At 42.3% G+C, this 72,089-nt stretch overlaps 1 protein-coding gene and 1 long non-coding RNA gene across 10 annotated transcripts; one reads left to right on the top strand and one right to left on the bottom strand.

Annotated features, from left to right (window-relative positions):
• Nucleotides 1–8,641: 8,641 nt before the first annotated feature.
• RHOH (ras homolog family member H) lies at nucleotides 8,642–55,964 on the bottom strand. 3 transcript variants are annotated; one of them, XM_082728855.1, is made up of 4 exons: nucleotides 49,772–50,173; nucleotides 46,330–46,415; nucleotides 11,364–11,475; nucleotides 8,642–10,837 (listed from the first exon to the last, which is right to left on the bottom strand). In XM_082728855.1, the coding sequence occupies exon 4, from the start codon at nucleotides 10,612–10,614 to the stop codon at nucleotides 10,039–10,041; it is 576 nt and encodes a 191-aa protein (XP_082584981.1). In that variant the 5' UTR covers nucleotides 10,615–10,837; nucleotides 11,364–11,475; nucleotides 46,330–46,415; nucleotides 49,772–50,173; the 3' UTR covers nucleotides 8,642–10,038. The 3 variants fall into 3 exon arrangements, with proteins under 3 accessions (XP_082584981.1, XP_082584982.1, XP_082584980.1); XM_082728856.1 differs by lacking the exons at nucleotides 46,330–46,415; nucleotides 49,772–50,173 and adding an exon at nucleotides 55,633–55,964; XM_082728854.1 differs by lacking the exon at nucleotides 46,330–46,415 and having other exon boundaries at nucleotides 49,772–50,344.
• Nucleotides 12,357–28,156, top strand: LOC309863705. Of its 7 annotated transcripts, none has more exons than XR_014311194.1 (7): nucleotides 12,357–20,408; nucleotides 20,939–21,106; nucleotides 22,455–22,618; nucleotides 23,188–23,278; nucleotides 25,418–25,484; nucleotides 27,085–27,466; nucleotides 27,646–28,156. It is a non-coding gene; the product is annotated as an uncharacterized lncRNA (long non-coding RNA). The 7 variants fall into 7 exon arrangements; XR_014311195.1 differs by having other exon boundaries at nucleotides 20,939–21,102; XR_014311199.1 differs by having other exon boundaries at nucleotides 16,440–20,408; nucleotides 25,296–25,484.
• Nucleotides 55,965–72,089: the final 16,125 nt, after the last annotated feature.

A 72,089-nucleotide genomic window follows, 5' to 3' on the forward strand; every position in this document is an offset into this window, starting at 1 on the left:
AGAGAGAAGGGCTCCCAGGACTGAGCACTCAAGTCCCAGCTTTGCCTAAAACCAGCTGCGTGTCCGTGGGCAACCAGGAGATTAGTCCCCTTATCTGTAAAGTGAGGAAGCCGGGCTCAGTTCTTCCTGACGTCCCAAAGTGTGAGTCTGGTAACGGAAGAATAGTAATAACATATAACATAGTATGTTATAAATATCACATAAATAGTAATACTATTATAATGATAGTTATAATAAAAATAATAAAAATTAAAAAATAATAATAATAGAGAAGCAGAAGAAAATGTTCCAGCCCCGTTGATTTAAGTATCAGACCCTCAATGGAAACATACACTAACAGAAGGGAGACAGAAATTACTGTGTTTGCGTGCGGTATCCAGAAAATTAATGCAAATAGGGTTTGGGGCCTGGATTAACCGATAGTTTCCTTCTTTTAGACTTTTCTTTTTTTTTTTTTTTTTAAAGATTTTATTTATTTATTTGACAGAGAGAAATTACAAGTACACTGAGAGGCAGGCAGAGAGAGAGAGAAGGAAGCAGGCTCCCTGCTGAGCAGAGAGCCCGATGCGGGACTCGATCCCAGGAACCTGAGATCATGACCTGAGCCGAAGGCAGCAGCTTAACCCACTGAGCCACCCAGGTGCCCCTTTCAGACTTTTCCATTTGTCGAACAAAGATATAATCTATGTCACATCACAAGTGTTTGGCAGACAACCTCACAGTGCTGGGTCCAATTTTTTTTTTTTTTTTTTTTTTTTTTTAAAGATGTGTTCTGCTAATAAGGAGGCTCACAACGACAGCCAGACCTTGGAGATGGAGACCTCACTTCCAGTCAGTACCTGGGTGCGCGGCCCAGTCAAGTCACATCGGCCTTCCTGGGCCCCAGCTCTCTCACTTCTGTGGTTGTTTTTTTTTTTTTTCAAGGAGCCAGCATTCTCTTTAATGTGCTTCTGAGAGAAAATACAAATAAACAAATAAGTAAACAAAATGCATCTGTAGCAACGAATATGATATACAAGATACTGAAAGAAAACCCAAAGCAAGTACCACTGCAAAGGCAGAGTTGTGTGTCCTGACTCTGAAAAACCACACCCCATGTAGATGGGCTTCAGAAAAGAAGTGTGCAGCTTGCAGAGGAGAACCTAGGGAACTCAGACACCTCAGGTAAAGTCCAGCCCAAATTGGATACAATTCTCTGACCCTACATACTGGAGAGGTTTTCATTAGTTTAAGAGGCATGTCCCTGCTTGAGCAATCACAAGCCCCAGTCCTGCGCATGTGCCTTCCAGAACTGAGCTGCGGGACTGAGTCCTTGGTTTATACCACTGTTGCAGACTAGAAGAGAAGGTGCAGACACGTGGGCATGAAGGCAGCTCGGGACTCCATGACAACCTTGCCTTTCCCATTCTTCCATCCACACAGGGTTCTGAAGACTTCCGAGGCTCATCTTGGGCAGCTGAGAGCCAAGCAGATGTCCACACCCGCCCGCCAGGATCTTGCAAATTGACCTAGAGGCTGCACTGGTTTCGGTCCCAGTATGTTGTCCCGATAGTCTCAACTTCACGCTGGGCTCTCAAGGTGGCGTCCTTGAAAGATGTAGATGCGTGTAGATGAGGCATCAGCCTTCCCGAGCCTTGGCTTCCTTGGCTGTAAGGTGATCTCAATAATCACCCACAGCATTGTTGTGAGGCCACTGGAGATAAGGACCACAGCGTCCTTGATCACGCCCCCAGCGCTAAGTACATACTGGCCATCACGCATGAGACACAGAGATGCACCTGGACGTTTCTGAAGAGCTACATGGATAAACACGTGAGAGGACGACAGTGAGGAAGGAACAGAGTTCAACATCTACCCAGATGCCGGAGGAATAGGGGGTGAGGGGAACCCCAGCTGCAGAGAGAAAATGATGATGAGGAAGAGGAAGAGAGAGGGGAATTGCTTTGAGAAGGACATCTGTGCAGTGATTACTGGGGCTTTCCCAAGCTTTTTTTTTTTTTTCTTTTAATATGTTCAGTCAAAATCCTCAGGAAATCTAGTTCCCTAAGACCACAGCCCTGCCTTGGGTTAACTCTGGTGACTCACTTGTCAATTGTACCCTTGCCTGTTTCCCTCAGTGTAAAAACTCCACAGACAGGTTGGGGCACCTTATTATGGTCGATCCAAAAAGGCCAGTACAGGGACGCCTGGGTGACTCAATTGGTTAAGCTTCTGCATTCCGCTCAGGTCATAAGCCCAGCGTCCTGAGATCCAGTCTCGCACTGGGCTCCTTGCTCAACGGGGAGTCTCCTTCTCCCTCTGCCTGCTGCTCCCCCTACTTGTGCTCTCTTTCTCTGTGTCAGATAAATTTTGTAAATCTTTAAAAAAAAGGCGGGGGGCCAGCACGTCCAACAGGGTCAGCAGATGGGCTCCCAGACGCTGTAAACTTGCTGCCTCTCAGGCCCACAAGGCCTGTTCCACGCAGATTCTTGGAACTGTCGGGCCCAGCAGGCAAGCTCTGGGCTCTGCTTTGACTCCTCTCTAGACCCTGCGTTCTAGTCATTTCCTTCCTTGTTTTCAGAATCTGGGGGAAACCATTTGCCTGTGTCAGCCCAGCACTACCCTCCTTCCGTAAATCATGTCACTTTCTGCGCGGGCCCGTTTGCCAATTCAGCCCGTGGAACTGTCCGAACCCGACAGGCAGAGGGGCTGGAATCCCCTGAGAAGTCAGCCGCTTCTGAAGGGAACTGGGTACCGAACTCAGATCATTGTGAAAACATGGGTATCCCTCCTCTCGGGGACAGCAGTGAAAAGGCTAAGCCTGCTTTCTTTTTCAGGGGCGTGGTTTATTTTTAAATGATGCGGTATGTACACCATCTAGGGTTCTTCTCAATTGAAAAAAAAATCTACTGAATATTCTCTCCCTTTCCCTAATTTATTTGCTTTGTAGCACTGATCACCCACCCACATTCATCTGATTTGTTTACGTAGTAATTATCTACACATACACACCTATCCGTACCCAGCTAGATTCTAAACTCCCCAGAAGCAGAAACTTTGGCTGTTTGCAGTGTGATCTTAAGAAGGTCATAGTCCGGGACGCCTGGGTGGCTCAGTTGGTTGGACGACTGCCTTCGGCTCAGGTCATGATCCTGGAGTCCCGGGATCGAGTCCCACATCGGACTCCCAGCTCCATGGGGAGTCTGCTTCTCTCTCTCACCTTCTCCTCGCTCATGCTCTCTCTCACTGTTTCTCTCTCAAGTAAATAAATAAAATCTTAAAAAAAAAAAAAAGAAGGTCATAGTCCAATGGGGGAAAGAACACATAATTAGGAAACAACACGGTAAATGCAGTGATGGAGACATGCTCACTCATTACCTCTTAGAGTGACTGAATCTCCCCTCCTCTGATCCCCCTCCCCGGGCCCATGGAGAAGCTAGCACGTTTAGTGCATGCTGAATGAATAAATAAATGAAGAGAGGTCTATTTCCACTTACGGAAATAAGCTTCTGTCGATCCCTTCTGTAAGACACAAGATGTGTCTGCTTTGTGCTAAGAAACAATACTACAAATTATAAAGAAAGGAAATCTGGATTGAGAAGGAGATTTATGAGACGTGAGCAAGTGAAAGAAAATATCTCTACTGGTGAGGCTTAGAGAAAAGGGTACCCAACAGGGTGGCAGGAAGAGTGAGGTTGGTCTGCGTTTGCCACCAACTCATGGAGCTTTGGGCAAGTACAAAACAGTCCCAAGATCTTAGTGTCTTCATTCATAAAGTAGGAGCCTCCTCCCAGCTGAGGGAGATAATGTGAGAGGTCAATGATACAGCTGCCATTTACTGAGCATTTACTATGTGCCAGACATTGTGCAGTTTTTACCTGTATGAATTCCTTTAATCCTCCCTGCCCTCTGTTTTTGTTTCCATTTTACAGATGAGGAAACTGAAGCACAGACAGGTTAGATAGCTTGCACAAGGCTGCAAAGCTGATGAGAGCAGGGCTGGAATTCAAATTCAGCTTTGGCATTCAAATCCAACTTTAGAATCCAGTTTTGGAATTCAAATCCAAATTTGACTGTAGACTCTGAACTTTCAGAAAACTTTTTAAATGATGAATGATATCAGGAACACAAGAGTATCTAATGCACATAAGAAAGTTTTTGAAGACTAACAGAAAAAAATAAAATGATCGCCCATGTGCCCACTTCTCAAATCAAGAAATGAGACATTACTAATGCCTGTGACATCCCTGGGTGACCTGTTCAGACGTATTCCCTTCCCCACCCAGAAAAATTAACCACTTATTTCAATGCTGTGTTCATCATTCCCATGCTTTAAAACTCTCTCTTTTTTTTTTTTTTTACTTTAAATATTATATTTTTGGAGGCTCCTGGGTGGCTCAGTCAGTTAGCCATCTGCCTCCGGCTCTAGTCATGGTCCCCGGGTCTGGGATCGAGACCCGAATTGGGCTCCATGCTCAGCGGGAAACCTGCTTCTCTCTCTTCCACTCCCTCTCCGTGTGTTCTCCCTCTTGCTGTGTGTCTCTCTGTTAAATAAATAAATAAATAACATCTTTAAAAATGTTATTTATTTATGCATTTATTTATAAATGCATAAATACATAAATAAATAAAGCTTTGCTTGCATTTGAATTTCAGCCAATGGAATCATATTGGATATATTATTTCACAACTTGGGTTTTTTTTCCCCAACATTGTCTACATTCACCAATATCGATATACACATTTTTATTGTTGTGTAGTATTCTGTGTGTGATATACCAATATTTAGTCAGCCACTTTCTGTTGATGCTATTGGACTGTTTCTAGTTTTTGTTATTACCTACAATGATGCTGAGAACATTCTCATACATGCTTCCCAGGACATCTACGCAAGTGTATTTCTAGGGCGTGGATTTTCTGGGTCAAGGATATAGGCTAGGCAGCACTATTAAGTGTTGCCAAATATTATACCAGTGGACACCCCCATGAACATCATATAAGATTTCCAATTGTTTCAATTGTTTCATATCCAAGCCTTAAGAGTGATACTTCTTAATTATTTGCCAATATAGTGTGGAGATGATATCTCGGTGTGGATTTTGTTTTCATTTCCTGACTACTCATGAAATTGAGTGCCTTTTCTATTGTTTATTGGTCAGGCCATGCATATTTCCTCTTCTGACACTTGTCCATTTTTAGATAGGCTTTTTTTTCTTATTGATTCATAGTAGTTTTTTATATATTGTGGATAAGCGCAGAGCTTCTTAAATGTAAACATGTCATTAGAAGACACATAACTCTTGAACATCGCTATCCCAAAACTGTTCTTTTGCTTATTCAGATTAATCAACATACTCTTCCTTCCCACATAGGAAGCCACCAAAAACAAAATGCCACCACTATTTGAACAATAGTTTACAAACATAAAGCACTTCCATAATTAGTACAACTTATTGTACTAATTATATTTAAAGTAACCCAGGAATGCTTATCTTTTTTAAGACAGGGGGTCTGAGACTGAAAGACATATGATCCAGACTTTCTGAACTCCAAAATAAACCATAACTGTCTGGCCTCCTACTTCTTCCTGGTGGCTCTTTATCTACCATTAGGTATTAAGTTCCATGTCAGGGTATATTTTAGAATCAACCAAAAAAAGTTAAAGTGAACTTTAGGCTGAATCCAGTACACTTTATGAACTACATCACAAGTAAATTCTAGGGTTCATTTTATCTTTTCTGGTGAGAAACTGCCCAAGATCTTGGCCAGTGATTATGCTTTGCTTTAGCAGAAGAAATACAACCTGAGCAAAAATAAAGCCCTATCCTTGAGCCGTTCTGATCCTACTCAATTCATAGGATTGCCTTCTCCGCACGTTGGGAATGAACACTCACAGATGCCCCGTCCCCTGCCTATCATAACCCTACAGATCTCATGCTGGGTCAGTACCCTTCCTTGCCACCAAATCCTTTAAGGAACAGAGCCAGGTTCTTCTCTCCCTTGTCACTCCCTCATTCAGAGGAAATACTTGAAACCTGTGAGATAGAAAAGTGAGGTAAAAAAAAGAGTATTTTCCAAGCTTTATAGCATCATATCATAATGTATTTATTTCATCTCTGCCATTTCACATACAATCAACCTATGAAATGATACTTAAAAGCCAAGGATTACAGCAGAAATGTTTTTCAAATGATAGTGTTCAGTTAATAAGGAAGATCTTGGGGGCACCTGGTTGGCTCAGTGGGTTAAGCCTCTGCCTTTGGCTCAGGTCATGGTCTCAGGGTCCCAGATCCACGCCCTGCACTGGGCTTTCTGCTCAGTGGGGAGCCTGCTTCCCCTCTCTCTCTCTGCCTGCCTCTCTGCCTACTTGTGATCTCTCTCTCTGTCAAATAAATAAATAAAATCTTTAAAAAAAAATAAGGGAGATTTTGTTTTCATTCCCAGAACAAAAAATAAAAAGGGAGGACTAAGATCAGATTTGGACTATTTCTATTAAAAATGATGTTCGAATGCTAAGCCACATGACTGGTGGGGATGGGCTCTACAAGGCGATCTGAGATCGGATGTGGCCAAGCCATACATATAGTCGGGCTGCTCAGGGAGGAAGTGGGGCACAGCGGCTTGGAGCAGAGCTTTGTAGTCATAAGGACCCGCTCAAGACTCTGGTGCTGTCACTCCTCTGCTCCCCAGCCTCAGCCTTGTCACATCAACATGCCGAGCATTAGCTTCCTTGTGTAAGATGGTATTTATTAGCATGGCCGCCTAGACACCATATGATAAGGGAATGCACACTCAAGGGCTTAGCATAGAGCCTGGCACATCCAAAGTGCTCAATGAACTTGATCCATCAGGATGCCTTTGGCTTTCTTATGGCTCAGCCCAATCTCATCACACTCGATTCTGCTACCTTATTTATTTATGTATTGAGAGAGCACAAATTGGGGGGAGGGCAGAGAAAGAAGGAGAGAGAGAGAAAATCTTTTTTTTTTTTTTTTTAAGATTTTATTTATTTATTTGACAGAGAGAAATCACAAGTACACTGAGAGGCAGGCAGAGAGAGAGAGAGAAGGAAGCAGGCTCCCTGCTGAGCAGAGAGCCCGATGCGGGACTCGATCCCAGGACCCCGAGATCATGACCTGAGCCGAAGACAGCGGCTTAACCCACTGAGCCACCCAGGCGCCCCGAGAGAGAGAAAATCTTAACCAGGCCCAAGGCTTAGCAGGCAGAGCCCAACACAGGGCTTGATCTCACAAGCCCGAGATCATGACGTGAGCTGAAATCAAGAGTCAGATGCTCGACCAACCGGGCCACCCGGGTGTCCCTCTGCTGCCCCATTCAGATAGTCAGTATAAGAGAAACAAAATAGGATGCATTACTAGAGCACTCTAATCAATTCTTTAACGGAAACGAGCGTATTTAACATCGTTACTTGGAATCATTAAGGATCCGCATAGAAGAGTCTACCACATGGTACAGTGAGTTTGAAGTTCAAGGGGCATACGTCCAAGTCTAGGCAGAGCATACCCTGCGTGGACCGCAACAAAACGACTTCTTTTCACTTTCTACCCCACTGGGCTGACGAGGGTCTCCCTCCTCGTAGCCACACTGCGGCATAACAGCCCTAATCCCCTCTCTCTTTCTGAGTCAGTTCAACACAACTTTAATTAAGGTTCCTTCCCTATGCCAGGCCCTGGGGACACTAAGACACATAGGGGGGGGTGCCTCTGCCTTCGAGAACCCAGGGTCTAGCAAAGGGGACAGACACCAGTCTGTCAGGTCCCTGGGGAGGACTTATACATGGATTCCTGCTCTCACATGTGAGGGTACCCAGGGGGAGCCTGTAAGCTTGGTTCCTAGCAGAGCGCTTACCTGTGTGTCTGTCTGAGTGAGGGCAAATCCGTCTGATTTTGCCCTCTCTGGCTTGCGCTTCTTCTTCCCCTTCCACCATGGAATCACCTCATCTTCCCTCACTGAGAATCAGGTACCTGGGCCCTCCCATGCTCAGACAGTCCCTTTCTCCCTTCAGCAAGAAAGAATGAAAAGCCTGAGGACAGCCAGTTTTAGTAAGGAGAAATTCATTCCTGCTAACACGTTAAATAGCCCTCTACCCTAAAGACTGGGCTCCTGAAGGAAAACCTACCTGAATGATTTAAGACTGTTTCTATGTTGGAGGAGAGGATTGGGATCAACAGGGAAATCAGAGGCGATGAGCTGTCCTCGCCTCCCCTGCCCGATCGGCTGTCAAGCCCTCCGAGCATGAAGAAAGCTGAATCACGGCTGCTCTCAAGCCAGACACACGGGTGACACAGAGGTGAGGACAAGCCACAGGACAGGAGGGCTGGAAATGTCTGGCTGAAGGCATAGAGGTCAATCCCAGGGAACTAAGGGAACCCTGGCCCCAGAGAGAGACTAAGACCCAGGTCCCGTGCCTTTTCCAGGATGTACACGAGAGAAGAGGAGAAGGAGAAAGGAGTCTGAAGACAAGCACAGAGCTAATCTTAACACGGATTATAGCTGTAAAGGACTGGGCACATAAGGAAACTAAAAAATCGTGTTGGTTATGTCAACATACGTTATTCATAGTCATTCATGCCCACTCTCTTACCATTTGTACGCAATGGCCATGTTGTGCTAGAACAATGAGGGACTTCAACAAATGTGGTTCAGAGTAGTTCTAAGTTTTATTCAATTTAGGTGAGCAAATGATACACCCGGATGCCCGCCTTCACAATGTCACCCTCCCATTACACAGTCCTCTATTCTCAACTTTAACAGCTGAACAATATCGTTGCTTTAAAGCTATTAGACAGAAAGAGGTTGGAGGAGGTAGAGTTGAGTCCTTCTGTATTCAGTATTTCTCCTGATAACTTTTATTATCTGAACAATTGTTATACAGTGTGCCTGTTCCCTGTGCTTGGAATTCATGAATTCTTTTTTTCACTCAGGTGTTTCATAATCATGATAAGTAAAAATGAGAAGTTCCCACCTTTTTCCCCCCCAACACATACACACATATATATATAGGTAGATGCCTTCCCAGTGATCTGGATTCAATCCTAACCTTAATAAATTATGTTTCCATGCCAGCTCAGTTTAGCGATCAATCAGTAAATTTTCTAAATTACCATCATACAGAGATTTGAGCCGGCTCGTCGTCAGAAGACCTACAACCAGCGAGGAACCACGGTGTTGGAAGAAGCAGGCAAAGGGTACTGGTTACTTCTGTTGCATTGGTTGCATTGGAGCAGTCTGATTCTCTACCTGGAAGGTTTCCCTTCCGTCTATTTTGGTGAAATAGGGAAGAAGGCTTAGTGCGCAATTGGACTTCTCTGGGTAAAAGGTAGGATCATAAATAAGAAATGTTTTTTTAAAAAAATATATAATCGTAGAGCAATCTAGTGACGGCTGTTTAAAATTTCAATTTTTAATCAGGTAGCATTGAAGAATCTTATGTTCTTGAACAGTATATTATATACAACTCTGAATAACAGGTAGATGAGAGAGTAAATGCAAGGATCCGACCATGGTCATTTTAAAATCTGATTACCTGGTAATACCTAGCGGACAAGTGGTGTCCAGAAAATCACTACTTCAGGGGAAAACACTACAAGCCTTTGGCAGAACCCCAGAGGGTTATATCCCTCATATAGCAGTCCATGTTTGGGACCGTGTAGGGAAAGACTTCCCAAATGTAAAACTAATTGTATACAAGAGCTATACACTGTGTTATCATTTAAATAAAATACGTCTTTAAATATGGAATTCTTGGAAAAACTCACTTCATTGTCCAAAATGCTGGAGACTACTTTGTTTTTTTTAATCAAAGGTGAAAACCTTCATTATAGAACCTTCCAATCAGACGGGGCAAGAGGTTTTCATTTGTAGAGTATATTTCATAAAAACAGCTAGTGGCCAAGTCCCATCAGTGACAGCATCCTAAGGGAAGTGCTGTGACAGACGTACCTAGAAAGAGCATCAGTCCTTGCTGGCTTGCCTGCTCTCCCTGTCCCTGTGAGTCTTTGCAGGGAACAAATGAGTGTGGGCCGAGTCTCTGGGAGGCTAGAAAATCTTGCACTCATTAATGGAGAAGAACCTCCTTCTGTTGCGTCTCCTGGCTTGGTTGACAGCAGTCCGGACAGCGCACTCGAACACCTGCTGAACCCCCCGGTTGCTGAGGGCTGAGCACTCCAGATAGCCCTTTGCTCTCACTTCCTGGGCCAGTTTTTTTCCATCTATGGCATTGATGCAGGAGGCCCTGTGAGGCCCCATCTCCCGCTGGTCTGTCTGGGTGGCCACCACCAGCACAGGGGTGCAGGGCAAGTTGCTCCTGATTTCGGCAATCCACTTGTTCTTGAGGTTCAAGAAAGAGTTATGGTTGGCCACAGAGTAGCACATCAGCACCACGTCGGCCTGCTGGTAGGACAGGGGGCGGATGCTTCGGAAGGCATCATTACCCGCTGTGTCCCAGAGGCCCAGGCTGATCTGGATGCCATCCATGAAGACGTCCACACCTGTGTTCTCATACACTGTAGGTTTGTAGGCCTCAGGGAAGGTCTCTGAAGTGAAGCGCACCAGGAGAGAGGTTTTCCCCACAGCTGAATCTCCCACCAACACACACTTGATGGAGCTCAGCATCTTCCCAGCCTGGAGTCCTAGCTACAAGTTCAGAACCCCAAGGGAAAGGGCCCTCAGTGGGCTGCTGAAGCAAAGGCCATTCAACGCAGCGAATGAAATCCGGAGGGGGTAGGGAGGAGGGTCGTGTTCTCAGGACCTCGGACAGCAATTCTCCCCTTCCATCCGAGGGAGATGTGCGCTCTACATGAAAAACCTCTGAAGGCCAGTCTTCAACTGCAACCAGCTGCAACAGAAAGAAACAGGGGAGGGGAGGATTGAGTCTTTCTTCTTCTTCTTCATTTTTTTTTTTTTTTTTTAGAGAGAGAGAAAGCTCCTGCAAGTGGAGGAGGAGTGCAGAGAAGCAGAGGAAGAGAGAGAATGCCAAGGAGGAACCATGATCAGCCCAGAGCCTGATGCAGGGTCTGATCCCAGGACTCTGAGATCATGACCTTAACCAAAGTCACGAGTCGGTCGCTCAGCTAACTGAGCCACCCAGGAGCCCCTTTCCCTTTTTAAAGACGGGGCGCTTCCTCATTGGCATGCTAATTAAACAAAGGGCTCCCCTCGGTGTAGCCCTCCAACCCACTGTCCAATCACTCTCTCCTTTGGTCAGGAAAGCTGTGCACATACCCCAGCCCAGACACCCACAACTCCACCCAGCCAAGAAGCAGAAGCTGGTTTTTATCTCTAAATCAGCCCAGTGATTAAAAAAAAAAAAAAAACACCAGCAACTGCTCTGATATCAACATGAAAAAGACCTCAGTAGCAACCTGATGTGTGAATGCTCGCTTTCAAACAGCTCTCTGTTGGCTTCTGGTCCACGAGGTGGGGGAGGCGCCGACAGTAGCTTCAGTTTCTAATAGATCCCAGCCACTTTGGGAACTGTGACAAAGAGAAGCATAATGAGTGACCATATAAGCATGTCCCGTAATGTATTGATTAATCAGCCAGTCCTCGGTTTATGTGGGAATTTGCACTAAGGTCAGAGAAAAGAAATCACCGGAACTCTAAAAATTGGCTGTGGTTTTTCTCTTGATGTTTCGCCAAAAACTGGCTACAGATGTAATATAAACGGCACTGTCCTTGGCATTTTCTGCTTCTGAAATCAAGCTCTATAACCGAGACGATGACCTCGGTTTGAGCACTTGCTTAAAAGCAACCCTACTCAGTGTGTGTCCTTAAATAGGGCTGGATAAATGACAGCAGCTGAATTTCCTGAGAGGGTCAAATAAATTCTCATTCCCTGCTGGTGTGAGAGCTCCAGACGATGAGATCAGCCTTGAAGACAGTGTCCCATCTGCCGAAGGACGTCATCACAGGCCAACCCAGCCTCACACATAGGAAAGGTCTTTCAGACCAAAATTCAGAATAAAGGTTATTAGGACAATCTGGGCATATAGCCTCCCTGACTGGTGATATTCCGACTTCTCGCGTGTAAAGCAATGTATAGTCTGCCTCGAAAAACAATTTTTTAATTGTTTTAAATTAGAGGGGCGGTAGGTAGGGGCAGAGGGAGAAGGAGAGAATCCTCAAGCAGACCCCCTGCTGAGCAGGGAGCCTCATGCAGGGCTCGATTCCAAGACCCTGAGATCATGACCTGAGCCGAAACCAAGAGCTGGCCGCTTAATTGACTGAGCCACCCAGGCATCCCGCAAAACATAATTTTTAAAATATTATTTTAAGTTTAAAAATAGTTTAATTTTTTTAATTTTTAAAAATTTTAAATATTTTTAAAAATTTTAAATATTAAAAAAAACTTCTAAAAATGACTCTTCTAAATCCTGCCATTCTCTTCCAAGAAATCTTTATTCTTATCAACTTATAGTTTCTGTTTGTTTAATTTGAAATAATAGGCTTTGCAAATGAGTTAATCAAATACATAATTCACAGGAATTTCACGGATTCATTTTTTAATGACCCATGAGCTGGGTGGCTTTGGCTAAGTTACTTAACCGTGGGGAGCCCTGGTTTCTTCATGCAGTTATTTTAAGTATTCAGCATGTGGAGAGTCTGTCTTAGTACAGAACTTGGCGCATGGGACCAACAGGGAACCATCATGTTAGGTATTTCCACTACTGTTTATTTAAAATGCTAAATTTTAGGGACAGCTGTGTGGCTCAGTTGGTAAGCATCTGCCTTCGGCTCAGGTCCTGGTCCCAAAGTCCCGGGATCAAGCCCTGCATCGGGCTCCATGCTTGGTGGGAAGCCTGCTTCTCCCTCTCCCTCTCCCCTGCTTATGTTCCCTCTCTCGCTGTGTCTCTCTGTCAAATAAATAAATAAAATCTTTTAAAAAATAAATAAATGAAATGCTAAATTTTAAATAAAAAGTTAACTGGTGGCTCAGTCAGTTAAGCATCAGACTCGATTTCAGCTCAGGTCATGATCTCAGGGTCCTGGAATAGAGCCCCGCAGGACTCCGTGCTCAGCAGGGAGTAAGGTTCTCTCTCTTGCTCTCCCTCTGTCCCTCCCCCCAACACTCTTGCACTCATGTGTGCACTCTCTCTCTCTAAAAAAATATAAAATAAAATGCCAAATATTGAATGTTGATGGCACTGGGGCTAGGATGTCAAGTGTTTGACTAGACTCTGTCTTGAGACTCACAATGGGTCACTTTCATGCACCATGGTCCTAGATATCTATCTCTTTGTCACGAGACCTCTGAGCGAGGTCTCTTTGGGGGGTTCTGTCAGGTCTCTGATTTTAGCTCTTTAGATCTACACATGGCTTAAATATACGCGTTTATGACCCCCTCATTATTTGGTCCAGAGCCAAGACATTTTAAGACATTTTTGAGTTTCAGTTTGATGCTAATGGAGCAGGACAGGAACTAGGGGAAAATGTGAATGTGTCAGACTTTTGGTTATTAAATAAAATCTTTCTAATAGATTGACTGAGCAAAAGCCAAATTTCCTGAGTAGGTACCTGCAACAAGAAGAATACCAACTTTAAAGTTGAGTGGATCTGGAACTGAATCCTGGCTCAAAACCAACCCCTATGCGACAACCTTAGCAGAGTTTCTTATCCTCCTTAGGTTTGTTTCCTCCTCTGTAAATCAGTGTAATAACATCAACATCACCGGGTTGCTGAGACAATTAACTATGTTTAGATGTATAAAATCCCTAGCATAGTGCATAATGTAAACATACTATATGTACACAGTCAACACATAGCAAATATAGGTAAGTCCTACTTACATAAGTAAGTAGTCCTTATTATTAATGTCATTGTTAGATAATAGTCACTAAATGCAATGCTAAATGATTAATTGTAAGTGGGGAATTAGAAGTAGCCCTATAGAGTTCTCTCTGCCAAAGACTGCCTTGTAAATCTTACACTCAGCCATGATGACCAGAAAAGGGGGGATTTTTTCTTGTAGCATGAAAACAAAAATATAATGTGAACAAAGAAATTCCTATTTTGAGCCTTGCCACCTACCAAGCTTCCAAAAGTCAATGACATTCATTCCCAGCCAGCTCTAGCACTAAGAGTCACATCAGGTCAGCTCTCAGGGTCTCAGTTTCTCAAACTGAAAAGCAGTTAGATAATATTAACTTTCTCTGTGGTTCTATTAAAACTGAGACCAAAGGAGAAAACTTCATTACCTGCCTCAGTGAATACAAGAAGCTAAACCCTTGTATTGTTCTGTAGCAGCAAAGACAGATGATATACCTTGCCTTGACACACGTAGCCTTCAGCAGATGGCTAAATATGGAGCTGGGAGGTGGGGGAAGGGCCTCCGGTCCAGGTTAGAGCACTACCCTATATAGACACGACAGATATCTCCAGCTGGCGTGTCACATGTACCCACAAAAAAAGCCGTTATGGGTCCCATCATCAGGCTGGAAGCCTGATGGGCTTGCTTTCAGTGGAATTTCTCCTACAATGAGAAATTCTCCCTAAAAGGGACTGTCGGTGAAAAACAGATGCGGTTTTTCCATGGTACTGCACAAATGGCTAACCAGCAGGAGGGCCCCCATTATATGTCTCTCAATGCAGAAAAGAGTTACTGAGAGTGATTTCAAGTGGAATCATGAGGGAGGCCACTAAAATGACCCTGTGAGGGCTTCAGTCACTTTGGAATCAATGCATCTTCAAACTCAGAAGCTCTCAGTTCTCAGTAACTTAAGTTCTGTCTCCCTTTATTCCTTTTTTCACTGTTTTCGTGGAAAGTACACCTTCAATGGGGCCAGATGTGTTACACATAAAGAGAAGATGGGAGCGAGTCTTCATCCCCCCATAGGTAACAGGGTAAGGCAGGAGCCTCCGTCCATTGCAGCAGAAGGACAGAGGTGGGCAAGAGGGAGGGCATAGGGATGAGGCGCCCTCATCCATTTCATCTCCTGGAAAGCCGTGGGCTATCTAATAGGAAGTCTAGGATTCACTCTGGCCTCTGGTCCCATGCCAACTAACAGATCCCCATTCTTCCCTAATGATCTTTCTTTGGACATACTCTGTGCTTCTTTCATTTAAAGTATTTTTTTTTTAAGATTTTATTTATTTATTTGACAGAGAGAAATCACAAGTAGATGGAGAGGCAGGCAGAGAGAGAGAGAGGGAAGCAGGCTCCCTGCTGAGCAGAGAGCCTGATGTGGGACTTGATCCCAGGACCCTGAGATCATGACCTGAGCCGAAGGCAGCAGCTTAACCCACTGAGCCACCCAGGCGCCCTCTGTGCTTCTTTTATTTGCCTGCAAAGACCTTTCCCTTCACTCACTGCACCCCCCAACTCCCACCCCTTCTTGAGAATGTTTTCTAATGACCTGAGCCACGGCTGGATCAATCACCCAACTTGTGTTGTCATAATCTGTTCCCACAGACCCATCCTGTAGCCATCATCACGCCCTGATAGAATAGTTTGCCCTCTTGGGCTTATCTCTCCTTTATAAACCTGGAATAAGAATTGCCTCACCTTCCTTGCAGGAAGTGCATAAGGATCAGGTAGCAATCATACCAACAAAGCAACAATTATGATCATTATTGACTAATTATTATTGCAAGTTCTAGGTTATCTGGCCTTTGATTGAGGTGGCTTATTTCCAAATGCTGATGGAATCCTAAGCTATCTTTCTCAAAAAATATGAACCAAGGATGGCCTCTCGATTACAGAGGATACATCTGAAAGGCATCCTCCTCAAATGGGCTTTGGGCAGAGGACCTGCACTAGCAGCAGCCAATTCATTCATTAATAAATGGATTCTACCACGAATATAACACACTTAGATGATGAAGAAAACATCATGTACTTCAGTGACCTCATCTCCCAACAGAACCCTCCCTCAGTGACCCCCTCCACAGCCTAGCAGTGACACCACAGCGAGACCAGACCTTGCCCTACATGGATGAGCCCATGAAGACTTCCCCATCTGGCAACGGGGTTGGGGACTTCCTTTCCTTTCTTTTCTTTGGCTGGGAGGGGGGCCAGTAAGGCCCAATTCAAAAACTCTTAAGCAACTTAATAGAGAAAAATGTCATTATCTCCAAATGTTATCACTCCAGATTCCAATTCAGGTTCATTCTCTAATAAATATACACGTCTACAGATCTCAACATTTTCTCAGATTTTTAAAAAAAATGTTGATTTTCAATAGTCTACACACTTGCCAGGTTTTAGCTAAATAACTTTCCATTGCTTCAACAATCCATAAGAACCCAGCCATTCTCCATGGTTAGCCAAGTCTTTGAGTTTGTACGCCAGGATTTCTCCATCATTAGCAACTGTGCTATTTTACATATTAAAAATACCTATGCAAATATATATACATATACACATATGTATGTATATATATATATGTAAGTTACTTTTATATGGGATGATGATTTCTTGGGGGATATATTCACAAATGTGGCATTACTGGGTCCATGGTTGTTTTGGGACCTTTATTTACATTTTTCGGCATCTTTCAGGGTCTGTACCAAGTACTTTGTATTATTCATTAGTTGTTTTATTCATTTAAAAAAAACATTTGTTTAGCCCTTACTGTGTGGCGGGCACCATAACGTGTTCTGAGAGCATACTAGAAACACGTAGAGAAATCACTATTTCACAGCGGTAGAGACTGGAGGCTGTGGCGAGTCTTGCCTGCAGCCATACAGCAAGCAAATGGCAGAGGCAAAGTGAGCCCTACCCTGTCTGACTCCAGAGCCCCAGCAGCCCCGCATGTCCCCCTCGGCGTGTAACTCTCGCTGGCACTGGCCCCACATCTCAAATGCAACCACGCTTCCTATGCAGACCCAGTTTCAAGACACTTTAATTGGGGTTACTGCCTAGGCAGTTGCTATCTTTTTTTTTTTTTTAAAGATTTTATTTATTCATTTGACAGAGAGAGATCACAAGTAGGCAGAGAGGCAGACAGAGAGAGAGAAAGGGAAGCAGGCCCCCCGCTGAGCAGAGAGCCCGATGCAGGACTCGATCTCAGGACCCTGAGATTATGACCTGAGCTGAAGGCAGAGGCTTAACCCACTGAGCCACCCAGGCGCCCTTGAGTTTCATCTTAAGAGAGTTCATTTCACTAATTTTCAACCCTGCTTTAGTAATTCCCCTTAACATGTTTCTCATTACTACAAATAATGATTAAACTCCCTCTTCAAAATCAAAGAAGGAAATTCATTCCTTTTTTTTTTTTTAAGATTTTGTTTTTAAGTGTTTACTGCACCTAATGTGGGGCTCGAACATACAACCCTGAGATCAAGAATTGCATGCTCCACCAACGGAAACAACCAGGGACCCCTCAGTTTCTTTTCATTTTTTTTTAATTTCAAATTCAATTTAGTTAACATATACTGTATGATTAGTTTCAAGGGTAGAATTTAGTGGTTCATCAGTTGCATATAACACCCAGTGCTCATCACATCACACATCCTCCATAATACCCATCACCCAATTCCCCCCCAGTTTATTTTATACAAAGATAATTTCTGTTTCAAATGGCTTTTGTTCTGAAACTTTGCTTGCAAGATGCTGGTTTGCAACTTTTATTTTATTTTCTATAAAGATTTTATTTATTTATTTTAAATTTTTTCTTTTTTTTAAAGATTTTATTTATTTATTTGACAGACAGAGATCACAAGGGCAGAGAGGCAGGTAGAGGGAGAGGGGGAAACAGGCTCTCCGCTGAGCAGAGCACCCAATGCAGGGCTCCATCCCAGGATCCTGAGATTATGACCTGAGATGAAGGCAGAGGCTTAACCCACTGAGCCACCCAGCTTGACCCTATTTTACATTTTTTCTTATATTCATTTAGCCAGCATATAGTACATCATTAGTTTTTGATGTAGTGTTCAAGGATTCATTAGTTGCTATAACAACTTTTAATACGTGTCCTCCAGAGTCAAGGTTCTAAACAATATTTACATTCCTAATTATAAACCCTATTTCATCCTGTCATAACGGAGTTAAAATGGAGCACCACCAAGGATTGAGAACTCCCATTATCTCAGTGCCCTGAGCCTCGAAGCCTCTGAGCCAGGAGCCCTGCTCCTCTAACCCATAGGTCAAACAGGAAGCATGGCACCATTCCTCTCCTCTGTTCCAGCCAGCCTGCCCAGACTGGTCCCTTCCATTCCCAGGAGAACAATAATCAGATCATCACGACGGGTCTAGAGTTCCCATCTTGCTACAAGTAAGGAACAAGGCCAGTCAGCCAGCCAGCTGCCCAGAGCGCCATGAAGGAACTCCAGAACCTCATCTCAGAACTAAGGTGGCTGGAAAAATGTAGCTACCACTGTGTTTCCCAGAATAATAGAAGGCATATTCTGAAAAACTGCTTGGAGCTCGGCGTGCGGTCTATGCAAGCCATGCTCAAAGGTCATGTGCTCTCTGAACGTCTTCTTAAGCAACGTAAATTTCATTTACCAAAAGACTATTTTCTCAGTTGGGCACCCATGTTCAGGGCCAAGCTGAATTGTTCCAGGAAAGAGAGAGCAAAGAGGCACGCGTATCTAACCATTCTATGATAGAGCGTTGCTGTAAAACAAAGATTGTCAAACCACGGCTCACCCGCAGGCCACACCCACCATCTGTTTTTGTATGGCCATGAATTAAGCATGGTTTTTACATTTCCTCCTGATTGAAAAAAAAACAAAAACAAAAGTTTATTTCACGACATGGGAAAATTACATGAAATTCAAATTGCCGTGCCCATTAATAACACTTTATTGGAACAAAGCCATGCTCTTTTGTTTAGTATTGGCTATGGCTGCTTTCTTGCTACAACGTGAAGCTTACCATTCACCAGACTAAAATATTTACTATTCTGTCCTTTACAGAAAAAGTTTGACAACCCCTGCTACAAAGAAAGCAGTTCAGAGTAAGAAAAGAGAGGGCAGACTCTGGGCTCGGGCAACCTTGGGCTGGGTGGGCTCCAACATCTGACACTTACTGTGTGGCCTGGGGAAGAGTACCTAACCTCTCTGAGCTTCAGTTCTGTTGTCAATAGAGGCAATATAGCCTAATGGTTAAGAATATGGATTCCGGAATTGTAGTGCCTTCTGACTCTACTAACGACTGGCTGTGTGACCTCATGAAAGGTCTTTAACCCCTCTAAGCCTTTGTTTCTTCAAATTAAATAAACAACAATGATCATGCTTTCCTTGCAAAGGTTATGGTATGGAATTTAATGGGATAGTGAATGTAAAGTACATAAAATGTTGGGGCACAGAGTGACGATTACAGAAGTTATCTCCTTTTATTATTTACCTAGAGAGTGGATGTAAGATCATTATAAACTAGTTATAAGTTTGACAAAGAGCTACTGCTGTGAGGATGTTGATATGAAACCGTCCTCTAAACCGCAGGAAAGGGAGCAATTAATTCTCTGGTGATGAGGAAATTGCTACATTCAAAAGGTAACATTGGGTATGCAGGATGAACAACATTTTGACAAACAAAGGAGGGAGGGAAACATGTGCAAAGGCCCAGCAGCATTAAAGTACAGGTTTGGGGGGGGGGGGGGCGCCTGGGTGGCTCAGTCCTTAAGCGCGTCTGCCTTCCGCTGGGGTCATGATTTCAGGGTCCTGGGATCGAGCCCCACATTGGGCTCCCTGCTCAGCGGGAAGACTGCTTCTCCCTCTCCCACTCCCCCTGCTTGTGTTCCCTCTCTTGCTGTCTCTCTCTCTCTCTCTCTCTGTGTCAAATAAATAAATAAATAAATAAATAAATAAATGAATGAATGAATGAATGAATGAACGAATGAATGTATGTATGTACAGGTTTGGTTTGAGAAGTGCAAAGTGGTCCCGGGAGTCTGCAGCGGGGTTGCTGGGTGGCGAGAGAGAAGACAGCAGAGGGAATTGTGGGAAATGCGCCTGTATGTGTTTTCTTATAATCCAAAATGGCTTCCCGCCTGTCAGCATCGACAGCGTATACTATGAGCACCGCGGCCAGCTCAAAGCCCCCGGCCTTTTTGCACGTAGACTCCTACAAGTCCGTTCTCTTTTTACTCAAATAGCTCCTATTCACTAGACGTTCTGAGCACCTACTACGTGCCGGGCATCGTGCCACAAAACGGAGCAGAGTCCAGGTTCAAGGAGACACAGCCCCCGCCCTCAGGACACTTAAAATCCAAAAGCAACACAAACCATCCATCTCAACCATGTCTGAAGAGGGAACAAGCAAAGCGCTAACGAAGGAAAAAAGTGCAGTGGGCAGGAACCAAGAAAGGTTTTGTAGAGCGCGGGATATTGTCGAGAAGCACAGAGAGGAAAGGGAAAGAGAAACTTGGGGCCCGTGTAACCAGGCTGGCAAGCAGCTCCGCGGGGCTGGCGGGGAGAGTCCAGAGCGGGAGACCAGGCGGGGCTCCAGCAAGTTCATTCCTGTGGTATGTGTGGAGGGGTCACAAGGGGGAAAGCCCAGAGGGGTGCGTCTGGGGGCTCCTGCAGTAATACAGAGGTGGGCACAAGGAGGCCTTTATCTGGAGCGCGCGCGACAGGGCTACAAAGGGGGAGACGGACCCAGCAACATCCCTCAAGTAGAACTAACACCCAGCCCTTCCGTGAGACGATTCTGAGGCCCCAGTGGCCTGGGAGGAAGCCATTGGCAAACAGGAAACGCTGATGGAGACCAGGCCGAGTTTGGTGTTTCAGATTGGGCTGCCTGCTTGATGAGCCGGAAAGGTTTCCAGAGAGCCGTGCAGGGGCTGTGGCCGCAGCACAAGGGATTAGAATGGGAGGGAAGGGAAGAAGTGGCGGCAGAAGGATAGTTCTTATACTTCCACGAACTTTGACGTGAAATCTTTAGTTAGACACATGCTCTGTCTACATTGTTTATAACGGGGAGAGAATTATGTAAGAACTGGTGGTTCTTGGATAAATTCATTAGTTTATTCTTCTGATCAATATCCTTGTAAAGTTACAGTGTACAAGGATGTTAACTGACCAGGGGCAAGTCTCGCCAAGCTGCATGGGGGCAAAAGCAGGTTTCAAAGGGATAGGTACAGAATGATTCCACAGGATTGAAAAAGCCCAGAGCACTACATACCAACAGTAACCTGGATTGTCTACAGCCCTACGATTGTAGGTGATTCTCATTTTTTGCTCCTTGTTTACATGCTCTTTAAAATATTTCTGTGCATGCACTGAGCCATTTTTAAGTGCTTTGTATGTGTTGTCGTTGTGTTAAAATGTATTTAGAGAGAGAGAGCTCAGGGGGCAAAGGGGCAGAGGAAGAGGGAGAGAGAATCTCAGGAAGGCTCCCCACTGAGCACAGAGCCCAACATGGCGCTCCATCTCATGACCCTGAGATCATGACCTGAGTCAAAATCAGATGTTCAACGGACTGAGCTACCCAGGTGTCATTTTGTTTTTTTAAGTTTGCATGGAAAGGAAAGAAAAGGCTGATCTGGGTTCCTTTGGGGCTATAGAGAATTTCTGTGAATTGCCAACAGTGTCCAAAGACAAAACTTTTCTTGATCTAGACAGCTAAAATTGTTTAAAATTCCTAGAAGCGCTCTCTCTAGCTTCTGGTTCCTTTGCGGAGTGAAGACAAGCAAAACTGAGTAATTCGCCCTCCTCCCATAAATGTCTCAAGCTCATCTCTCTTCTTGCTCATGAGAGTTTTTTAAGTCTTTTTTTCTGTTTTTTAGATATTCAAGAGAGTTTGCATATTGGCTGGATGTTAGATGACATTAAGAAACTGTTGTCAATTTTGTTAGGCAATAATCATATTGGGTCATACATATTGTTTTAAGTCCTGACAGGAGAATTGAATATGTTGCCTGGGATTTTAGATTATTCCAGAGAAGACAGCAAAAACAAGAAGTAAGGATAATAACAAAAGAAAAGTGGGAAAATGTTGAGAACTGCTGCTGTCATGTTGAGTGACAGTTCCATGGGGGGTATATTAGTCTGTTCTCTCTGCTTTTTGCAGGTTCAAAATTCTTTTATGATGAAAGTTTTAAAAGGTATGGGTCTTTGGTTTTCTGTAGCATTTTGGGCAAGCTGTGGTTTTTATTCTCATCTTTAGTTATACAGAAAATGCAAAAAGTGATTACTAAAAGATAAGTATAGTTCATGCTATGATGACTTTTTCAAGTATTTGAAAAAATGCTGGTGTATGGAATAAGTGACATAGGGCAGACAGTTCAATGGCTTGGAGCCTACCTCCTTTTGGGTTGGATCTGGGGAAAGAAAAGTCATGGTTCTGGGTTAGGATTCCCATCCAAGTCATAAAAAGAGAAACATGAGCTTCAAGTACAATCTTTACCTGCATCTCAACAGGACATCATCTGTCCTGGGAAAGTAAGGGAAACTTCTAGAAAATACTCCAGTCAAAGGATACTCGAAGGTACTTTGAGATTATCTGAGCACTTTACCAGTATAATTACATTCACTGACTTCCCTTCTCCCTTTTTGCCCTAATTCTGCAGAATTAGCTTTTTGCAAAAGAGCAAAAAAAGTCATAATGAAAATAGAAAGAAAGAAAAAAGAAACTCAAGAGTGAAACTGTATTCAACAAAACCAGATCCCAAATCAAAGCAACTCTGAGAATAAGGGAGACGTTCTGCCCTAGGGGTCTTTTTTGTCTGCAAAGGTGAGGGGGCAATGGGAAGTTTGCTTTAGGATTTTATGTTTTCCCCTCTGACCTAAAGTAGCCCCCTACCTAATGATGTTTACTTACTGTGAAACTGTATCTGCCCAACATCTGCGTAGACCTCCACCAAGCCCAGCTCCCAGTTCTAAAGCACCATCACACCCCAGGGTTTCCCCAGCCCCCCATGCCCATACCACCACCACCAACACTCAACACACATACCCAAGCATGGGTGGTGGACAGCAGTCCCCCCCCCCTTTTTTTTAAGGATTTATTTATTTATTTGAGAGAGAGAGAGTGCCTGCAAATGGGGAGAGGAGCAGACAGAGAGGGGGAAGCTGACTCTCCACTGAGCAAGGAGCCTACACAGGGCAGGGCTCAATCTCACAACCCTGAGATCATGACCTGAGCCAAAATCAAGAGACTCTCAGTGACTGAGCCACCCAGGCACCCCAGCAGTTCCCTTTTTCTTTGCTGATCCAATCAGACTAGAGATGCCCCCCCCACCACGTTGGCTGACTTCTCGTTTTCTCTGGATCGTTTTTTATATATCCTTTTTTTTTTTTCAGATTATGAAAGTAGTATATGCACATTCTACAACATTTCAAAATACCAAATGATCTAAAGGAGAAAGCTAACTGCCACCTTAAACAAAAAGCTGTAAGATATTAGTGTACCTTTTCCTGTTTCTTTTTTTCAGTACATCTTTTTTTTTTCCTGAAACTAATACCATATTTTATATGTAGTTTGATTTCTTGCTTTTTTTAACACCTACATCATTAATATTTCCTGTATCATTAAGATTCTTCAAACATAGTTTTAATAACTACATAATGTTTTATTATGTGAGTGTAACATTATTTATTTAATCAATTGCCTATTATTGGATATTTGAATTGTTTCTGATTTTTACTCTAATAACAGTGGGTGAACATTCTAAAAATAAATTTGTATAAACATACAATTATTTCTTTAGTATAAATAGATCTGAGCGCAATTACTGGAACAAAAGAGATATAAAATTAGACCAACTTCTACTTCATAAGCTGTGTATGAGAGTATTTACTTTATCACACTATCAGCAATCACTGGGTTTAGTATTTGCCAATTTGATTTGTTCTCATTTGCATTTCATTGATGACTGATGAAAATTAACATTCTCTCATCTGTTTCCTAACCAGCTATATTTTTCTTCTGTAAGTCATCTGTTTTATCAACTTCTCTAGCATTATTTCTTCATTTCTTAAAATCTCTTTAAAGATTAAAATGCTAATCCTTTTTGTTTAAATAAATGTGTCATAAACTTTTAAAAATATATTTTTTGCCCATGTATTCTGGGAATTCCCCCAAATTCCAGGTACTCCCCCACCATTGAGCAACCACTAGACAAAATGTAAAATAGCTTGTTCCCTGATGGGTAAAGAAACTTAGCACTTAGATTTGATGCCCTGAAAGGTCATCTAGTTCAACCTACTCATTTCCCGCATGAGGAAGCCAAGGCTCAGAACAGTGGTTTAGCTACTGGGAGCTGACTTGAGGCCCAGAAACTGGACCAGCTGAGTCAGCACTCTTTCCATCTACCCAGGACTTTTTCAAATATCTATGATATCTACATTCTACATCCCATATTTAATTTCCTTAATATTTTAAATGCAAAATGCATAGAGATAACTTATAGATAGATGTTCCGAACTGGTGACTTTTTACTCAACGTTTTGAGCTCCCAGTTTTAATATAAAAATAATTTTCAAACAGATGTTCCCTTTCTCATAACTTCCTTTGAGATAGATCCTGTCTCTTTAGGGGCAATCCTTAAGCTTTTCAACATCCTCTAGAATTAGGATAAACTCTTACCATACAAATTGCTCAGATTATCAAAGAAGCCAAGGTAGTCTGTTCTGGATATATAACCAAGGACACAGAATGAAGTGAGAGGATGTAGTTTCAGGTTCAACAGAAGAAATGGCAAATTTTTTATTGTTTGCAGAGGGGTAAGACTGTGGAGTCAGGGTCTCAGATTCTCATGCCCATCACTGATTAGCAGTATAACCTTAGGCCAATCATATAACCAGGACAACAAAATGTGGGTAATGATGCATAGTTCGTAGGATTTTTAAGGCAATGAAAAAGAATCTATCTCCCATGCTTAATAGGGTGTCTGACCCTTTGTAGAAAAGCATACAAATAAATATTCACTGTGGTACTTACTAAGCCAGATGCTGTTTGATGTGTTTTATGAATATTAGCCCATAAATCATTAAATGATAGTATATGGTCAATACCACTGCTGTCATATTTTACAGCTGGGGAAACTAAGGCACAGAGAAATAAAGGAACTTTCCCAAGATGACAAGCTAGTCAGGAGAGCTGCAGGGGTTTGAACCCAGCAGTCTGGCCTCTGAGCCCATTCATAGTGCTGTGTCGACCTCCCCTCCCACTGTCTCATGTAGGGGAAGCCTATCTAGCTTTGCAACTTTGATGAAACAAAGCAATCTGCTATGATCTGAATATTCTGTCCCCCTGAAATCCATACATTGAAATCTAACCCCCAAAGCGATGGTTTTAGGAAGTAGGGACTTTGAGGGTAATAGGTCATGAGGGTGGGGCCTTCACAATTGAGATTCGTGCCCTTACAAAAGAGACCCCGGAAAGCTCCCTCACCCCTTCCACCATGTAGGACACAATGAGGAGGCACCATCTGTGAGCCAGGAAGCCGGACCTCCCCAGACACCTGCTACCACCAGGATCTTAGACTTTCCAGAACTGAGAGAAATAAAATACGATGGTATATCATTACAGCCAATTAAATAGATGAAGATAAAGGTGGGCGAGGAGGAGGAATTGTTGGAAAGACATTTTTCAGCAGGTAGGTGACTTCTGTCTTAGGACATTCGTGATTTCTAACAACATTTGAAAGTTTTCTCCCTGAAGCAGGCACTCTCGCCCTTGGGACATGTGCCAAAGAGTGACATCTTTGTAGAGGGCAACATGCCAGAATCCAGTGCCTACTTCCTATATGTGACACCTGGCGCTAGGCTCTTGGTAACCGCTCCAGTCTGCCTGACATCATTAGTTTCAGTAATCAGGGGTTAAGAGTTAGGAACCAGCATTTTCTCAACCCATTGTTTAGCTTTAAAACACATAACAATGCAAAGAAAAACATGTTGCAATTTTCAAATTATTCAAATGTCGCAAAAGGTCTCATGTAAGAACTAATACTTGGATTCATTGATCAAAAACATTATACTCTGCTGCACTGCTTGAAACTTCAACACAAAACTCTGAGAGGCCACATCAAATGACACAACTGAAGCAAATCAAGTGCTGTTTCATAGTCTCCATGATCATGGGCGATTGTTCTTTATTTCTAAGCTACTATTTAAACTCAGGAATACAGAGTTCTTACCTTTGGTATGCCCCCCTCCCCAACTAGCTTTCAAAACTGTAAATACATCTACCTTTCCACCTGGCAATTCCAATTCTTTAAATACATTATCCTGCTGTACTTACACCCATAGTCGAGATATATATGCAAGAACTTGCATTGCTGCATTATCCATAACAGCAAGAAAAGAACTGGGAATGACCGCACGGTCCATCAAAAGGCAGTGGTTAAAGTAATTCTGCCATATCCATGCAGCACAATCCAATACAACATTGAAAAGAATTCGGTCAGCCCCTATGTAAGATGGCCCAAGAAGGAGTGTACTTCCTAAGAAGGATGCCCATGATATATTAGCAACTGAAAAAAAATGAGCAGTTGAACAATTTGGTCAAGGGTCCCACTGATGCTGGAGAATAAAGATACAAGCTTGTTCTGGGGCTTCTGAATACCCAGAAGGCTCAGAAGGGCCTTGGTCTGGGCAGAGACAAGGTTCTGTGTCTTATGCACATCCCTCTGTAGATAAAGCTGTCATGGGGGGACCACAGCTATTCCCTCAATGTCTAAAAGAAAGAGGATCAGAGAGGAATAACCTAAGAACACACATTTGTACGGCTTTTCCTAAGGGGTTGAAATCCCCTTTTGGAATACAGATGTCTGTACTTTTATATGGATTATATTGCAGACAAAATACATACTAGTAAGGACAATATCTCCCTCGATGCTCAAGTTCTCATCCAGGACTTATAGACACTGGGAGAAAAAAAGCCTATAATGACCCTGAACCTGTCAGGATACTCCAGAACAAAATTCTTTTCGTTTTTAACTGTTTAATTCATCATGTATGCATATAAAATGTTCTATTGACATTAAGTTCTAAATTCATAGAAGTCTGAAAAAAAACGACAGGCTAGCTGCCTTTAACTGGCTTTAAACTAAGCTATTTTAAAAGAGCCTATTGGGGACAAAGATAATAAAGAAAATGTTAATATAGTTTAGAAGAGGCCTAGAGGTTTTTTTAAAAAACCATTTTTCTTACTTAGTTAATAATGTCTCTGGCCCTCACTTTTTTTTTCCTCTATAGGATAAATGACTTCATGGAGAGGTAAGGGGATAGCCATGCGAAAACAGAAAGCTATGACTCCGCTTCATCATAATAAGGTTCCATAAAGCTGGGACCTTAGAGAATAAAATCCTAAATTAGAGAGAAAAGGAACAACTTTCTGCATACCAATGACCTCGTGCTCGGCCTCAGCCCCCAGAAAAATTAACATTTAAGTGGACAAGTGCTGTAGTAAATGTAAATTCCAAATGCCAAGAGATCACTGAGGACAGAGCGCTTACATCCTCTGGGGTGCTGGCGGTGGAGAGAGTGGAGAGGAGTGACATTTGAAATGGTCTTGAAGGAGGCCAAGAAAATGGGATTGGAAGACTGCAACCACACAGAGGAAGTGGCCAGTGCCCAGGTACACGAGTGGGAAAGGTCTGCGCATTTGAAACAGACAGGGCTGGCTTTTGTGGCCGAAGTACAGCAGGGGAGGAGGGGTGAGGTGGGAAAGGAACACTGGGGCCAATTTACTCCACGTTAGATATAAAATGACCTCCATCCAGCCATCTCTCTCATTACCTTTCTCACTGTCCCCAGGTCCCTGGCCGTTGCGGCAATTTCTCCAGACTACGTAGCATTCCCCCCAAACTGTCTGCGTTTCCTGCTTCGATAACCTTAAGCATCCTGTTCTCGTGTCCTGAAATATGATCTTTCCTGCTCTGACTTTTCCTGGCAAAATTCTGCCTGACCAAGAGGCCAGCTCAAATGCCACGTCCCCATGAGGCCTTTGAGAAACTTCCAGGAAGCATTAGTTTTACCCTTCATTTGAGCTCACATGTCATCTTGAAATGTGTATATATTTATTTTTTTAAAAAATAGCTAATACATACCTATAGTAAGATTCAAGGAGTACAAGAGTGGGTTGCCTGGGTGGCTCTGTCAACTCTTGATTTCAGCTCAGGTCATGATCTCAGTGTCGTGAGATCAAACCCAGCGTCAGGGTCTGCACTGGGCGTGGAGTCTGCTTTTCCCTCTCCTCCTGCTCACACCCTCTCTCAGTCTCTCTCTATCAAATAAATAAATAAATTTCTTTTTAAAATAAAACAAAGAGTATAAGAGTGAAAAATATGTCTTCCTCTTATGCCTGCCGTCCATGGTTCCCGGCCATTTTCCTGGAGGCAACCAATGTATTAAGTTCCTCATGGCATTTTTCCGAAGCTATTACATTACGATAGGTATTCACCTGTGTACATGCATGAGCATGTATTTGTAATTATCCAACACACATTTTAATATGCAAATTATAGCCTGCTGTATTCCCTGCTGCTTTTCTTACCTGATAATATATCATGAAACTTTTTCCTTACCAATAGATTTTTGAGTTGCCTCACTCCAAATTCCTTTAGTAGAGGACTAAGGAGTTCCTTCTCAGTTATGGATAAATCTGAGAATATAAGACTAAATATAAATGGAGACTCGGTGTGGTACCTTAGGCTTTTTCTCACTGTATTGTAGGGAAAGGCAGTTTACAGGGTACAGAGCCCCGGACTATGAGTCAGACTCAAATCCTGGCTCTACCACCAATTGCAGGACCTTGCTCACAGCAGTTGGCTTCTCCAGACTTCAGGTACCTCATCTGTAAAATTAAGCACTGAACTCCAAGGGGCCTCTCCAGTACTGATAATTCATGTTTCTACAAAAACACTGATAACACACATGACTTTGAGAGCAGATGTTAACAGAGAAGAAAGTATGGAGCGTAGCTCAAAGTTCCTGCCATGATAATATTTCCCTCCTCCCAGGATTTCCTTTTTCTCTTTCTTTGCTTGTCCTTCCCCTTCTACCCTCCAAACTTGACTCAGAGGCATGCATGTTGAAAAGGCCTGAGCAAGGGCACATCAGCCAAGCTAAGCATAAAGGGCCCCAGGCCTCTGATTTCAGGACTGTGTTCAGCACTAGCTGTCTTAGATTGCCACAAAATACAAACAAAATTTGGACCTCTTTTCCTCGAAACATGTCCCAGTACAATGGGGAGTTCACTGGCCTAATAATCTGTAACAGAGAGAACTTATAAAATGAGTGCCTAAGAGAGTTTTCTGAGACTGATAGGAGAAAACACCCAGCCCATTTACAGACCTCAGAAGTAGAGCAACTATGTGGCCAAGGGCCCAAAGGTGATTATCAGGGAGGCCCTGGAAGTTCTCTGAGTTATCCTTGGGGCTTTCCTGAACAAAACAAAAACACATCACTCTCCCTCCCAAATGTCCACATCAAGGGCAAAAGTTCTCAAGTCTTTTAAGAACATTCCCCACAACAACCTTAAAACTACAAATTGAGGATCAGATATCCACAGAGGAGCAATTAGTACAGGTCCTGGAGCAGGGAGAGAGATGCTGGAAATCCATCGGCTCTTGGCAAGGTCCTTGGAGCTCTCTTTACATTATCCACAGCTCCTACCTGGACTTCGATGTTCACCTTTGATGCCAACTCTCGTACCTTCACACAGCTGTCATCAGTGTGTTTGAACCACAAGGCATAATCCCGAATCTTTTTCTAGCAGCATGGACTTTCAGAAAACACACTCCCTGTGAATTGACTTGCCCTTTCTGTTCATTTTTGCCCTCATTTGTCTCTACTCTTTAAATATAAGACAATTTGCCACACAGGATAACTTGTCAAAGGGGAAAAGGGGCACATCTTCTTATTGTTGAATTCCTTACTAGTTTTTTTTTTTAAGATTTTATTTATTTGACAGAGAGAGACATAGCAAGAAAGAGAAGACAAGCAGGGAGAGCAGGAGAGGGAGAAGCAGGCTTCCCTCCAAAGAGGGAGCCTGATGTGGGGGTCGATCCCAGGACCCTAGGATCATGACCTGAGCAGAAGACAGATGCTTAACCAACTGTGCCACCCAGGCACCCCTAATTCCTTATTAGTTTAGAAAAATACTTAATAATCTGGAAAACGGCATATGACAACATTGTTACATTAAACAAAAAAGGCAACTTCAAAACACTATTTGCAACATGATCCTGATTTTTCAATAAAAATAGAAAGAGGGTAAGTAACTATATCAAGATGTTAACAATATTGTTATTGGTACAATTATAGATTTTTTCTTTTGTGTGCTTATCCACAGTTTCCAAATTTCCTTTATAAGCATATACTGCCTCTGTAACCAAAAAAGAAAGAAAAGAAAAGTGCAAAAAATAGCTCATGATCGTGTGTAAAAGAAAATATAAATGTGTCCTACCGCTCCTTCCTGGGGAGAAGTAGCATTTGTTAGTATCCCTGGATAGTTAACTTTTAATAAAGTGTGACACAGGAGGCCTGCATCCTGAGTCAGGATCAACCTTGGACAAAAGAAATGACCCTGAAAACTCTTAGACTCCCCTCCCCCCACCCCTACCCTGTCACCTTACTTGTCAGATGAGCAAGTCTCTCTGGGTCTGTAAGTCCTTTTCTTACTGAGTCTAGAACATCACTCAGGTTAAAACAAACAAACCTGCAGTAATCTAGGGATTTGAACTGTGCCTAAACCAGCCTGCTCAACATGCTAGAAAAATTCCTAAAGAAGCTAAGATCGTAAGAAAAGAAGTTTCTTGTGTCATAGAGATGGGTACCGCTATTAGGATTTATGGGAATTTCTTTCCTTTTATCACAGAGTACCAGAATAGTCAAGAACAGGCTTAGCCTAAGGTTCACTTCCTTCTTATGGTCTTGTGACTGGGATCAAAATACAGGAAGTCCATTAGCCAGGGTTCTCTATTGACAATGTATGTATGGTCACTGCCAAAGTACAATTCTCAGACTTGTTATGTTTCCATGGATGATCAGCCGTTTTCTTGCTTTTTTTTTTAAATTTTTATAAACATATAATATATTTTTATCCCCAGGGGTACAGGTCAGTGAATCGCCAGGTTTATACACTTCACAGCACTCACCATAGCACATACCCTCCCCAATGTCCATAACCCCACCCCCTTCTTCCAAACCCCCTCCCCACCCCATCCCCCCCGCAACCCTCAGTTTGTTTTGTGAGATTAAGAGTCACTTATGGTTTGTCTCCCTCCCAATCCCATCTTGTTTCATTTATTCTTCTCCTACCCCCTTAACCCCCCATGTTGCATCTTCACTTCCTCATATCAGGGAGATCATATGATAGTTGTCTTTCTCCAATTGACTTATTTTGCTAAGCATGATACCCTCTTGTTCCATCCACATCGTCGCAAATAGCCATTTTCTTTCTGATCAATATCTCTTCATATAAATTCAGCTTCTTTGGAGATGATTCTCTAGTCACCTTAATGTACTAGGGGATGTTGGTCTTGTCTTAGTGGTGCAAACCCACCTGAAATTACTTTCAAAAGACAATAATTAAGACTCTGAAAAGAGCCATTCTGAACATTACCATTGGCCAACCTTCTTAAATCCACAATCCCAAAGTGAACTGAAATGCCCCAGGTGATAATCCCCTAATCACATGAAAAGTCTATTATCCTATCTTCTCTCTTTAATGATATTCTCCTGACTGAATTCCAGTGTCACTGTTAATACATGCACAGACCTGAGTATTCTAGACTCCCTATTTTGAAGAAGGACTATAGTTCAGAAGCATCAGGTAGGACCCCACAGCACCCTTCTTGATTTGGGAGAATCAAGAAACCCAGTTCTGGGGAATCTTTCCCACAGGAAGATGGCAAAGAAAGTAGCTTCCTAATCTACCAGGAGCGGCTGTCATCCCTACTGGTAAGAATCCCCTGCAAGAAAGTCTTGAACCTCAAGGTTTCCAACCAGCTGGCACAGGAGGCATCCAGCATGTTTCCTTCAGGGAACAGTCTTACCCGAATGTACCCATCTATATGGGGTGACATCAAGGGTGATGAGAATTTTCTTCTTACTGAACATTTCTCCCACCATTGGAGCAGCTCTTTCTCCAGAGGCTCGGTGCTTTGCTTTGCTTTGCTTTGCTTTTTAAGATTAATTTAGAGAGAGAGAGATGCACATAGGGAGAAGGGAAAGGGCAGACAGAAAGAATATCAAGCAGAATTCCCGAGTGATCGGGAAGCCTGATATGGGGCTTGATCCCATAACCCTGAGATCATGACCCGAGCCAAAATCAAGACTTGGACATTTAACCAACTGAGCCACCCAGGCATTCCTAGAGGTTTAGTGCTTTTTTCAAATGTGAGTCTCCTTGAAAGGTAAAGGCCTTGTTACCATTGCCACATTTATATGAATGTGCTTCCTGTCATTATTTCCTCAAAGTCCGTTTTGATCGGATGAGGAGGAAGTTTTACAAAACACAAAATGTATATAAAAAGAGGTGGGACACCGGAAGATATATATTATTGGGCACCAATCCCATTCTCCAGGCCATTCCCAAATAAGTCTGGACCCCTCCTAAAGTCAGATTAGCCCTAGTGGCCTGCCAGTTCTTCGTATCGTCTGTGGATGGATAATTTGAAATGTCACTGATCTGAATTCTCAGTACTATCATTCATGTATTTATTTTTCCAATACATACTACACTCCAGCTATGTGCTGGGTACCATACTAGATGGTACACAGGGGAAAATGTAAGCTGAAGGATTCCAATCCATCCCAAAGTCAAGTGTCCAGCATCTGGACAAGAGTCACCTGGACTCACAATCCTGATCATAACCAAGGTGTTAAGGAGGCATGAGCCCCGAGAGGTATCATTATTCACAATTTACCAATAAAGCGATCAAAGTGCAAGGAGGGCAAAGTCAGTGATCCCCATATTTGATCATCATCATGATTCCCCTAAGAGGCTGTTTTCAATGTTTTCTGTCTTGGGGACATTTGCACTCAGTAGGTCTGGGAAGAACCAGAGAAATGATTTGTAATGAATTACATGACACAGAAGCAGTCAGATTGGAGAAACACTGCTCCACAGCCCAGCTCCCCTTCCCCAGACACCTGGCTTCTCATCTGACCTTATGGTCTAGAAAGGAAGGGTTATCATGCTATTCTCCCCATATTACATGTGAATCAGCTTCAACACACAAAAAGCAATTAACCCAAAAGACAAGACAAAATGAAATCTCTCTCCTTTTTCTTCCTTTTTCATCTACTCTAAACAAAACAATAGAGCCATCAGAACTGATCACCTTATGCACAATCATTTGTAACATCCCTGTTTGCAAAACCTCTTTCGGTTTTGCCATCTGCAGAAGAGCAATCGAGCAACTTGTTCTGAACCTAAGAAAATTACCCCAACACATCAACCAGGGTCTCTCTTCATCCGTTCATTTTCTCACTAAAAATAAGAAATATCAAAGATATTTAAGAGACATAACACCTACATAATGGATGGACTCTGTGTGGATATCAAATTAAATAAACCAATTGTGAGAAGATATTTTTGAGAGAGTCAGTGAAATATGATTATAGAATGGGTATTTGAAAATTCGAAAGGATCACGGCTGATTTTATTGGGTGGGATAATGACAGCATGGTAGTGTAAGAAATATTCTTGGTTTTAGAGATGTAGAGCATGGAGGGTAAAATGACATGATGTCTGGGGTTTACTTCAAACTACTTCAGCAAAAGGAAAAAAGAGGATGAAACAAATACCGCAATATCTTGATAATTGCTGAATTTGGGGGATTGGCATGGGGACTTTTAGATATATTTAATTTTTTTAAAGATTTTATTTATTTATTTGAGAGAGCAGACACAAGCAGAGGCAGCAGCAGAGAGAGGGGGAGAAGCAGACTCCCCGCTGAGCAGGGAGCCCAACACGGGGCTCCAACCAAGACCCCAAGATCATGACCAGAGGCAGATGCTTAACCAACTGAGCCACCCAGGTGCCCCAGATGTATTTGAATTTTTATAATAAAACAACTTTTTTTTTTTTTTTCAGAGATAGAGATCACAAGTAGGCAGAGAGGCAGGCAGAGACAGAGGGGGAAGCAGGCTCCCTGCTGAGCAGAGGGCCCGATGCGGGGCTCGATCCCAGGACCCTGAGATCATGACCTGAGCCGAAGGCAGCGGCTTAATCCACTGAGCCACCCAGGCACCCCAATAATAAAACAACTTTTTAAAAAGACCAACACTCTCACTTCCCCAAGGTGCCATTTTTCCCTTGCAAAGGCAAAGCCTCCCTTTTAAAAATCTTGGCAAGAAACATAACTATGTACCAGATACTCCCTGCACATCTATTCTTTTCTCATTTGTTCTCCAAATAGGTGTGGTTTGTTGGTCTGGTGTTTGTTTGTTTGTTTGTTTGTTTTTAACTTTAACTGATGGTCATGGAATATAACTTATCATAAAAAGGTCTTTATCTGTCATTCAAAATCTAACTGGCATTCCGGTCTTTTTTTTTGTTTGCCAGATTGGCAACCCTAGACAAGGAGAAAAAGCTTCAAACATGATCAGAATATCTGGGTTCGATTTCATCTCTGCCACTTGGCCTTGTAAGGAGAAGCAAGCTGCTCACTGTCTTGAAGTGTTTCTTTCATCATCCATAACATAAGAGGGTTTTGTTCCGGCTCAAAATGCTATGAAATGTGACTATGGCTCTTATGCCCATTCCTCAGATAGAAATACCGTTTTAAAAAGTACACCTCTGGGGCGCCTGGGTGGCTCAGTGGTTAAGCCGCTGCCTTCAGCTCAGGTCATGATCCCAGGGTCCTGGGATCGAGCCCCGCATCGGGCTCTCTGCTCAGCAGGGAGCCTGCTTCCTCCTCTCTCTCTCTCTGCCTGCCTCTCTGCCTACTTACGATCTCTGTCTGTCAAATAAATAAATAAAATCTTTAAAAAAAAAAAAAAAAAAAGATCTACCATCTTAAAAAAAAAAAAAAAAAGTACACCTCTTTTCAAGGGAATATCGAGAGGGAAATTCAGTGAAGCAAAAACACATTCCCCCCCCTTACCCCCCGCAAAAAAACAAAACAAAACAAAACAGGCTGCCAAGCCAAACTATCCACGGCACCATTCATTCAGTGCCTACAGGGGATCAGTTCCTGAAGCCAAGCGCATTCATGTATGACCTCGTTTTATCCTCACAACAATCCTCACAACATGGGAAATCATATTAGCCCCATTTCATAGATATGATGACTGAGGTCCAGAGAAATTAAATAACTTGTGTCTGGTTAACTTCAAAGCCCTGAGCTTTACCCCACATTTCGACACCTCTGATTCTCTTATGCAGAGAGCATCTCAAAAGGGAAGGCAGAGCAGAGCGAGCGCCATCTTCTAGCTCCTCAGTAAGACCGTTAGAGATTTTTCCCTTGCAAATGCATCCTGAGGATGCCAGATGCATTCATGTTGAAACACAAATACAGTGGGGTTTGGAACTGGGGAAAACAGAATCACCAGGTACTCATTGGCTTTCATTTTATTTATTGTTATTTATCCATCATATCTATCATTTAACCAAGTCTGACTGACTGTTTCCGGGATAGGCAGCACACCACCAGGGATTGTAGGGGCTGCTTTTGTTCTTGGAATTTAGCCTATTGTGGAGACTAGATACAGATGCCTGAGTCGGGCCACAAGACTTTACCTACACTGGGTTATCTAATGAGGCACATCCAAGAATGACACAGAGCAGAAACACAGTAGGGTTTAAAGAGGAGGGGGGCTCATGCGGGCTTGGGCACTGTCAAGAACTCCAGGAGGAAGCCGGACTTAAACCAGACTGTGCAGGGAAGCGTTTAAGAGCTGGAGAGGAAGGAAAAAGACTCCCAGGCAAGTGGAACCACTTCAGGACTCCCATAGGAAGGACTTGGAAAAAACTCTCGAGGGAAAAGGAGTCTGATTAACAAGGGAGCAAAGTGCATGGGCAAAAGCACCGATGGCCCAGACCAAGGACATGTTTAGGGACCAAGCAGATCAGTGTGCGGAGACCCCAACTCTCAGGCACAGAAGTGGCAGGAAACGAGAATGAGAAGGTAGACCTTGTTCCTGGAGGGAATGGGGAGCTGCCGAAGGCTTTTGGACAGGGAGAGAAGTTCAAATTAATGTTCGGGGGTAACTGATCCAGCTGTGAAACATATATTAGGCTCCATTCAATCCAAAAAATATATATATAATATGCATATATTATATACATAGAGAGAGAGAGGGCCTGGTGTACTAAGATACAAAGATGACTCAGACACAGTTCCTATGCTTGAGAATTTCATAGTTCAATAAGAGAAGATCACCTATTACAAGATCATGTAAGTTGCTCATTAATTTAATTTATGACATTGTGACAGGCACTGTTAGTTTCCTATTCAGTATCTATGCCTCCTTTTGTCATTAGTAATAGAATCCAATTTTACTTGTAAGACTATGTGCAAAGCCTCAGGAATGGGTCACGCGAGGCATGGGCAAGTATTTCTCAGAAAAAAAATATATTTTTTTAAGATTTTATTATTTATTTGAGAGAGAGAGAGCACGTAAGTGGGGTGGAGGGGCAGAGGATGAAAGAGAAGCAGGCTTCCCTCTGAGCAAGGAGCCCGCTGTTGAGTTCAGTCCAAGAACCCTGGCATCATGACCTGTGCCAAAGTCAGACACTTCACCAACTGAGCCACCCAGGTGCCCCTCAACTTTTTCTCATGATCATCCCCAAGGGCGTTTTTAGACATTTTTCCCCTAATTGCCCCACCCATGAAATTTTAATACAGTATATATGTCCATTTATATATTATATGTATATCTGTATGTATCTGTGTATCTTTGCACATAAAAAGAGTAAGATTTTTTTTCTGCCTCTTTTCTCCACTAAAAAACTCTATCTTCCCTTAGGGATGATATCAAAGCACCACACTATCCCTAGCCCACCCCAGCCCTGCCCCTCCCTCCCCATCATGAGCGCCTAACCCAAGGCAATTATAACAACTCTATCTTCTATCTCTCCACGGGCCTCGAAGCTGGGCTGCAATGTAACCCAGATCTTGCAGCAACATCGAAGCTGCTGCCTGTTTGAGAGGTGTCTGGGGGAACGTTCTGCTTTCCTAGGACAAGAGAGAGCCCCAGTCAACTTGGCCTCCTTCCGTATCCACCCAGCCCTACGCCTCTGGGTAGATGATGAATCCACAGGCCTCAAGGCTGCAACCACCATCTTGCCACCACGATGAAAGACCAGAACCAGATCTCGAGCCAATGAGCCATTGAACCGGTGACAGAGACAGAGACAGAGACGTCTTGTTAGACAGGAGAAATTAATCAGAATTTTTGTAAGTTACTGTTAGTCAGGTATGGTATAACTTGCAGCTGAAATCATCACGAACCTGTATGATATGTCTCACAGATCAGAGCTGTCCTGACGAGATCGTGAGCTATTGTTAAACCAAAGCCAGAGACAATCACACACAAAAACAAAACATGTAACCAAGAATACTACACAAGTCAAACACGAAATCACACTCATGCTTACAAGGAAAACTCTCTGATTTGCTAAACTAACCAACTTTGAAATAGTTTAAAAGATTCCAACTAATATTCAGCATTTAAAACTAATAGACTTTTGTCACAGACCTGTACCCTTGGGGATTTTTTATGTTTATAAAAAATTTAAAAATTAAAACTAATAGACTTTTGGATTTATTATTGTGTAGAAAAATGGCCATGGGAGGCTACAAGGTAATTTTCTTACATTACGCCAGAATGAATTCACTTGGGATTTGCCTAGTGGGTATTATCTTTCAAAATATTTAAAAGTCAATTATTTCTAAGTTAAATATTTAGATGCATCAGGAAAATGTGCCTCTTAACAGATACCTTTGGGAAACTCTTCGCATAAAAATTTTTAAATTGTCATCTATATTCTTCAGTTGTGTGTTCTATACTTTGCTTAAATTCTTATTACAGCTAAAGCTAATTCTCTCTTATTTTAAAAACATACACCACTCACAAACCTATTTAATAACTTAACATCTCCCATTAGAAGTGATTTTCGAAGGCTTATCAGGTTTCAAAATATAAGAGACTTGAGATCCCTTTAAATCTTGAAAGATAAAATTTAATTATAGGTTCAGGGCTCTCAAAGCAACCTCTCAAAGGGTTGCCATCAAAATGTCAAAATAATTCTCATATCAAAATCATTTTACTAGTTTCATTGTTAGCATAACACCACAAACTGACTTAATTTTAATAAGGAGTTTTGGCCTTTTTATAAATAATATATGCTAATTATAGGAACTACAAGAAAAATCAAAAACATTTTAAAATTATATGTAATCTTACCACACACGAGATGATAATTTTTAATATATTCATTTACTTTCACATTCTGAAGTCATATATAAAAAAACCTAAGTAGGCCTTTTTAAGCAAAAATATGTAATTCTACACTGTAACTTTTTTTTTTTAAGATTGTATTTATTTGTCAGAGAGAGAGAGGGAGAGAGAGTGAGCACGGGCAGACAGAATGGCAGGCAGAGACAGAGGAAGAAGCAGGCTCCCTGCCGAGCAAGGAGCCCAATGTGGGACTCAATCCCCAGACGCTTGGGATCATGACCTGAGCCGAAGGCAGCTGCTTAACCAACTGAGCCACCCAGGCGTGCCTACACTGTAACTTTTTATTTGTCATTAAACATCCCTCAAAAAAAATTTTAATAAATATTTAATAGGCTTAAAGATCATTTATTTAATCGTACATTTTGTTGGACATTTTGGTTGATTTTTAGGTTTCTTTATTATAAAAAAAATTTTGTGCTAAAAGCTTTATATTACAATAAAATACTTCTTGTTTTCTTATGAATAACTGTTAGAAAGAGTCAAAGGCTATAAACATCTCAAGGTTATTCATTCCTACTGCCCAGTTCCTTGCAATTTTTTCTAAAAAGAGGCCTTTCTACAGCCATCTCAAATAACTCAAAATCATAATTTAGAACAGCCTACTAAGTAGTGAGAAGAAAGGATCATTCAACTCTTTCCCTGACTGGCTGGTGATATTGTTTATAAATCATACTTTGGCCAATATTTTATAGGAAAAGGAAAAACCTGATAATAATTTAAAAGTTTCTGATCAAACCCTGAAAGACTGTGAAGGCAACTGGATTCGTTTTGTTATTCATCCTGCATTTTAATCCTAGTAATTAATTTGTTAAATACCTAGTATTTAAGAATTGTTAAGCACTCTCAAAATTGGCAGAAAAAAGAAAACTAATTACGACTGACAGATTAAAATAATGAGGTACATGCCTGTTGAGAAACAAAACCAATCATCACCAGGTATGTAACAGGAGGAACACTAACATTTAAATTCCAAGGACTGTGAATGAATGTAGGAAAAATTTTAAATTATGATCATTACAAGCTCTAAAGGAAGGACCAGCTAGGCAGAGGAAGCTTTAAAATCATATAACTTTGTACATTCAGCTGGTCCCAGGTCGAAAACAAAATTGAACATAAGCTAAAGCTGAAAGTGCTGGTGATCTTTTCTCATGAGTACAATTGCACAATCTAGTTTCTACGCTGAAAACCCCGAGGGTCTAGCCCTGTTGGAAAAGAAACTTTTATTTTTCTTTCCACATATCTGGGTGTTGGGTCTTTCCTGGATGACATGTCAAATGGGTTGCCCTGGGGGAAATCCAGAACTACTGGTTTAGATTTTGAAATTTTGATCCAGATCTCCAATAGAACTCCCTCCCCTGCTCTCCATGTGTTCTTAGGGCTCTAGAATTGAGTAGAAACATTGCTTCCATCCACGTTTAGAAGCTGCTCTTCCTGACACAGAGAGGATGAAAAGAAAGAAAAGGTAGCGATAGGACTCAACAAAGACACCTTAGTTTCCAGCCCTTCATTAATTCAACTGATCCATTAAAACACCACCTGTACCCACCCCCCAATTACATTAGGAAACAATGTATCTTCTGAGCTTCTTTCTATATATTCTGGGCATTTTGGAGGGAAAGCACTAGCACGATGATGCTTTAAATATGTAAAAACTTCATTAAATACTTAGGAACAAAATATATACACCTGTATTTAAATTAAAAATTATGTGCCACATTTGCTATGGTGAACATGTATTACTATTATATTGTGAAAGTCCACATTATTACAGATATTTTTCTGATATTACCAGATCATCTGTGTAGAAGAATATAGTGACAATATTATTTCAGCAGATGTAGGAAATTGTGGTATTGTCAAGAAGTGAGATTTTTCTGCCTTTCCCCTCCTATTTCCTGTCTGTATGTCCAACATCTTCCTCTACTCCCTTCCTTATCACAACCAGAGGGAGAGAGAGAGAGAGAGACTTCTGATACAAATTTTGGCAAGTTACTGCCCAAAGTTATTGGAGCTTAAGGAAAACCAAGTTTTATCCTAAGAAAGTATGCCAAAGGGGAGGTCTAAATCCTTTAAGGGTTTTTGTAGTTGATGGCAGTGGCTTTACATCATTTAAATTTGACTTGAAATATATGGCTTTCTTTTTCCTTGTTGGAAGGAATCATCATAGGCATTCTTACACTTCTCAATCATGGCTGAGATCATTTTCAATTGGAACAAGTTGGAACATTTCAGTTGGAACAACAGGAAAAAATTTTTGTGGCAATTGAGAAGAAGGTTCAGGTTCAGATTTGAGTGTTCAGAAGAGCTTAAGAAGGCATCAACTGGAAGGGCAGTAGGGAAGGGAAAGGAAAAGTAGGGTCGTGTTTCAAAGAAAGGATCTTCTAAAAGAATGTAAAAGCATTAAGAAAGAGATACATGCAGTCAGTTCCCCCCATTGGCAAGTAGGTGGCCTGGAGTTAAGGACACAGCAGGGAGGGCAAAGTCTAGGAGACAAGAGGGGCGGACCCTTCGCTATTGGCCTTCAGTATACATGGACTATTTCTGTTTTGTGGGCTGTAATTGAGTATTCTGTGATGCAGTATTATTATTAAAATGCATTGAACATATTAAAACAAATTGAGTGTATTGAATACATTGAATTGAAATTGGCAGGAGACTCAATCATGGGCGTACCATAATGAAACTGGTTGTAGAAGATGAGCTGCACTAATTACTTGAATATATTTGTCATAGATTTTCTTTTTCTACCTTGAAAAAGATGTGTAATCCTGGGGCGCCCCAGTGGCTCAGTCAGTTAAGCCTCCACCTTTGGCTTGGGTCATGATCTCAGAGTCACGCAATCAAGCCCTGCTTCAGGCTCTCTGCACAGCGGAGTCCGCCTCCCCCTCTCCCTCTGTGTGTTCCTCTCTCTCTCAAATAAATAAACAGATCTTTAAAAAAGAAAAAGATGTATAATCCTTATGCTATGCAAGACCAAGAAAAATCTGACTCTTATTTCACAATTTATTTAGCCAAATCACATATTTTTTTCTCTGGAGGGTTGAAGACGCAGTGCATTCTCAGTCCCCATCCTGTATCTATCTGCCCACTCTGCTAACATGACACGATAACATGGTCTTATCGCTTTTAACAGAATTGGCTAATTTACACAGTTGGGTTTCGGGTAAATCTCCAGACCCTGCCCGAGCCCCTATCACAGTCCAAGCAGATAGGAGATTAACAAAGACGCGACCTTCCTACCCCAAAAACACCCAGTTCTCCAAACTGCAAGTCAGGTACCCACTCACAAATAATGACCCAACTGGGCTTCTGTGGTTTAAGGCTACAGAGGAAAAAGACTTATCTCTAAAGTTATCAGGGCCTAAACAGATGTTCAGCTTCAGATAGGAAAACCTACGTTTTACACGCAGACCCAAGCACGTTATGCAGAAGCTGTGGCCTTTTACCCCCAAAATCAGCCTGAATGAGTGTCCAGTATTCACTGAGGGGTGACAGTTGGCCCCACACCTGTCACTATACTCTGGAGTTAGCCGTATCAGAGTATTACAACCTGCCTGCATTTCCAAAACGATCATACGAAATGTCCGTAAATCAGACGTTAAAGTAGAATTTTGAAAGACTGCATTCCCAGATGGGAACTATCTCTGGCTTCACAGAAGAGAATTCAGAATCAAGGACTCAGAGCATGAGTCATCGATACTCTGAAAACCAACTCCGCCCCACACGTCCACTTTTATGTTTACTCAAGTTAAGGATCCAGTACAAGAAAACTATACATACATCTGCCATCTTGTCCTCATTTTAAACACCCCCCTGGAAAGTCAGCATTTCTCTTTGGCAGCTAAATCCAGCCTCAGCAAAAATCAGACCATTTTTGTGCAGACAGCCTCTGAGCAGGGGTTTTTAATATAAAGACTGAACTCGTGGGAAGTCGTGGATGGGCTTCAGAGGGCCCCAAGGTCCCCTAAAGTTGTGTGGCTAATTGCATGTTCCTAAAATCCTGTGCTTTTTCTCAAGAATAGTTTTGGTTCTCAACAGATTCTTACAGGAATTTATGAGCCCCCCCCCCCAAAAAAAGTGATTAGGAAACACTGCTCTGAAGTGTAAGCCAATCAGTCCACAAAAAACCCTTTTTTTTTTAAGATTTTTATTTTTATTTGACAGACAGAGATCACAAGTAGGCAGAGAGGCAGGCAGATAGAGAGTGAGAGAAGGAAGCAGGCTCCCTGCTGAGCAGAGAGCCCGATGTGGGACTCAATCCCAGGACCCTGAGATCATGACCTGAGCCGAAGGCAGCGGCTCAACCCACTGAGCCACCCAGGCGCCCCACAAAAAACCCTTTTAAGTGGGTATTTCATAATAAGGATAGTCAAGATGTGTATCCTTAAACACCCACCATGCCCTGAGTGGTGCCTCTGATGCTAAGGGTTGTGATTTCTTCTTGATTTATCACGCCATGTCTCAAGAGACTAGTGACCCTGATGATAGCGAATGGGAAACTTTTTTAAAGTCAAAGATTCATCTTCAGGATAAACCTGGAAAAACCCAAGATATGAAAGGCTATTTGAGAACTTTTTACGATCACCAAATTTCTTCTAAAGCCAGGTGAAGCAAAGAATCTCGATGTCATGGTTCTTGTTACCGCAAGATCATTTACTTTCATATGTTCATATTGTGATATGTTGCTGTTATGGCATATTTCTGGTGGTATTACTATTTTGAGTGCTACAATTCTATATAGAAAGTACTGTATTTCACTGAAAAATTGACTTTGTTTGCTACTTTAATGTAATGCTATCAAACACAGAGGCCCAAAGTGTTTTCTGGACATAGCACCCCTTATTCTACTCACATTTCTTCTCAATGGCCACCTCCCAGGGGTCAGAGATAGAATGTTGATGGGTCCTAGACTCCCCCTCCGACCTCCTCTCTGTGCTACCTCCTTGTAGTTCCCTCCTTCACAGCTGCTTCCAGTTGGTCCAAATGCCTCACAAAAGTCACTTCCCGGTGGAAGGGAATTTGGTGGTACAAACTCTATTCAGTTAAGGAGTGCCCTAATGACGTCCTCCTGTTTTTAGTTGGTCTCAACAGACTCCACATAGTGACTTGTCCCTTCTGGGCTTCTCTGTTGTCATACCCCTTTACATCATAAGCCCTTAGATCCTAAGACTTGAGGTAACAGCCTCACCTCCAACACACACACACACACACACACACACACACACACACACACTGATATACATGCCCTCGGCCCATCCAAACCATTACCCTTAATCTGGCACTGTTTCTCAAAGTATCAAAGTATGCAGATCATTTGTATCAAAAAACTTTATGGAGTCGGAAGACTTGTTAAAAATGCATATTCCCGCCAAGCAACCCCCGCCCCCCGACAACTGAAACAGAATCCACGAAGATGAGCCTAGAAGTCTGCATTTGTTAACATGACCCCCATCCATCCAGATGACCCTTAAATGCACGAAAATTTGAGAACCCCTGATTTGGAAGAATCGTTTCCCCTCTTATTTGAGACCTGCTGTTCTCAGATCTAGATTCAACTTCTTTTACATCCATTTTACTTATCTCTGAGGTCAGCATTTCCCTGTCTTTTCCCAAGAAATGTTCTCTCCTCTCTCTGGGCCTTGCCAGTTGATTATCTCTGGGCTCTTTCCCAGCTTCTGCAGTCTACGTTAGCAAATCTTCAATACCCAGCCAGTCACTCCTTTCTCCTTCCTGAGCTGTCCTGACCCTTGTGGGACACCTGGGTGGTTTAGTCGGTTAAACTTTGGACTCTTTGGTTTCAGCTCAGGTCATGATCTCAGACCCTGAGATCTCTCCTAGGATCCCTCCTAGGATGGAGCCCCCCACTGGGCTCCCAGTTCAGTAGGGAGTCTGCTTGTCTCCCTCTGCCCCTCCCCCCTCCTTCCCCATCCTCCTCCCCCTCTCCCTGCTCATGGGTGTGCATGCTTGCTTGCTGTCTCTCTCTCAATCAGTCAATCCATATTGAGAAAGAAAGAAAGAAGAAGAAAGAAAGAAAGAAGGAAAGAAAGAAAGAAGAGAAGGAAAGAGGAAAGGAAGGAAAAGAAAAGAAAGAAAGGGACCCTCTTATTATCCACCACTCCAGACTGCCTGGGTATAAACTCCCTTTATAACATTTAGCCCAGAGAGTCCCATACCTGCATGTCAAAGGCAAACCACATCTGGACCACAAAACTCATAGTCTTCCCAGTCAAATGTTAAAACTGCTTACGATCACTTATTTACAGGCCCTCTCCATATTTTTTAAATGCACACATACTACTCCAATAAATGAAGTAAAAACAAAATTCTATCATTTCACCATACTAACCCACTAAATTCCTGCATTGTTTCACCCCACATTTAATCTTCCTTCATAACAAAATCAGAATATAAGTTAAAATTTTAAACCTGTTTTTCTAATCTAACACCATACCAAATATGTTTTCATAACTACCACAAAGTCATTACCTTGAATGACTACAAAGTAGTCCACGGAATTAATGCTCAGAATCATTATTCCTTAGTCAGGTTATGAGTGACTACGTTCCTGCATGTTATCGCTTCCTTCTTTGAATTATTTATTTAGAATAAATTCCCAGGGATAGAATTAAGGGATCAAAATGTATGAGCATTGTAATAGTTCTTTTTTAGAATTAAGGGATCAAAATGTCTGAGCATTTTAACAGTTCTTAACACATATTGCCAAGTTGCCATATTTGTGTTTTCCACAGTTCATTGATGGTATACTGATAAGATGTTTAACCGCCTCCCCTCAAAACAAGTGTGGGGAGCCTGATTTATGGTGTTTGCCAATTTCCGTGGTGTAAACACTCCTACCATGTCCAGGTTCAAGCTACAAACTTGGATACAGAGTTGGAAAGAGACGTTCAGTACCATATTATTATATGATATTTCTATCAAACAGGTAAGTTGAAATAAGTTCAAGAGCATCGATAATAGTACAGTGTAGTAAATAACTAGGATCAAATGTGTTCTGAGCATTTCCTACCTTTATTTATTATAGAACTTATTGAACTGTAAGTTACAGAATTTCATCTTTAACGGCAGCTGTGCTTAACAAAATTGCAAAATTTCTGAAAATATTACAATCGGCTTTTGCAAACAAGCACAGGCAGGCTCCCTCACCCACTGCAAATACCTCACATGAATATTTTGCAAGAGCACGTCTTTTTTTTTTTTTTTAACTGAAGCCATTGAAAAGTCACCCTATTCCCATCTGCTGTCACAAACAATAACCATGCTTTTAGGTTAGCAAGTTATGCAAATATATAATGAATAAGGAATAATGAAAAAAATAGAGCAGGAGGTCTATCTGGGCCAGTTAATTCCACCCACCCTCTCCCAATTTGGACGGTAGTCTCTTCATGCACTTACCCACTAGGGTCTTTTTCATGGGGTCACCTATAATAACTACCCAATTATTAATTAACTCAAGCAATGACTGAGTGCCAGTTCACGCGCAGTTCTCACGGCAAATGTGATTAGAACCATACTGCCTGTTACTTAACCACTCTCTTCTTTTCTACGAAATGGGGAAGAGGTCACTGCTGACTACAGTATTACAAGAATCTAAGCGTGGAGATAAGAAGGCTCCAACTTGGGCTCTAAGAAGCAGTTGAGTGTTCTACAATGTTTTGAAATTTTCTTCCAAAGGTAATTCATTAGTATTCTGTTTTACTGGAAAAGAGAAATGGAAGGGTGATTTGGCACTTTCTCCCCTGAAAGCAAATTCCATTCTATGTGCTTTCCCTGAGTAACAACAAACAGCCTCTCCGTGTATATATGGTCTTTTTAAAGCGGCGCCTTAGCACTCGAGTGTTAAAATGTAAATATGGTTGATGAAAACTCTAAACTCAAGTCATCCCACCCCCAAGGAATTCACCTAAGAAATCAATTCAAAACAAAGGAAAATACTTTTATATGTCGATATGAATCACAACAAAGAGAAGACCATTTGACCTCATTTCAGCGCTTAACTCAACTTACCATCTTGGTGCTTGGGGCCCCGTTCGAAGAGTTCTGGATTAATGGCTCTCAGATGCTCATCTATAGATCAACTGCCTCCAAGTCACCTGGGGGCGAGGGTTTGCACTGATTATCACACAGATTCCTGGATCAAACCCCAGGGCTGTGAGGCAATTCATGAGAAATTCTAGTTTCTTTAATTCCCCAAGTGGTCTTGATGTCCAGCCAACTTTAGGAATTATGATTCCAGGCCAAAACTGAACAAATCAAATCATCTTTGAGCAACTGTCCACATCCAGGGAACAGTACATCTTCATACACAAAGCAACAAGAGGTTGCTTGGGGCCTCAAGCAGCTGCTTGAGTCAAAGGACCAAACAACCACAGAGAAGGCGACTGTTTCCAGTGCCCAGCCCCCTGCCTCCATCCACCCTCTCCATCTTGGACACTCTCCTTGCCTGCACTGCCCACCCCAGCACCCACTACTGTTGTTCTGTCTTCTGTTACGCCCCAGTTTGGCACCCTATCCTGACTTGGGCTCACCCCTTCGCATACACAAAGCCCCAAACTTCTTGCCTCCCTCCTGTTATGAGTGAGGTTATAGAAGAAAAACGATATTACTATTTGACTAAGGTGATCTGCACATAAAATTGAGCCATCCCTGTATAATGGACACAATGGCCATATTTACATTTTTTTCCAAAGGGTGCTTACTATCCCCCCCACACACACACCCCCCAACACACACAAAAATCTCTAGTTTGGAGAATGGAACAGGAAAACAGAACGTTTTTCAATTTTGGCTCACCCAAGACCCCAGCATCTAGAACCTAGAGAGGCACTTTGGGCACTCCTCATCAACACGGTCAATGAATAGAAATGGATTTTTGGCTATGCCTCACTACTAATATTACTAATATTAAAATACCATAAAATTACTAATATTAAAATACCATAAAATAAAATAATTTAATTTTAGCTGGCCGGGGAAAAAAAGTCACCCTCTGCCTCTTCCTCTAATGCCAAAAACACCTCTAAAATCCTACCCGAAGCATTCAGAGGGCAACATCAGCCCCAGATAAATAACAATAACATGATATATAACACAGCAGTCCCTCGGAGAGTTCTTTTCTAAGTCTGACAATCAGATATGGAGAGGCTCCAAAAAATCCATTTCTAATCTTGTTTTCCTTTTTTCACATACATTATTGCTATAAAATACCTAACCCTGTGCCTATCCCATACTTGGTGCTCAAAAAAAAACTACTGTTTTTCACCCAGTAGCCCCCTTTTCCTTTGAAAGGAACCCTGGCATTAAGAGAGTTACTTACAGATACCTTGTTCCCAACCGGGGACCATATGGGCTTCACTCTCGTGTCCCCACCAAGTCCTTAATAACAACCGTAATAGCTACATTTCTTGACAGTTTATTTTATGCCAAGCACTAGGCTAAATGCTCTACATATTTTTTATCTCAATAGGTATTTTCAGTTATTAGAGCTACTTTACAGATACTTGTTCTTAATCGGAGGATTGAAGAATGCGTGTCCGAGGATCCCACAGCTCGGAAGCAAAAGCACCAGCTTCAACACAAAGTAATCTGGCTCCAAGCTCCAGATTCTTGTTCACCAGACTGTATTTTTGTTATTAGGTGGATGCAAATTTTTCACAGTTCAGAAAAAAGAAAAGTGCTCTGAATCACTGGGGGAAAAGTACCAGCTAATCAATAACATCTCATTCAGATATGCAAAGGAAGCAACACAGATTTCATGGAATTTTTGGACTGGTTGTTGAAGACTAGAGGCTCACTCAGTCAAACAAGTCATCCTTCCAAGAGGAATGCCACTTTAATATTGGATGCTGGACATGGAAGGCCCAGCGATGGAAGTCTTACAGGAACCCCCAGCCACACAAGCCTTTCTCGGCATCAATGGTGTAGTAAGGGAAGCCAGCAGAAGGAAGGCAAGTGGAAGGTCACACATGTGGGGACACATAAAGCAGCCCCCAAAATGAGGAGGACAGGATCTCTGGGCTCCCTGTCACCTGGAATTCTGTGAGACCTGTGAGACCTGAGAAGAGGAGCCTGAAGGCCTAAGAAGACCAGAACACTATTGAAAGGCATCTGTTCTGCCCAGCAGCCTCTCAGGGTCCTCTGCAACCTGTCTACACCCGAGTTTTTCAAGCTTATTTCCTGACAATGTATAAAACAATCTTTGCTTCTTTGGGGGGCCCAGTCTCCTCCACTGAACCGCTCATCTCATCAGTCTCACCTGTGGCTCTTTGTTCACACAGTGCTCTCATGCTAATTAACCTCCCCTTTCCCACCTACTCAAATCTCACATCTTTCCAAGGCCATGTCTTCCAAACCCGCTTTAGCTTACCCTCAGACCCCCTTCTTGGAACTCCTTTAACTCACAGCCCACATCACCCCAGGATTCACACAATTCCCACCTTGCACTGCTTCCTGAATTTCACATCTCACCACGACTACTAGATTATAAGTTCCTGGGGGTGGAGGATTCCTTATATCCTCCACACCAGCTTGGAATCATTAAGTGATTATTGACTATTTATTCCTTGCCTGAATATTTTACTGGCAGTTCTAGTTTAGGGAAACACCTAAAACTAGCTATTTTCCTAGTTTTATTTAGATACAACCCACGCTATTGATGGTACCTCACAGCACATCTCCAAATCCAACCACCTCAAAAACTAAATTTAATTTAATTCAATTTAAAAATAAATACTTGGACATCATATGCCGCTTGTAGAAAGAGGACTTGAGCATTGACAATAGTTCACCTATCAACAAGCTGGGAATTCCAGATCCAAATCCTTATCATCGGGATCTTGGTTGGTTTCTTTTCTGATTTAGAAAAGTTTAAAACTCTTATTTGTACAGGGACACCTGGGTGGCTCAGTCAGTTAAACATCTGCCTTCAGCTCAGCTCATGATCCTGGGGTCCTGGGGTCAAGTCCCATGTTGGGATCCCTGCTCAACAGGGAGCCTGCTTCTCCCTCTGCCTGCTGCCACTCCTCCAGTTCGTGTTCTCTCTCTCTCACTCTGACAAATAAATAAATCTTTAAAAAAATTCTTATTTGTACAACTGAGAGGATCTTTATATTTACTTATCAAACATAGGGTGATATTTCAACTACCCAAATATTTGAACTCAGTCACAGTCAATCACAAGGGCTTGAATTCTCTAGGAAAATATCTGAAAAAAACAAAAGCCAACTATTATAACTTGTAACATTTCAAAAACTACACGCATCTTGTCAGGATGGTGGGGGGGGTGGAGTTGGATACCAGAACAACTGCCCTTTCCCCCATAAAACGGTTTCACACTTTACAACAGGTAGGGCAAGATCATTATTGTGTCTAGCCTAAAGTAAAAGCTACTTAAATTGGAGAGATTTCTTGTGACACCGAGGAAATATTTCTAAAGAAGCCAGAGTCTTACCTGTTGTAGATGCTGAAGAAATTTCTTGACACCAAAATGACTGACTCCGGAAGTTAATCTGTTCAGGGCAGGTAAGCAGAAACAAAATCTGCCCGAGCCCTTTCACCGTTCCGATTTCCTTCTGGGATCATCGTTTCCTTCCTCCCCAAGAATATAACTGATTCACATTGGAAGAACAAAGATGTAAAAGTTGAGCTGGTAGAGAATCCAACCCCAGACGGTCGGGTTTCATGTGCGCGGTGACTGAGGTGGCAGGAACAATCGGAATGTGACGATAGAGATTAGCAAGTTCCTGTGTATAAGTCAATTTCCTGTAGCTGGCTTCTCTGAAGAGGGGATCTCATTTGTGTGGGTTTACCCGTGTGTGTGTGTGTATGTGTGTGTGTGTGTGTGTGTGTGTGTATACGCACACGTGCATTTCTCTCCGTGACAATACGAAAACTTCCCCAGAGAAGAGGCCTCTCCATTTCCCACCAACAAATCGCCTATGTAAAACTGAGGAAAGGAAGAGTGAAAAACACAGATGATTCCTTAAGGAAGTGAAATAAAACAGAAAAAAAAAAAAAAAAAAAGAGGGGCGCCTAGGTGGTTCAGTGGGTTAAAGCCTCTGCCTTCAGCTCGGGTCATGATCCCAGGATCCTGGGATCAAGCCCCACATAAGGCTCTCTGCTCAGCGGGGAGCCTGCTTGCCTCTCTCTCTCTGCCTGCTTGTGATCTCTGTCTGTCAAATAAATAAATAAAATATTAAAAAAAAAAAAAAAAGAAAAGAAAGAAAGAAAAAATGTCCACTCCTCTAACTGGTCTTAGTTAATTTAAGTTTAGGGGGGAAAAAACACCTTAGAACATACATGTCAACTTGGTGAACATACTAACTATGGAAGGAAAACAGTAGGTCGGTGGTTTGTTTTTCTTTGATTTATTAATAACTATCACATAATAATTTAGAAAGAACTGACTCAGCCAGAGCGAGAGCTCAAGCAGCCCCACCATGAATTCACCCTTTTTTGGACCAGCACCTGTGTTGTGAGGTAGGTGACTGAGTTGTTTTCAGACTCCTCACAGTTTCATTATTTGCCTCCAAACACAAGTTACTCTTTTTTTTTCCTTCTGTGCAATCCAGGTGTAGAGACCATCTGTATCTAGGTTACGGTGAGGTTGCCTAGACCAACAAATTGAACTTTTAAGACGTGTTCACAGTTCCCCATGCCTCCAAGCCCTGAATAATGACAAATGCTATGTCCAGGGTGAAAACTTTGTCAAAATATCTATGTGCCAGAGAGACAAAAGAAACTCCATTCAAGTCAACAATCATCTCTAGAGGCCCTACTATGTGTAAGATTCTGTGCGGGGTGCTGGAGTAGGGTAGGAACACGAAGATCAACAAGATGGACTCCCTCACTCAGAATGGCTATAATCAAGTGAAGGAGAAGGACATGCACATAAAAGAGATACTCTGAATCAGGATTCATTACAGATCTCACTGGAAAAATCCTGGGACCCAGGAGACAGGTAAAATTTTAGCATTTTACCAGTTAAAATAGCCACTGAGCCTTGACATGGATTCTCTTGGATTATTTCAGGGAGACTCACTGGCTTCCCGGAGGCCCCACAGAGCAGTAGCATCGTTTGAGGGCCATCCTCATCATTGTAGATTCAGAATCCTGTTATGCACCTCACACTGTGTACTGAAGAGAAGCACAAAGACTGAGACAGATAGATTTCCTGTTGTCACATCACCTATGTCTTAGTTGGGTGGGGGGAGGGGGGAACGAACAGAACCATTCAAATGAATGCACTAATTACAAATGGTAGTGATTATTACAAAGGAACCAGAGAAGAAGCTGAGGTGGACAGCAAGAGGGTATCTGTGTCCTAGAGGTGGCCCAAGGAGGCCTCTTAAGAAGCTAACTTTTAAGCTGAGATCTGTGACTCTCAGCCCTGGCTAAAAATTAGAATCATTTGGGAAGCTTTAAAAAAAACAAAACAAAACAAAAAAAAACAGTACTAAGGCTCTGCCCCTAGTTTAATCTGTCTGGGTTGGAGCCTGGGTATTAATACACTCTTCTCCCCCCCAACCCCACAACCCAATCATTCTAATGTGCCCCTACAGCCACTGCTCTAATAATGAGAAAGAGAGGCCTGGAGAGAGCAGGAGGAAGGGCCCTCCAAGCAGAGGCAGTTGTATGTGCAAAATCCCTGAGTCAGAAAGGAGTTTGCCATATGGAAGAGGATTACTATATCTAGAGTGCAGCTATGGCAGGCCTAAAGGGCAGAAGAACAGCCTTCTCAGGGAGGGGCACACACTCACTAAGCCCACAAGAGACTCTTACAGAAACCCAAGTGTCAAATTGTTAATGGGCAGGAAGAATTCAAACTGCCAGGTGAAATCCTTGAGCTCTCAGACTAGTACATTATCTCCTTCTAGAAAATTCCCTGTGGAAAGCCAGATCACCATGATATTATTAGATAAGGTGAACACAGGGCTTGTGGATCCTTTAGTTATTTACTTCTGGCTTTGTTCATCAAAAGATTTAGGGCGGCTTATAAAAATATACACGCCTTAGTGAGAGCAAACCAATTAAAAATGCGAAATGAAAAGATGACATCTAGAGAAATGAAGACAGAAATTCTAAAACCAGGGGTGAGGTTGGTACAGAAAAGATGTGTCATGTGGTGCTAAGCCTTTAAGCCACCATATAAAACATCAAAAGTTAAATGCCCCCTCAGTAAAATAACTGTATCATTGCTCCGGATGCCGAGACTAGAAAGGAACTTGGCCCCTGGCTTCTCAAAGAGAGGACATCATGGCTGAAATGAAACACTGTCCTTACCCAGCCAGCAACAAGTTTTGTGCAGTGGTCCGTTGCCTTGTTTCTCAGTGTAAGCTGATTTCATCTCCCGAAAGAGTTGACTAAAAGCTATCCCGGGGGTGGGGGGCAGGAGGCAAGTAGGGGACGGTGTGCTGGAGGTGGTAGTTAATACAAGGAGTGTTACCCCTCATGCTGCTGTGAGGGACCAATTTAATGGAGAGATGAAGATCAAGTTCAGATTTTCTTCAGAAAATGGGGGCTGGAAGAGTTTTCACATCCATGCTTCTGAAAGATTGGGGGCAGCAAAGGGTTCAAAATTGGTCATACTTCCAGCAAAAGACTCGGAGGTTTTCTGTGTCCCAGCATCCCTTGAGAGAGCAGGGGAGGCATCAGGGCCGGCGGCCTGTGTGGACAGACCCCTCCACCTGCCGTAGAAGGTGAGGCAAGGCTCTGTCCTTTGTGACACAAAGTAAGAGGGGCTACAAGGAGAAGGCCTCAGGCCTTGTGGCTTGTCTCCACAAAAGGGCACACGTACTGCTTGGGTCATGGTCGGTTGGGTTTGTCCAGAGGTCTAAGCACTCCCAACATTCCCCTTTGCCTCATGGCTGCTGACTGACCCCTCTTCTTCTGGCGGCCTGGCTCACTCTGTGTACATGAGTACCGTTTCTGGTGTTCTCCTGTAGACTTCGTGCTTCCTCCTGCTCCTGACTTGAGAATGTCTCTCCTATTGCCTCTTCCACACATCTAACTTCCATACACAGTTTAATCCCAGAGGGGGTTTTCTTGCTGGGGGGTGGGAGCAGGTTGGGGACAGCAACCTAACTTCCTTCCTTTTCTCTCTTTTTGGTTCTCTCCCAATCTGTCTCTCTCTCCCTCTCTCTCTCTCTCTCTGTTGCCATCTCTCTCTCTCTTGCTTTTGCCCCCTCATTCTGTTAATAGACAGGGGTCGTGTTGAGGGACGAAAGCAAATGCCTTAAAATACACGTACACATCACACACTCACAGACACACACACACACACACACACACACACACACACCCAAACCTCTCAGGGTGTCGTTCTTAGGCCACATAAACCGGCTTTGAGACCGAGGTGGGGGGAAATCCTGGGGAATTCAGAGTGACAGCCGGGAAGGAAGCTACGGGTATGAGGTTCCTAATAGGGAACCTACCCTTGTTAAAAGTCACATTCTGGGAACTCATCTTCCATGAGCTCCCACACTAGCCATGTTGACCCTGCCACAGACACACACCACCCCCCAAATAGCCTCGTGAAGCCCAGTTCCAAGGCCCATGAGCCCCAGGCCTAGCCCTGCTCACTGGCGTCTCTTAGGCATTGACTAGTCAGTCACACGAGAACCATTTGCTGAACGACAGATTGGTTCTCTCGTCTAAGTCTGGCCATAGCTCTATGTGCTAAACATTTTAAAACATGCTCTACAACCAACGAGACCTCAGTGGGTTGACTGAAACTCTATGACCTATGGAAAGCAGAACTAAGATTTACCCCATCCGCTGTCCTGGTTCTTCACACCACTGTCTCCCAATGGGGGGAGCTGGGCCAAGGTGGGGAGGGAGGGCTCGGCCAGAGCTCTCCCCCCCGCCCCCGGGGGCCACCAGTCCATTTTCTGTGTCCGGAGTGCCCCTCCTCTGAGATTCCCAGGCAAATACGATCCAAACACAAAGTCAGGATTTGCTGTCTAAAAACACCTTCGTTTGAAATGCCCTTTGCTATGGCAGAAATGTGGTTTATTTTCTCTTTAACAGTCTCCTAAGAACAAGGACCTTCTTTACTGAGGATTTTTATTTAAATAATAAGAAAACGGTCTGTGCACCCGGGACTCGTGCAGAAGTGGTATTCTCGTCCATTGTAAAAACATCTTGCCATTTATTCCAAAGAGAACTCTTAATAACTGGTAATCATAACCAACAGTAAGGTCTTGGGAACCTTGAGATTAATATCAATCATTTGCTAAATTATTTCTCCCCTGGGTTAGTAAGATGCCTCCCCCTCTTCTTACTATTAACATATTAACTGAAACGATTTAGATTTAGTGGGTAGCTTTTAAAGTTTACACAGACCCCCCTCTGGGATATACCACCTAATAAGATAAAATATTGCGGTGGGTTCTGAAGATGGAAAATATGTACTAAAACCTTGTCTGAATGCTTCGAAACCCAGGGCATTAGTCATTCTGTAATTATGCTTACCCAGCTCCCCACTGCGTGATAACCGTATTAAGCCAAAACACACATTCCTTCTGAGCGAGAGATTTCATGATGGGGATTGTAAAATGTTAGCCCTTTGGAAGAGAAAGAGCTTAATCCTGCTATATGATACGTCGGGGCAAAACACATTCATGTAAAACGCCATTTAAAATTCTGAATATTAAGCCATCTTAGAAATGTCGTGGGGCTAGACATCCCATGCCCAATTTCTTCCTGACGCGTTTTAACTTATTATAAACAACAGCCGCCCTCAGCCGATAAGAATATCATTTCAAACATCTCCTTGCCTCCCGCTTATTGCCAGAACAATCACTTCCCCTGCCACTCCGCTCCTCATCTATCTTCTCTTCGACTGTTTTAATGCAACACGCTGCCTTTTGTTTGAGCGACTGGGAGGTTCTCAGAATTCTCAACTGCCATTTTTATCCGGGTTTGTGTGCTCTGTGTAAACTGTGTGTCTCTAGCAAACATTGACATCCTGGTTCTTTTTATTGCAGAACCACTGTTCACAGCAACGCAGGGCCTCAGAAGATGAGAGCACCCAACGTCGTCCTACAAGCGGTGGCTCGAAAGTTATGGGTTTTTTCTTTTTTTAACCATCAGAATAGAGTTCATTTGTTCAGATGACCATTGCCCTTCAAGGCAGTCCCTTAGCAGCTGGACCATTTGTCCGCCCCTGCAGGCATTAGCCACAGCGCTTCGAGAACCTTTGTAGAATATCCCTCTGACCCGGTTTAGTGCACCACAGAAGAAACCCAGAATCATTACGCTCTGTTTGCAACGTGTTCTTGACTCCAAACATCAGCTGGCTTGGTCACCCACCTTGGTCACTGGATGAAGTTCCGAAGGGCTGTCTCTCCAAATCACATCCTCCTGAAAAGGACAAAGATGGGCTATCCTCGAAGAGAGGTCAAAGAATGTGCCTCGGGCTCAAAGTAAAGCCAGAAGAAGAGCATGAGACATGAGGTCAGAGCAGCGTCTTGGGGTCAAGTGCATTAAACTCCCAGGGGACCCCTGCGAAAGGTGCAACCTTCACTCTGATGCAGAAACGCTGGGTTGTTGAGAAAAGAGGAAGAAGGAGAAGGCCATCACGGCTTCTTCTCACATTCATATTTGCCTTGATAGGGATCTTCAGTTCGGGCGCAAACATCACAGCGTCTAACTGCAGCTTAGCACACCTGCCCAGCGCGGGGGTTGCAAACGTTTCAGTTATAAAGCAGAAAACGGAGAGTGCTAACTTGCCCTCTCTTCAAAATAACAGATCTTCCTGCCCAGTTCTGGAGGGAATGGGTTGAGGCCTCTACCCAAAAGCAATCTGAAATTTTGGAGAAAGTGTCAATTTGAACTAAGACAAAGAAGGATTAAAATCCCATCTCCATTTAATTCCAAGGATGTGGCCCTGATCTTCCTTTCCGGAAGATGGGTATAGTAATATCTATCTTGGAAGGATTTTGTTTAAAAAAAAAAAGAAAAAAATCTGTAAAGTCCTTGAAATATAGTAGATGGCTCATTACATAGCGACTATTAATAGTCAGACCTCTTTTGGACTTTTGCCTTCTGGAGTTTTTTCCCTCCACCACTATTGTCTCTTTGAATAACAAGTGTTAAATTTCATAATTTGAGAAGCTCTGTCAGTGCCCAAATTCTGACTGAATAAAGTCATACAAGTTTATACATCATACATAGGATTCTAATGTCATGTGTTTATGGTCTCAACAGTTTAAAAAGGTTCTAAAATTTCTTAAAAGTAATCTCTACCCCCACCATGGGCTCGAACCGACAACCCTGAGATCGAGAGTCACATGCTCTACCAACTGAGCCAGCCAGTCATCCAAAAGATATAGAAATTTAAAAATCAATTTCCTCCTTTTTTTTTTTTTTAAGATTTTATTTCTTTATTTGTCAGAGAAAAAGAAAGAGAGAGAGCATGAGCAGGGGAAGCAGAAGGCAGAGCGAGAAGCGGGCTCCGACTCAACAGGGAGCCTGATGCAGGATTTGATCCTGGACCCTGGAAACATGACCTGAGCCAAAAAGAGACACTTAACCGGCTGAGCCATCTGGGTGTCCCCAAAATCGAGTTGGTTTTTTTTTTTTTAAAGATTTTATTTATTTATTTGACAGACAGAGATCACAAGTAGGCAGAAAGGCAGGCAGAGAGAGAGGAGGAAGCAGGCTCTCTGCCGAGCAGTGGCTCGATCCCAGGACCCTGGGATCATGACCTGAGCCGAAGGCAGAGACTTTAACCCACTGAGCCACCCAGGCGCCCCTAAAATCGAGTTCTTAATGGCACTTTATTTCTTATGCATAATCAGACAATCACAGAATCTTCCAACATGCTTCCTGAGGTCATCTGTTCGTACACTATGAACACCTTAAGATAAGTGAAATTTGTCCTTTCTCTTCTCATCCAACAAATATTTATTGAACTCCTGCTGTGATATTTATCAAGCACTGTGCTTGGCCTTGGAGAGATGGCAGTGAACAATCACAACCACAAAAGTAAAACAGCCTGCTCTCTCCTGTGAGTTTGCGTCTGCGGGAGAGCTATGCAATGAACATGATAATCTAGTAATAAAAGTATGTCACAGTGTGCTAATTGCTAAGAAGAAAAAGCAGAAAAGAGGGATACAAAGCTCGGGCGAGATGCGTATCCACATATGAAACTGGAGAAAATCCTCACTGAGAAGAAGAGGGAGTTAAATGATGTTTCTTTCTTTTTTCCCCGTAAAGATTTTATTTATTTATTTATTTATTTATTCAACAGACAGAGATCACAAGTAGGCAGAGAGGCAGGCAGAGAGAGGAGGAAGCAGGCTCCCCGCTGAGCAGAGAGCCCGATTTGGGGTTAAGGGTCTTGGGATCATGACTTGAGCTGAAGGCAGAGGGTTTAACCCACTGAGCCACCCAGGTACCCCTAAATTCTGTTTCTAAAACACCCAATAGCTATTTCAATGTTCAATGGTCCTTCACATTGGCAACCCCAGGTTTAATGAGCCCTTGCCTTCTGCTCGATGCTGAAATTTCGCCTTCCTAATGTGTCCCCCATGGAACAGGGGAGCTGATTGCCCATCTCTGGGAGGCAGTCCTCTGCAGCCAGAAGAGGGGGTCTTGTAAGTGCTCCCCTCGGCCCTAGCCCTCCACTCTGCTTCTTTCTCCACCTTTCTGCCCTTTCTGAGTCTCTTTGCTAAATCATTGTAAGTCATTTCTCGAAAGACTGCTGACATCTAGAGAGAACTACCACCGAAGCTAAATACCTAATGGAAAATTCCAGGGTGGTGGGTAGGAGCTTTTCAAGACAGTGCCACCAAGCTGCCTTGTCCTCTGCTTCCCTGTTTGTTTTAACCAGTTCATGATAGTAACTAAATAATATTATTCACACACTGGCCTACCATTTATTGAACATTTAACATGTTCTGGTTAAACACTTTATATGCTTTTTTTTTTTTTTTTTTTTTTTTACTTAATCATCCTAACAAGCGTGAGGTAGGTACCATTGTTCTCTCCATTTACAGATGAGGACACTGAGGCATCGACAACTTGAGTATCTGGTTCAAGATTGCAGAGGCAGTAGATGGCAGGACCTGATTCCATAAACCATTTTTGCAATGGGAGCGGGTGAAATTTTGCAGGTATCTTCAGTACCCTTAACCGCAGGATATAGTTATATCATTCAACTGTTAGTTATCGGGACAGTCGCTCGCAACACGTGGGTGGCCCAGGCTGGTATCCGGCCTGTTTGGCTGAATTTCACACAGCTTATTGAAGAAGAGTGATTCTTCAAGAGCTGTCATTAGTCTCATCCAAAAAACCAGAAATATTTTCCTCTGCCCTCTCCCTATTCCTGGTGCTTTTAAAGAATGGTTCTTTGCTCCTTTTGTCTTTTTCTAAGACATCTCTCATTTCTTGCTTCTGTGAATAGGCATGAATTTTAGACACGTGCATTTTTAGATCCTATTTTTATTAACTATTGCCACTATCCAAATAGGCCAGAGGAATTTCAGCCACTACTGAACAGTGGTGCTGACAATGTGAGTGTAAAAATGCCTTCACATGCGCTCCAGAATAAAGTTCTGGAAGCCATTGCTGATACACACTGATTTATAGAAGCAGCATGGTCCTGTCTTCTGAAAATCACACAGACTGGAATTGATATGGCTTGTCAGTTCATAATTCGAACAGGTGGTTCTCTTAAATGAATAAAATGCATCTTATAGGAACAAATAACGAACACAAGGAATTTGGGATATATTATGGGTTGGAAATAAAACAACCAGTGGTGTTTTAATTACATAGAGCAGTTTAAAAATTTTTTGCGCAAATGCCCAGTTTGTAAGTAGATTTTTGGCTTTGGATAAATGTAGTTTCATGTTTTTGTTTTTGTTTTCAGATTCCATCCTCTCATTAAAACGGGCAGGGTTGGGTGGCTTCAGTCAGTTAAGCATCTACCTTCGGCTCAGGTCATGTCCCAGGGTCCTAGGATCAAGCCCCATGTAGGGCTCCCTACTCAGCAGGGAGTCTACTTCTTCCTCTGCCTCTGAACCTCCCCCAGCTTGTGCTCTCTCTCAAATGAATAAAGAATCTTAAAAAAAAAAAAGAAAAGAAAAGAAAAGAAAGAAAGAAAAAGAAAGGTTGAAGTCTGCCCGGGTGGCTCAGATGGTTAAGAAGCTGCCTTTGGCTCAGGTCATGATCTCCAGATCCTGGGATCGAGCCCCACCTAGGGCTCCTGGCTCAGCGGGGAGTCTGCTTCTCCCTCTCCCCCTTCTCTCTCTCTCTCTGTCTCAAATGAATTAAAAAGAAAAAAAATCTTAAAAAAAAAAAAAAAAACTGGTTGTAAAAACCAGCTGGGGAACTCTAACCTTACCAGAAAGTAATACATTCCTCAAGCTGGTGTTTACGTCAGTGAAAAATTTTATATTTGATCTGTGAGCAAATCTGGAATAATTTGGCCCTCGCTTTGGGAAGCCAGATTCAGATTAACATATTCCCTCTTCCTTACCAATTAACTTCTTGTCTTAGAAATAGCCACTGTTCAAATGATAAATGTTGAGTCACCTCAACATAAGTGAAAATATGAATTCCATTCCCTTTATTACTGATGGAACATTTATGGAGGGAACGAGCTTGAAATATCTGTGTGAAAGTTTGTACTCATTTATAATAAGTGCAATTAGTTCCATAGATTTAAAAAAAAAAAAAAAAGCATGTCATCCAGCCAAGACTTGATGCCAGTTGGCCTGGCTTATCAGGAAAAGTAGTCATGGACACAATGACAGAGAGACGGTGTGGGCAGCAGAGGCAATGACTTTCTTCTGGAAGGGACTGATTTCATTTCTTTGCTACTAGTGGCTCAGTCTGAAGAAGCAGGCAATTTCAGGTCATTATCAATCAAAAAATATTTAATGACATGGGAAGGTGCTCACAGTACTCGGTTCAACGAAAGAAGCACAATATAAACCTTGAATTTGAACTCAACTTATAATACAAACCTTGAATTTGAACTCAACTTATACACACATATGCAAGTGTTAATTAGAGCTAACCTCTGAGGGACAAGACACCAGGGATTTTTCTTTTCCTTTTCGGTATAGCCCAAATTCTCTATAATAAGCATTAATGATTTATATGGGGCACCTGGGTGGCTCAGAGGGTTAAGCCTCTGCCTTCAGCTCAGGTCATGATCTCGGAGTCTTGGGATAGAGCCCCACATCGGGCTCTCTGCTCTGCAGGGGGCCTGCTTCCTCCTCCTCTCTCTGTCTGCCTCTCTGCCTACTTATGATCTCGGTCTATCAAATAAATAAATAAAATCTTTAAAAAAAAAAAAAGCATTAACGATTTATGTAAACCGGCAGGAAAAATCATTGTTGGTTTTATCTGCTTTGGGCAAATCTACCTAAGTTTTCTCCATAAACCCTTGGCACTGCTTCAGCCGTGTTTTGCAAGATAACCAGTGATTTTAGAGCAGGTAATTCTCAAGCCAACTACTGAACCGCAGCGGAACCTTGCAAAGTCATCTTCCTCAGCACTCGGTCTCTCCAGGGTCTCTTTCCAACCAGATGCAAATTCCGCTCCCCTGCCACCTCCAAAAACAAGGGATCCCAGAGACTTGGGCGCTAATCCCCTTCCGAAGTCCCATCTTAAACTTCCTTTAAAATGCAAATCATGGCTAGGAAAGACTTCCTAAGCTATCTAAGAGCTTGATCTTCTCATGGGAAAGATAAAGGACTACTCAGAAATAAAAGAGGGAGGTTTCCGGAAACTTCGGCTGTCTGAGCTCAAAAAGAAAGAGGTAGTGGGAAATGCTTGATGCTTTATTAGAGGAAAACATGTTTGTGACAAGTGCAGTCAACGATTGCAACATTTGGTTTCAAACTAAACCCTCCACTTTCTTCTTATTAGTAGTAGTATTACCTAAATTATCATAGTTTTGCTGTTTTTTAAGCATTTAGGAGAAAAGGAAGTATTTTTGTAAATTCTCCTTAATGAACACTCTCTGTAAAAATGACACTGAAAAGGACACATAATATTTCAAGATTAATCATAAATATCTATTCTTTTTACTTTTTTAGCCACATAAACCTTTTAAAAAGCGACACTTCTATTAAAAACACTTCCCAGTAAAAATGTTGAGTTTTCATGTTTATCAAAACATATGTTGGGGCGCCTGGGTGGCTCAGTGGGTTAATGCCTCTGCCTTCGTCTCAGGGTCCTGGGATCGAGCCCCACATTGGGCTCTCTGCTCAGCGGGGAGCCTGCTTCCCCCTCTCTGCCTGCCTCTCTGCCTACTTGGGATCTCTGTCTCAAATAAATTTAAAAATATATATATGTTTATCATATGTTATCAAAAAGAAAAAATAATTAAGATTTATTGATTTATTTGAGAGAGAGAAAGCACGCACGTGCACCCTTGTGCCTGGGAGGGGGCCTGGGAGTGGGGACGGGCAGAGTGAGAACAAGAGAAGCAGACTCCCCACCAAACCGGGTGCCCAACTCCGGGCTCAGTATCAGGACCCTGAGATCACGACCTGAGCCAGAATCAGAAGTCAGTCACCCAACAGACTAAGCCAGCCGGGTGCCCCCAAAGCAAGATGGTTTACACTAAAATGTTAACTTAATTTCTTCTAATGATTGGATCATAAGGGATTTTCTTCTCCTTTTTTACCTATCTACATATTTTTTAAATTTTATAAGAATATTTATTGATTTTATTATAAGAATCAAATAAATATTATTATAAAAGTGAAAAAAACAGGGCACCTAGGTGGCTCAGTCACTTGTGCGCCTGACTCCAGCTCAAGTCGTCATTTCAGGGTCCTGGGATGGAGTCCCGCAGGGGACTCTGCTCTCAGTCGGGAGGCTGCTTCTCCCTCCCCTTCTGCCTCTCTTCCTGCTCGTGTACGTGCACTCACTCTCTCTTTCATATAAGTAAGTAAAATATTTTTAAAAAGAAAGATTAAAAATGGTTTTTATAATTGTGAGCAAACCTATCTCTATGGTATTTTTATTTTTTCCTATGGTGTTATTATTTGAAGTATAAAATAAGATTTTTTCATTCTATGTAATTCCTTTCTTTTAAATTAATCTTCTAAATATAAAATAATGAGGTTTTTTTTAATGCTTTGGAAGAAAAACATTAAGTTACTAAGGTCTCTTTTAACTTTGGATTTTTGTTCTCCAGATTAATTTACAATTTACAAAATACTTTTTTGTATATTGTATTTGATCATCAAAAGATCACTGTAAAATAGCAAAAAACAGTATTATTATTATTCTCAGCAACCTCTATAAATAAGAAAACTGAAGTTCAGAAAGGTTAAGTAACTTAAGGAAGGCCTCACAGCTTGTGAGTGAGAGAACTCTCTAGATCAAGTAAATTCTACAGCATTTCCCCAACATTTGGGGAAACAAATTACATTTCCCAACTGATTCATAAACACAGTAAAAGGTATACGTTAGGGAAGCCTGGGTGGCTCAGTTGGTTAAGCGGCTGCCTTAGGCTCAGGTCATGATCCCAGTGTGCTGGGATTGAGTCCCACATCAGGCTCCTTGCTCAGCAAGAAGCCTGCTTCTCCCTCTCCCTCTGTCTGCCACTCTGCCTGCCTGTGCACACTTTCTCTCTCTCTGACAAATAAATAAATAAAATCTTTAAAAAAAATAAAAATAAAAAGGTACACATTGGAAAGAGACAAGCAAAAAAATTAAGAAAAACTGTTATTTTAAAAGAATCATAGATTTATTAATATAGAAAATACAAAACTAAAGTATCTGTACAATAAAATCCTAATTTTATATATAAATGTATTTGTATGTCTAAAAGGATCAAAATAATCAGATCAAATAATAACAATGATTGTCTCTGGTGAAATTAAAGATAATCTTTTAACTTATTTTTCTTTAATCTTTTGTACTCTAAATTTTAACAGGATTAATTCTATAATCAGAAAAGTAAACATTACAAGCTGTTGTTAATAATGTACTATAAAGGGCCACCTGGGTGGCTCTGTCGGTTAAGCATCTGCCTTTGACTCATGTCACCATCCTGGGGTTCTGGGATCAAGTCCCATATCAGGGCTCTCTGCTCAGCAGGGAGCCTGTTTCTGCCTGCTTCTCCCTCTGCCTGCCACTCCCCCTGCTTGTGCTTATACACTCTCTCTGCCAAATAAATAGTAAAACTAAAAAATGTTTTAAAAAAAAGTACTAAAAATATAGTTTACTTTCTTTAGTGACACTATAATGTAATTGGTTTCACTTCAGTTTCTTGGTTTTGCTGCAAATTTTCAATTAAAAAAAAAAGGCAGATGTGGTTTCAGTGTAAAAAAAAAGTAATGAGAAATCACAGCACTGTATTTTGAGGACTTGGCTCTCTATTGTAACTTGTTTAAGGATTCAGTTTTGAATTCTAGTTTTGAAAATATGACCAAAAAACTGTTTCTATGGTTTTCTTTGTCTCTACTTTCTTTGTCTCTAGTAAGTCCCAATGTCAACTGTTAATTTAGATGACTACCTGCCCTGTAGCCATTTCTTCTTCCTTGCTAAAAGAACCCATATTTCAGGGGCATCTGGGTGGCTCAGTGGGTGAAAGCCTCTGCCTTCGGCTCAGGTCATGATACCAGGGTCCTGGGATCAAGCCCCGCATCGCATTGGGCTCTCTGCTCAGTGGGGAGCCTGCTTCCCCTTCTCTCTCTGCCTGCCTCTCTGCCTACTTGTGATCTCAGTCTGTCAAATAAATAAATAAAACTTAGGGGAAAAAAAAAAACCATATTTCAGGATGGACAGAGAGTTCCAAATCAGGGGACGAATGATGATGTCCAGTCCAGGACAGTGAAAGAGGATCTTCTGGTTCCTGGCTTCCCAGCTTCCTTGCAGCTCTGGGTAGCCACGTACCCAGTTCTACTCAATAAAATATTTGGAAAAGTCTTCTTGAGCATTCCTGGGGAAGATGTTCCTCACCAGTTAGATCAGGGAGACATGGTCAGAAAGCACCTGCCCTCCTTCCTGTTTTGGGTGTTGTCATAAGAGAATGCTCTGCTCTGAGAGCTATAGCAGCCATCTTGGGACAAGTGGGAAAGCCAAGAAAACAACAGAGACACAGAACCAGAACACTGTTGACTCATGACTACCTCTTAATTTTTATTATGTGAGAAGGTGATCTGCCTGCATTACCTAAGCCATAGTTGTTATTCTAATACTTGGAACCGAATATTCTCTAACGGAGCAATAACACATTCAAAAATTTGAAGTTGAAGATATCAACACCTCACAAAATGTAAATAAATTTAGCCAGTGACCAGTATTACTGGCCAACAGTATGGAGTGTCATATTTAAATGGTTAGATATACACAATATTATATGTCAATTATATCTCAATAAAGCTGAAAAATAAAAAGAAATGGTTGCTTTACTGGGATAGTATACAGTCATTTAAAAATAATATTTAGGAGGACAGTGTGGCCACATGAGGAGATGCTCATAGTCTAAGATTATATGAAAATAAAAGGAAAAAGAAAACCTGAGATTATAAATACCCTATGATTACAACGTTTTCAAAGACTGTGAGGAGACATACCCAAGCCATTAACAGGAATTGTCTTGGGGGAGATTGGATTGACAATAAATTGTTTTTTATCCATTTCCTCTATTTCCTAAATATCGGACTTCACAGGTTACAATTTTTACATTAGAAAATATTAAATAAAGGAACTCGTATAGTCAGGTGATATAAATCCCTGGAAGAATTAATATCAGATATAAGACTATGGTTAGCACCCTATTGGCAGACTCCAACTTCCCAATCTGATTGTCCAAACGGTTCCTAACACCGTGCCTGGGTTCCTGCCTGCCCTCTAGCCCCGTCTCCCAGCGCACGTCCGTTCCAGCACAGCGAACACTCCTGCATCCTGCGTATGTGTTCTCGCCTCTGCCGGAAGAGCCTTTCCTTGTGTGCAAGCTAAGCATTGCTAGTCATGCTAAGACTGATGGTTATTCTCCAAAATCTCTTTCCTCAGTAATAGAAAATAATATTCAGCTGAGCACGCTGCAACCCCGGTCCAGCCTTCCTTTCGGCTGGATGTAGTCATATGGCTTTGCTAAGGCTACTGCAGTGTGGGCAAACCTTCAGGCAACCTCCAAGAATGTCCTTAGTAGGAAGAGGTGCTCTATTTTCTTTGCCGTTTCCTTCTTAGATGTTCAAGCTTGAACAGCCCACGTGGAGCATGAGATGAAAGCCATGAGCTGAGCGTGAGGAACATGCTAGAAGGAGGCTGGGTCCCTGATGCTCATGTTGCTGCCACACTACCGGCCCTGGAGCGTCTGTCTGTGGGTTTCGTCTCCATGGAACAGAGAGATGGATAACTATCTTGCCCACCCCAATGTTGTTTTGGGGTTTTCTGTCATACACAAACCAAATGCTAGTTGATGAATTAATTTATGAGCTAAGCTAGTAGTAAAAATGGCTTTTAGAAGCCGAATGACCACAGTATCACTGAATTGTTGTCCAGAAGAAATGAAAAGAAAGTTGGCTGTGTGGGGCTGGCATGCAAAGGAAAACAGAAAGGCGGAAGAAGAGAAAGGTCTAGAAATGTGGTGAGAAGTCAGGACTCCCAATGACTATTTGGCGAGAAGATGGGGGCTAAGATTTGACCAAAGAAGTTTTAAGAATAAAGATGACTAGTATGAAATATTACATCACTTATTATACTTGGCTACAGTGTAATTCCCTGAGGTTAGCAAATTCTTGGTTAAAAATCTAATAATATACACAATAGCTTGGCATGAGCAGGTTTTTTGGAAAATCAAGAAGAAAGGGTCAAGACAGAGTAAAACAACAGGTTAAGTGAAACACCAAAAGCTGTACATTCAGGGGAAGCCAAAAAGAGAGCTTATAATAAGCAAAAGCTTCCCCAAGTTCCCAGAAAGTGGGTGGAAATGCTGTATTTCCAAAATGCAACCATTTTTAGAACCAATATTGTACATATATTAGCATGTTTTAATGCTATTTATGTATGTTTTGCATTATCATTTTTCTTTATACCAGAAATAGAGTCATGTCAGACATATTCTTTTGCAACTTACTTTTGCTTTGTTTTAACCAATCAATATGCCCAGGACATCTTTCCAAATAGATTAACCTCATTCTGGTAAGAACAGCATAGTATTCCATCATATGGAAACAGCATAATTAATTTAACTAGTCCATATGATGTAAATTCACTTTTTTTGCTCTTGCAAACAGTACTAGACTTGTGCAAAACAGTGTAACACCTGAATGCAATTGTGCATTAACAAATATTCCTAGAATAAATGACAGGAAGGGACTTTCCAAGGTTTCAGAGTAGATATATTTTTATCATAGCAGCTGTTACCAAACTACATTCCAAAGAAGTCTACCAGTGATGTACGGGAGTGCCTGTTTGCCTGCACTCTTACTGCACTAGATATTATAAATCTTACTTTTTGTCAGATGTAAAGCAGTCTCAAGCTGATCAATTAGAGCGATTTAACATCTCTTCATATATTTACTGGTCACTTATAATTTTTTTCTGAAATACATATTTATATCTTGTGTCTGATTTTTTTCTATTAAATTGTTTCTTTTGGGGGGATGCTCATGTGGCTCAGTTGGTTAAGCATCTGCCTTTGGCTCAGGTCATGATCCTGGAGTCCTGGGATCGAGTCCCACGTTGGGCTCCCTGCTCAGCGAGGAGCCTGCTTCTCCCTCTACCTGCCCCCCACCCCAGTGTGTGCCTTCCCTTGATCTCTCTCTCTCTCTCTCTGATAAATAAATTCTTTTTTCACACTGATTTAGGAAAAAATGTTTATATCTAAAAGATATCAATAATTGTTCTATATATACTTAACGAAAATATCTCTTAGTCTGTCGTTGGTCTTTTAATTTTGTCTATGGTGTCTTTTGCCATGCTCAAGACCTTAATTTTAGAAATGACTTTGAAAGATTTTGCCACTCCAGGGGCGCCTGGGTGGCTCAGTGGGTTAAGCCGCTGCCTTCGGCTCAGGTCATGATCTCAGGGTCCTGGGATCAAGTCCCGCATCGGGCTCTCTGCTCAGCAGGGAGCCTGCTTCCTCCTCTCTCTCTCTCTGCCTGCCTCTCTGCCTACTTGTGATCTCTCTCTGTCAAATAAATAAATAAATCTTTAAAAAAAAAAAAAAAAAAAAGATTTTGCCACTCCAAAATGTAAATAAAATTTTCTTTTATTTTATGATTTATGATTCTATCAAAATGACATGGCACTAATGTAATAATTAAGAATACAGTCTCTAGCCCCAAGCTGCCCAAGTTCAAATCTTGGTGATTCTGTGTCACCTCGGGAAAATTATTTAACTTCTAAGCACCTTGGTTTCCTCATAAGGCGCTTGTGAGGATTAAATGAGTCAGTACCTACTAGGGGTTCAGAACACTCTTTGCAACACAGAAAGTTTCAGGAAACATTAGTTACTATTACTTTGCTGTGTCTTAATGACAGGAGTTTTCCAAAGTGTTTTTAATATCTGAAATAGCCCACAAATAAACACTCCAGAAATGCCTCCGATCCTTATAATGGTCTTAAACTTTCTGCCACCTGCCTCTATCAGAAATATGAAACTTGGCACCTGCAGACAGTTAGAAAACTGAAGACAGCAAGTAAGAAGGGCTAAGTGCCACACGGCAAATGAAACAGAAGTACTAGCGAGAAAACTCGACCAGCCCCAGGGAAACAGAAGGACGTAAGGTCGGAATTACGTTTCAACCGTGAGTCTTGCCCTGATGGGTCTCTCACACAGCGGCTGTGCATACTTGTCTCATCCTAACTGGGGCCAATGCACCCTTCCTAGCCAGGGGAAGCTCATTTCCTACACATTGAACCTATACCTTTTTTTAGCTCATCTCAGGGACTACGTTGTGTTCAGTCCTTTCCAAAACTTTGTTTAGTCCCGGGCAACTTTATGTTGTTATTTAGAGAGCCTGATCGTCGTCCTGGTTAGCATTGTGGCTGGAAGACTAAGATGGTTCATTGTCTTCACGATGACAAAGTGTGCCCCTGTTTTGTTAATAATTACTGGAATCTCCAGAAAGGCACAGGCTTGCCCACATACCGCTAGTGCATCTTCTAATTCCTGAATCTCTTTCATCTCCTCTCCTCCTTTTTTGTGCCTGAAGCTGAATGGTTTTTTCCTTTTCTCTTACAGAGAAGCAAGAATCTTCTCTGTAACACTTATATATCATGAGGAACAGATTTGGATTTACTTACCAACTCTTGTTATATTTTTATTTTCTAATTTATTTATTTCTGATTTTATCTGCTTCATTTGCTGATACACAGGCAACAGAAAGGTAATGACAGCTTTTTTTTTTTTTTTTTGAGAGAGAGAGAGGGAGAGAGCATGTGCATGTGTGGGTCGAGGGCGGTGGGATGGGGCAGAGGGAGAGGGAGAGAGAGAATCTCAAGCAGACTCCATACCCAGCCCAGAGTCCCCTACAGGGCTCCATCTCACAACCCTGAGATCATGACCTGAGCCTAAATCAAGAGTCGGTCACTTAACCGATTGAGCCACCCAGGTGTCCCAAGACAGCTTTTGAATTGTGCTAATTTCTGAGCAAGCAAGACATCCCCCCTGTTATTTTCTTTGATAATCATTCTGTTGTTTCTTTTCTGGTTGCTCATGTGAAATGTTGGGTCTTTTTCTTTTCACTCACTCTCTTTTCCTAATAAAAGCATTTGGTTGTGGCAATTTTATTTAAATTTCGAAGAGCAGAGTGACCCCAGCAGACATCTAGACTACAAATGATTTATAAAAGTAGAGTCCTTCTCTCAAAAAAGGCCTGTGTGCCAGGTGAGTGTGGAGAAAATGCTAGTATGTTAGAACTGGGAGCAGCCTCTGGAAGAGCCAAAGTCCTGTGACCTACAAATGGGGGCTGTGGTCACAGGAGATGAGATCATTTGTCTGATATTTTAAAAGTTGTATATTCTCACATTGAGTCTGTGCACTCCTTGAGCAGGAAGTCTTAAAAATCAAAGCAAAGCATCCTCTTTTCCTCCCTTTCTTCTTTGTACACAACACCAGACCACCTTTTATCCCAGAAAGAACCTAGATAACTCTTTCCTTTCATAATCAACCCATGTCCAAAATACTGTGCAAATGCTGTTTTCAAAACTGAGCTTCAGCCAAGCACTGCCCCAAGCCTTCTCTTCCCCTCCAGACTGGAAACTGGAGGAGGATTCAGGAAGGCAGGAGAATAAGGCTTGCTGTTGGTGACCTGCTTTGACCGTGTGTTTTAGATGAAAGCACTTAGAGCTTAAATTTAAAGTTAACTCAGTGTAAAAAAAGATATGTCACAATTATTTGGGCGTTTATTGTGGTTCCTGTCCTCCTCATGTTTTCTTCCAGTCACTGGGATTTCATTGCCTTAATCCTGCAGTTCTTAACCAAAGTTGGTGGAGACAGGGGTGTGTCCATCAGAATCATCTTGGGAGGTTTTTTTGGTTAAAATTCAGGCTCACTTTATAAGGGAAGGTGTTGGGAATATCCTGACCACCACTTTGAGCCTTTAAATACATTATCTCCTTGCACAGAACATGTTTCCCTCCAGCTCCCTCTGTCAAAACCTTGTATAGGTCTTTCTTCTTCCATGAAGCCTTTCCTGGCTGTCCCAGTCAAAATAAAGCTTCCTTGTCTGTCTCCTGATAGCCTTCTCCCCAGTCCTCTAATGTGGTATTTATCATAAATGTGTATTAGAGCAATCACGTGTCCTATTGTCTTTCCATAAATGCTCGAGGGCTGGGGCTATCTCCCCACAGTACCGAACACGGTAAGTCACATCTGAGCCCTCATGGAATGATATAAAATCCAAGGCTCCTTGTCATCGTGGTGGGGTTCCTTCCAGAAAAGTCCATGGGATTAGGGCAGTCAATTGCCTTTTGCAACTTTGCTTGCAGATTTGCTCATTATTCAGCCATTTACTGAACCCAGGAAATGAGTGATTTACTTGAGGTGGGAAAACAGACAGGTTTCCAAAACCAGCCCTTGTGAGATGAGGGAGTTGGTCTGATTGTAAGAGAAGCCTCTACTGATGGTGCAAGTAGAACTAGATATAGGTCAAGTCCACCCTTTGTTCTTCAGTAGGGGGAGATTAGGGGAGCAAATAGGCAGCATCGGAGTCGTGTCATCAGGACACACTCTGAGAGATATCTATAGGGAACATTGGGTGGTATTTTTGCAAAAGGAAAAACGTTCTTAGCTTTGGAACATCATAGACTCAATATAATCATTCACTCATTTAGTCAACAAACATTAATACTATTGTGGTTGGGCCACATGCTAGATATTGGGAGGCTATAATAGATGACAGACACATGCCGTTGGGAAGGGTACATGAAATGACAGTCATAGACTTAAATACACACAGCTGAGTTGCACTGATTCAAATCCACTGTATTGGTTTGCTAGGGCTGTCATAACAAAGTACCACAGACTGGGTGGTTTAAACAATGGAAATGTATTGTCTCAGTCTGAAGACTGAAAGCCTTGAGATCAAGGTGTCTAGGGATTGGTTCCCTCCGCAGGCTGTGAGGGAGGGATCTGTTCCAGGCCGCTTTCTTCTTGGCTTGTAGATGGCCATCTTCATCCCATGTCTCTTCATATTGTCTTCCTTCTATGCATATATCCCGGTGTCCCAATTTCCCCTTTTTTGATAAGGACACCAGTGTACTGGGTCAGAGCCCACCCCAATGATCCCATTTTAACCTAATTACCTCCGTAAAGACCATATCTCCAAATAAGATCGTATACAAAGTACTGGGGATTAGGTTTGCAACATACGAACTTTGAGGGGATGCAACTCAACCCATAATACCGACCCACATCTAGCAGATAATCCAAAGCTAAACCTGTCATCAGACAGCCTTGACTGCCTCTTTGGCCATTGTTGCATGGGGACTACCACCAGCATTACCCCTGGGAGCAAAGGTAGCAGAGACACCAATCACAGTAGCAATAGGTAGGTACAAGATGGCACTGTCATCCTTCCAAGGGGGTTGGCAGCCTTCTCCTGGTGCTTGGCTCCTGTTTTCCTGTCTCATTCTTGGCAGCAGGGATAGGCCCACAGCAAACAACATTCATGATAGCATGTCCTAGCACTTCACTTTGGAGGGCTTTGCCCCAGGCAGAAGACAGGCTGAGAAAAGTTGAAGCCCAATCTTTAAATACGCAACCCAGAAAGACAGGCTAAACATATCTAAATGCCTCTCCCCAACCCCAACCCAACTAATGATAAAGTTATTAAGCTAGATACCACTAAATAAATCATGCCAATCTGCTTTACTGAAATATTAAGCCTGAATTCTCAAATTCCAAAAAATATTTAAAGCTGTCACTTGTAAACATGTAAAAAAATACATATCACTTACTCCCTCGTTTCAATCACTTTCCAATACACCAAAGAGGAACTAAAGTAGAAAAGACATCATTGAACAAAATGAGGATACTTTAAATACAGTTGCACTGTCTTCAATGGCTCGTTACACATTAAATCAATCATTCAAGTTAATGCATTACTTGATACAGCTATTGAACAAGAAATTATCTCATTTGGTAGCATCTGGCCAAAAAGATACAGCTGAAAAAATACAGAGTCAACAATTTCCAGTAGAACACAAAAACGAATGAGTTCATGCATGCATGCTTACTATAAGTCTACCAAGTTCATGTTCTGTTTTGTAACCTTTGAATACATTAGCACTATAAACACTTATATTGGGTGCGGTGGGTGCATTCAGTTCGTAAGTAG

Source organism: Mustela nivalis (assembly GCF_964662115.1).
Source record: "Mustela nivalis genome assembly, chromosome: 4".
NCBI classification, from domain to species: Eukaryota; Metazoa; Chordata; class Mammalia; order Carnivora; family Mustelidae; genus Mustela; species Mustela nivalis.

Bases quoted from the DNA above. Each gene is read 5' to 3' on its own strand.
- RHOH (XM_082728856.1), bottom strand. From the start codon at position 10,614: ATGCTGAGCTCCATCAAGTGTGTGTTGGTGGGAGATTCAGCTGTGGGG.